Source organism: Rhinatrema bivittatum, chromosome 6, assembly GCF_901001135.1.
Source record: "Rhinatrema bivittatum chromosome 6, aRhiBiv1.1, whole genome shotgun sequence".
NCBI classification, from domain to species: domain Eukaryota; kingdom Metazoa; phylum Chordata; class Amphibia; order Gymnophiona; family Rhinatrematidae; genus Rhinatrema; species Rhinatrema bivittatum.
This window is the reverse complement of record NC_042620.1, coordinates 169,632,634-169,704,722: the sequence shown is the minus strand read 5'-3', so window position 1 is coordinate 169,704,722 and position 72,089 is coordinate 169,632,634. Positions and strand designations below refer to the sequence as shown.

Genomic DNA, 72,089 nt, shown 5'->3' with positions numbered 1-72,089 from the left:
GGCCACAAGAACCTGGCAATTACCCAAACACTAAGAAGAACCCATGACACTGATGCAACTAACAGCAGTGGCTATTCCCTAAGTATAATTGATTAATAGCCATTAATGGACTTCTCCTCCAAGAACTTATCCAAACCTTTTTGAACCCAGCTCCACTAACTGCACTAACCACCTCCTCTGGCAACAAATTCCAGAGCTTTATTGTGCGTTGAATGAAAAATAATTTTCTCCGATTAGTCTTAAATGTGTTACTTGCAAACTTCATGGAATGCCCCCTAGTCCTTCTATTATTTGAAAGTGTAAATAACCGAGTCACATCTACTCGTTCAAGACCTCTCATGATCTTAAAGACCTCTATCATATCCCCCCTCTGCCATCTCTTCTCCAAGCTGAACAGTACTAACCTCTTCAGCCTTTCCTCATAGGGGAGCCGCTCCATCCCCCTTATCATTTTGGTTGCCCTTCTCTGTACCTTCTCCATCGCAACTATATCTTTTTTGAGATGCGGCGACCAGAATTGTACACAGTATTCAAAGTGCGGTCTCACCATGGAGCGATACAGAGGCATTATGACATTTTCCGTTCTATTAACCATTCCCTTCCTAATAATTCCTAACATTCTATTTGCTTTTTTGACTGCTGCAGCACACTGAGCCGACGATTTTAAAGTATTATCCACTATGATGCCTAGATCTTTTTCCTGGGTGGTAGCTCCTAATATGGAACCTAACATCGTGTAACTATAGCAAGGGTTATTTTTCCCTATATGCATTATGCAACACTTTGCACTTGTCCACATTAAATTTCATTTGCCATTTGGATGCCCATTCTTCCAGTCTTGCAAGTTCCTCCTGTAATGTATCACAATCTGCTTGTGATTTAACTACTCTGAATAATTTTGTATCATCCGCAAATTTGATAACCTCATTCGTCATATTCCTTTCCAGATCATTTATATATATATTGAAAAGCATCTGTCCAAGTACAGATCCCTGAGGCACTCCATTGTTTACCCTTTTCCACTGAGAAAATTGACCATTTAATCCTACTCTCTGTTTCCTGTCTTTTAACCAGTTTGTAATCCAAGAAAGGACATCACCTCCTATCCCATGACTTTTTAGTTTTCGTAGAAGCCTCTCATGAGGGACTTTGTCAAACGCCTTCTGAAAATCCAAATACACTACATCTACCGGTTCACCTTTATCCACATGTTTATTAACCCCTTCAAAAAAATGATGCAGATTTGTTAGGCAAGACTTGCCTTGGGTAAATCCATGTTGACTGTGTCCCATTAAATCATGTCTTTCTATATGCTCTACGATTTTGATCTTGAGAACACTTTCCACTATTATTCCTGGCACTGAAGTCAGGCTCACTGGTCTATAGTTACCCGGATCACCCCTGGAGCCTTTTTTAAATATTGGGGTTACATTGGCCACCCTCCAGCCTTCAGGTACAATGGATGATTTTAATGATAGGTTACAAATTTTAACTAATAGATCAGAAATTTCATTTTTTAGTTCCTTCAGAACCCTAGGATGCATACCATCTGGTCCTGGTGATTTGCTACTCTTTAGTTTGTCAATCTTGCCTACTACATCTTCCAGGTTCCAGATAGTGTTTTTGCACGAAGAAAATAAAGACAAAATAAATAATAATAAAAAAAGAATAAAGAATGGAATTTACTGATGCCTATCTCTGAAAAGTTTTAAAAATATTTTTTTGAAATAAAAATACGGAGGTTGGAGGGTGTGTTGTTGATTAAACGATAAAGGCACCAAGGGGGTTGCCGGACATTAACTATATGAAACCATCCCCATCCTTCTAAAAAATGTTTTGATTTCATAAACTAATCTTGAGCAAGGCTACAGGTAAATATCTTAGTTAAAACATTAGAACCAAGTGACGATTTTGTTATGTATTAAGTTATACACTTGATGGGTAATCTCTGTTTTGGAATAGTGCCAAAAAATAAAGCCTATTCCCTGGCTGAGTGCCATCTCCTATAGCCCTCCAACTGGATCAACCTACATGACACTTTTTACACTATGCACAGATCTTTAATGGCCAGGAACAATCCCCAGTCATTAGTGCCCTACTGCTGCTGGTTTCAAAATGGCTGCTATTCAAACCAAGGGCAGCATCATTGTGTTGTTTGGCTGCGTTGTATGATTAAATGTTGCCGGCCTCTGGTTGACTGGTGGCTATTTTGAAAACCAGCAGCTGCAGGGCAGAAGCGACTGGAGATCGCTCCTGCCTTTTGAAGACCTTTGGATGGGGTTAGAGGTGACATGGGGATCTCGGGTTGGCTATTCGGGATCTACAGAAGGATTTCTTTTTTGATATAGTGGATCTAAATGTTAATGTTTTCATTTTTACAAGCTAATTGTGGCCATTACATGATATACTGTGCAGTTTCTTGTGGAATCTAACATAGTTTTGATGCAGAAAATGGAGAGTTTATGCTTTTAAAGTTTCTGTGGCTAAGCAAAGGATTATCACTTGAGACCACAGAATTTGTCCCAACAGAGGAATATAAGACTCTTAATTTTCCACATTTTTATAATAGATGGTATTTTAAAAAATTACTTAATAGAATGTTTGGGGTTTCTTGTGAGACTTTGCCACCAATTATAAAAGCTACATATGTTCCTAAAATGCTTCTCCCTTTCAAACACTTTCTGTTACAAAAGATATAGAATTTTCATCTGTGATTGCAGAGTCAAAGGGAACCATTTTGGTATCTCCTGTCTTGGAACCCAATAAAAATATGTTAACGAGGTAGACATGGTGATGATGTCATACTGAGTGGATGCTCCTGGGCCTCACTCCCTTGGAGCCAATATTCTTTCCTCTAACATATCATTTTAATTGTGTTTTTTTCTGCAAAAACTCTTAACAGTGGGTGAGTGACTTAATGGACAATCCAAATCCTCAACATCTGGAAGAGATAGTGGGATCATCAAAGAGACAGGGCACAGATACAAATATCAGCATGGAGTTAAAAATGACACACTATACTGGGCCGGCAGAAAGCATAACTGAAGCCTCACTTTGGGAAATCACATGGGCAGACTGCAGCATTGACAGACCAATTACAAAAAATGCAATCATCTGTGGATGAGTTAAAAGACAAGGTGGATGCCAACAATTCAGCGATTACAGATATACATAACAGGCTTTTCGGCCATGATGAATGCCTTGAGTAGCTAAGTACAGAGGTAGCTGTGCTCCAGGAAAAAAATAAATATCTTGAAGCTAGATGACCTGGAAAACAGGAGTCATAGCAGTATCTTGCGTATTGTGGGAGTTCCTGAAGCGATTCAGGACAAGGAGCTTATTAAATTTTGTGAGAAAAGGTTACCAGAAGCCCTTCACTTACCGCTGGTGCTTTCTAAACGTGCAATCTTGGTGGAGGGAGCCCATAGGCTTGATGCTGTTGGTCCGGATTGCAATCAACTGCGGCAAGTAATTGTTAAATACCTTAATCACACTGACAATGCGGAAATTCTAGCAGCCTTTTGAAAAACTCAGGAAATTAAGTATGAGGACAGAAATCTGCTATTGTTTCCTGATTTTTCTGCTAAGTTGTAAGCAGCGAGGAAATAATTCACACCATACTGCTTACAGCTGTTTTGCAAAGGAGTGAAGTTTTTATTGCATTTCCTTGCTCGGCTAAAAGTTTTTTATCATGGCAAAACAAAGTTGCTCAGCATGAGTGGTGAGGCAAAAACCTTTGTTGATACGCTACCTTAATAACATTTGTTAAGTGGCTAGTCTGAGACAACGGGTCAAAACACAGCATGCAATGTTAAAAGAAGCCACCTGATGTTTCTGACTGAAGTTACAGAAGGCATTTCAATTAGACTTGTCTGCTTGCCATACTGAGTCAGTGCTAAGCGCACAAGCAGGCTATTGGATGCTTTTTGATCTGGAGTGACATTATACTTTCAACTTTGTTCCGTGATTCTTCTATGAACCAGCAAAGTTCTGAATTATTTACAAGTTTATTTACCTTTGCTCTCCATGGCAAGTTTGCTGGGCAGCGAGAGCCATGATGGGGACATCATATGTTACAAAGTATGCTTGAAACCTAATAGGTCAAGGAACTTAGGGACATTTTTGTATCACAGTGGAGGAAGCCAGTACCACTTCTCATCTTGAGAGAATTGCTGTAGGCTCCAGGAGGCCTGGAGTTGGAGGGTGTGGTGCTGCTGGAAGGTAAGCGAAGAGTCATGCTTATTGTCTCAGGGGTGATGCTGCATCTTCATCTTCAGGACTGAGGTTTTTGGATATATTTGCTGGAAGGCTGGGATGGGGTGGGATTGGGGTTTTTGTGATGTGTGCGTGTTGGCTATTAATTGATGTGTGGGTATCGAGTGTGTATGAAAGAGAGCAGCATGGTGATCGGATTGAGTGGCGTTGGAAATTTCTGGATGTGAGAGGTGTACTACAAGACATGGGGAGGTAACATCAAATCTCACCTAATAGGCCTGCAAATAATAAAGGCATGGGGGACTTAGGCTGGGGAGTCTTCCATTTTAATAGAGATTTCATGCTGCAACAGTTCAGCCAATCACATGGGTGTGATTGATATGAATCTGTGATCTTTTAATGTGAATAGTATGAACTCCCCAATCAAGAGGAAACATTTTTAACAGAACTTAAAAGAAGGAAAATGGATGTGCTTATTTACAAGTTACACATTTAGTTAATGAGAAGAACTCTAAATTGGAAAGAGACTGGGTTGGACAGTACTTTTCTCCTCATATACTACTAATCAAGAAGGGGTAGCAATCTTAACTCATAAGAATCTCTCGTTTGAATTGGAAAATCTAATTATGGATCAGGAGGGCTGTTATATTATTCTGGCAGGAAAACATCTGGGGATTAAAGTGGTTTTAGCTAAGGTTTATGCACCTATGCTCATACATTTTTTTCCTCTATGGTCACTAAGCTGCTTGGGTAGGAGGGGAACACTCTTCTAATTGGAGGGAATCTCAATGTTACTAATAATCCATTGGTGGATTGTCACCCATCCAGGCTGACATTGGTATAAACTTTTTTGTGTCAGGAACTGTAATTAATTATCAGTTGGTGGCTTATCTACCTTGAAGATAGAGAGTCTTCTTTCTACTCCCATGTACATAATGTCTATACAAGAATCAACTATATCTTTCTATCTGAGCATTGGTTTGACAAGATGCAAGCCTGTGATATGCATGATGTATCTTTTTCTGATTAAGCACTGATTTTATTAAAAACCTCATTCTCAGATATTGGGGGTCATAGACCACATTGGAGAATGTCTGCGTTACTTTATCATGACATGAATTTTGTGGAGTTTCTGCACAAGCAATCGGCAGAATAAAAATTCATAATGACACATCTGATGTTGACGTGGTCACTAATTGGAATGCAGCAAATGCAGTTTTGAGAGGGCAAATCATAACTTATCAAATGAAAAAGAAAAAAGATAGCTGTCATAAGTAATTAGAGCTTACTAAATGCATTGAGTGGCTGAAAAGATTGCATGTGCAGAAACTGATTGGAGGTCTGAAAATTCAATTGCAAGAGGCTTGCTGAGAGATTCATACAATGCTGGAGGTTAAAGTACAACAAAACCTGCTTTATTATCAATATAAATTGTTTCAGTGGGGAAATAAATCTGGTAAATTATTGTCCAATTTGTTAAGTTCTTCCTGCCCCAGGCCTTTGTGTCTAGGCTGCATTATCAAAATGCAGAACATAAAAATACCAAGCAAATATTAAAAGTGTTTCGGTAGTTTTTCAAAAGATTGCATATTCTAGGGGATTTCTCCATGGATAACTGGGAAAAGATTTTTCAAGGGATGGAATTCCCACAGCTCTCAGCAGATGATAAAATGAGGTTAGAAGAACCTATCCAGGACTTGGAGATTTGTGGTGTAATTAAGAAGCTTAAATTAGAAAAATCACCAGGGCCAGAGCTTTACAAAATTCTAGGAGAGAGCATTGTGCTGGCATTAAATGGCATGTGCATTATGGTGCAGTAGATGGGGCAGTTAGAAAAGGGATATAATTTGGCAATGGTGGTGTTATTTTCAAAATCAGGAAAAGATTGAGTGCACCCAGAATCATATAGGCCCATCTCATTATTAAACCAGGACATCAAGATATTGACAGCTGTATTAGATCAGAGAGTGAACAAAATTATTTAATCCCTTGTTATTGAAGATCAAACAGGATTTATCACAGGCAGGTTCTCATCTAGCAATCTGCTAAAGGCATTTTGAGTCATTTCTGCTCACAAGAAATTGGGTAGGGATGATCTTTGGTAAATTTAGATATGGAGAAGGCATTTGACAGGATTGAAAGGCTTTATATGTGGTGGGTTTTGGGATGTTCCAATTTTGGGGAGAAATGTTTGTAAGAGAAGCCATCAACTCAGAACTTAGTGAAAGGAGCATTCTCTGTATTGTTCTATCTTGAGAGGGAAATGAGACAGGGGTGCCCCTTGTCACCATTGCTCTATATATAGATGAAAGAAACTTTGGCTATTAAACTATGTGGCATGGAGGAATTTCATGGTACACAACTCAACAGGAAACAGGCTAAAGTGTGAGTTTGTTGATGCTGCTTTTTATTATAACCCTATGGATAGTTTAGCTGCTATTATTAACTGTATCACAATATATGTGTTGCGAGCATGGAGGTGCGGTTGCTGCTCAGCAGGATTACGAGCCCTTGGACCACGGAGCGGCTCAGGGAGGAGCCCCAAGGCACACCATAGGAGGTGAGGGTCTTCAGGAACGGGCTGGAGATGGAACAAGGCTGGACCAGGATCAAGATGAGGAACATTGAGGCCTGGAACTAGGCAGGCTCAGACCTCCACTGGACATGCATGCACCTGTGAGACCCAGCAACACATTGCTGGTCTCAAGATTAGCCGTCCGGCCACTCGGTAGCCCTTCTGGACCTGCTGCTTGGGAATGACGAGTGCATGAGGCCAGATGGAGACTGAGAGCAGTAACAAGATGAGACATGGAACTCAGGTACTTGGAAGACTCAGATGAGGACTTGAGGAACTTGGAAGACTCAGACAAGGACTCAGGATACTTGGAAGACTCAGACAAGGTTTCAGGATACTTGGAAGAGTCGGACAAAGTTTTGTGGAACTTGGAAGGCTCGGACAAGGATCCAGGATACTTGGAAGACCCAGGTGAGGATTCAGGATTCAGGCACTAGTACAGGGTGAGTACTGCACTGCAGCATGCCCTATACAGCTGCCCATGGCTGGTAGCGGACCATACCAGAAGTGAAGCAGACTCCAGGTGAGAAAGTGGAGACTTGGAACTGGAAACATGTTGAATATTCAGGAGAGGCCTGCACCAAGGTGCGCCCTACACAGCCGCCCATGGCTGGTCGCGGAGTGGAGTGAAGCAGGTTCTGGCTTGAGTCTCGGGCATGGACGGAAGCAGGAACAAGGTACTCCGAAGACTGAGAACAGGATTCAAGACTCAGGATTCAGGAACAAACCTCGGCACTAAAAACAAAGGCCTTCCGGAGACTTGCACTGCAGATGTGAAGACAGGCCTTGTGCCACAAAGCGCCCTATACAACCCCCCATGGGCTGGTCATGGACCACAATGGTGGCACGCCAGGAAAGGAGAACAAGCAGGAAACCTGTAAGCAAAGCAAAGAGCCGGAGACAAGGACATTAGGACCAGGACTGGAACATGAAACATGGAACATCAGGAACTTCAGGACATGGAACATCGGAACTTCAGGACATGGAACATCAGGACACTGAAGAGATGACAAAGGAGCTCCAATGAAGAACAGGACCAGGAACATCAGACATCTAACAAAGAGCCATCAAGACACAAGAAGACCTCGGAGGACCTTGACCGGAAAGAGAAGCATGGACAACCATGGATCCGGTTAGAAGTACCTGAGGAAGTGGAAGAGAGCCCTTTATAGGGCTGGTGAAGGAGCAGGCTGATGAGGTCATCCGGTGGGGACACGGGGCTTTTCCTGCCGCTGGCCCTTTAAATATTGTGATGAGGCGCGCACACCTAGAGGCCCAGGAGGTGCAGAAGTTGGCCGCGGTGCCAGGGCCACGAAAAGGAGCATCAGAGGCAGCTTCCCAGCCATGAAGAGGGAAGCAGAGGCATTCTGGCAGCTGCTCCATGTCATGAAGAGGAGGAGCTTGCAGCGGGGGGAGGGCGCCCGCTGGGGAACGTGGCAGCGGCGGTCCACGGTGGCAGCGGCAAGGTGGTCCAGGCCGCGAGAAGAGGGAGTCCTGTGGAAGCAGTGGCAGCATCAGGCTGCTGGAAGAAGATGTCCTGTGGGAGTAGTGGTGGCGTCAAGCTGGACTAGGGCAAGGTGAGAAGCTGCTTGCGAGATGGGCTCTGCAAGCAGCATCATAACAATATGGAACATTCTCTGGGCTAAAGATTAATTATAGTAAATCCATGGACTTTCCTGATGATGTGACACTGAAGGATAGATGGCAGGGAGCTTTTCCAGTGACATGGAGTCTTGAGACCATGAAGTACATATGGCTTTCTCACTCAATTAAAGATATGTATCATCATAATGTAGTAAAAATGTTATATAAAGCAAAACATAAGAACATAAGAAAATGCCATACTGGGTTAGACCAAGGGTCCATCAAGCCCAGCATCCTGTTTCCAACAGTGGCCAATCCAGGCCATAAGAACCTGGCAAGTACCCCAAAACTAAGTCTATTCCATGTTACTGTTGCTAGTAATAGCAGTGGCTATTTTCTATGTCAACTTAATTAACAGCAGGTAATGGACTTCTCCAAGAACTTATCCAATCCTTTTTTAAACACAGCAATACTAACTGCACTAATCACATTCTCTGGCAACAAATTCCAGAGTTTAATTGTGCTTTGAGTAAAAAACAACTTTCTCCGATTAGTTTTAAATGTGCCACATGCTAACTTCATGGAATGCCCTCTAGTCTTTCTAATATCCGAAAGAGTAAATAACTGATTCACATCTACCCATTCTAGACCTCTCATGATTTTAAACACCTCTATCAGATTCCCCCTCAGCCATCTCTTCTCCAAGCTGAAAAGTCCTAACCTCTTTAGTCTTTCCTCATAGGGGAGCTGTTCCATTCCCCTTATCATTTTGGTAGCCCTTCTCTGCACCTTCTCCATCGCAATTATATCTTTTTTGAGATTCGGCGACCAGAATTGTACACAATATTCAAGCTGCAGTCTCACCATAGAGCGATACAGAGGCATTAAGACATTTTCCATTTTATTCACCATTCCCTTTCTAATAATTCCCAACATTCTGTTTGCTTTTTTGACTGCCGCAGCACACTGAACCGATGATTTCAATGTGTTATCCACTATGACGCCTAGATCTCTTTCTTGGGTTGTAGCACCTAATATGGAACCTAACATTGTGTAACTATAGCATGGGTTATTTTCCCCTATATGCATCATCTTGCACTTATCCACATTAAATTTCATCTGCCATTTTGATGCCAAATTTTCCAGCCTCACAAGGTCTTCCTGCAATTTATCACAATCTGCTTGTGATTTAACTACTCTGAACAATTTTGTATCATCTGGAAATTTGATTACCTCACTCGTTGTATTTCTTTCCAGATTATTTATAAATATATTGAAAAGTATGGGTCCCAATACAGATCCCTGAGGCACTCCACTGCCCACTCCCTTCCACTAGTTAAATGAACTTTGTTTCTTTTTCCTCTTATGGGATGGTGTGCAGTAATTAAAATGGTCATCTTGCCCAGGTTATGTTATGGACTTCAAATGATGCCATTTTAGGTTAGGAACACAGAGGTCTGACTGTATAGATCAATAATTACAGCTTTTTTGTGGCGTGATTTGTCCACTTGTATCAAACTAAATACTTTGATGTGTTTCATCTTTAATGCATTATTATTGGGTCTCTCATGGCCGTTTAAAATGATTAATCTTCTTCTTTATTCTTGTGCCTCTATTGAGGCATTGCAGCTAGATGCATTTTGAGATGCTGCTCATGGTCGGGCCCGCAAGCAGCCTCTCACCTCTCCCATGCTGCCTGTGCCATGCTGTCTGGGCCAGCGCCCCACTGCCACCGCTCTGCCGCTGCCGCTTATTCTCTGTGGCTGGGGAGTCACCTCCGACGCTGACACAGTCTGCCGCTTCTTGCTGCCGCTCCCATGCAGCTTGGGATGCCCCCGATGCCTGTCTTGCAGCAGGCCCAATGCTGCTCCTGCATGGCCCCAGGCCACTGCTGCCACTGCTGCTTCGTTTTCTTAGTGGCATGGAGCTGCTGGATGTCTCCTTGATCTTCACGGCGGGAGTACCGCCGCTGCTCTTCCAACTCCTTCACAGCAGGAGGACCACCGATGCCAACTTCCTCATTCATCACCTGGATCTTCTTGGCATGCGTGTGTGTGCTTCTGGTCAACTTTTAAAGGGCCAGCGGTGGGAAAGGCCTCGTGGCATCAACTGATGATGTCATCACCTCATCGCTCCTATAGCCCTATAAAAGGGCTCTGTTTCCAGTCCTCGGGGCCTTTGCATAGGATCTTCACAGTTGCCTGTGGTCTCTCTCCAGTCAAGATCCACCATGGTCTTCTCGTGTCTAGATGTTCTTTGGATGTTCCTGATCTTGTTCCTCGTTGGAGCTCCTTTGTCGCCTGTCCTGTTTTCCTGATGTTCCATGTTCCTGATTTTCTTCATTCTTGATCTGAGTTCTTGATGTTCCAGTCCTGGTCCTGATGTTCCAGCTTCCAGCTCTTCGTCCTGCTTCCAGGTTTCCTTCTCGTCCACCTTTCCTGGTGTATCACCATCGTGGTCCATGAGCAGCCCATGGGTGGCTATGTAGGGCGCTTCATGGCACAAGGCCTGTCTTCATGTCTGCAGCGCAAGTCTCTGGAAGGACCTTCCTTTTAATGCTGAGTTCTGTTCCTGAATCCTGAATCTTGAATCCTGAATCCTGTTCTTGGTCTTTGGAGTTCCTTGTTCCTTCTTCTGTCCATGCCCTAGACTCAAGCCAGTGCCTGCTCCACTTCAGCTTGGTCAGCAATCAGCCACAGGCGGCTGTGTAGGGCACGCCTCGGTGCAGGCCTCTCCTGAATCTTCATCATGTTTCCAGCTCAAGACTTCATATTCTCGTCTGGAGTCTGCTTCACTTCCAGCATGGTCCGCGACCAGCCACAGGCAGCTGTGTAGGGCACGCTGTGGTGCAGTTCTCACCCCATACTAGTTCCTGAATCCTGAATCCTCATCTGAGTCTTCCAAGTTCCTTGAGTCTTCCAAGTTCCTCGAGTCCTCGTCTGAGTCTTCTAAGTTCTTCAGTTCCATGTTTCATCATGTTCCTGTCCTCAGCCTCCATCTGGCCTCATGCACTCATCATTCCCAAACGGTGGGTCCGGAAGGGCTACCAAGTGGCCGGAGGGCTAATGTTGAGACTAGCATTGTGATGCTGGGTCTCACCTGTGCGTGCAGGTTCAGTGTAGGTCTGAGCCTGCCTCATTCCAGTGCCTACGATGTTCCTCGTCTTGTTCCTTGTCCCGCAATGTTCCAGCTCCAGCCCGTGTTTGGACACTCATACCTCCCATGGTGTGTGTCTTGGGGGTTCTCCCTTAGCCGCGCCATGGCGCAAGGGCTCACATCTCTCTAAAGCAAGCAACCGCACCCCCACGTTTGCAACAATGTGCCTTGGATCACAACATTTGTAAGAGCATGGAAATGGTGGTGAGTAGGAGAGTATAAGTCAACTAATTGCTCTCCATTTTAATTCTTCACAGGAAATAAAGACTTTCTGGGGTGGTGGGGGGGTGGATGAAATGATGTTTCAATTGTGGTATTATAAGGGTTGCATTGCCTTGGTCAATTGGTGGATACAAAAGAAAATTGTATATACTCATTTCAGCAAATGTGTGAACAATGGGAATTAACTGCTAGTCATTTTTTTTGCCTATTTACAAGCTAAGCATTATGCCAATAAAGTAATGAAGAGGTCCCTGGATAGCATTACATTCTCAGATGAAGAGGAGACCTTTTTAGAAACCACTGCTAAATTTGATAAATTTTGAATTTGGGTACTAACCCTGAAAACATATATGGAAAACATGTGGGAAAATTAGCACAGATATGTTGATCTGGGGTGTGATATTAGGAAACCAGATCTTGCCCTAGCTTTCAATAAGATTTATCAGTATTTCTTATCTGATTATTTAAGGGAGATACAATTCAAACTATTGCATTGTGTCTATATAACCAGAGATAAATGGGTTTGGATGCATCTATGGGAATCTGTTTTATGTCTCAAATGTCAGCAGCTAAAAGGTGATCTATAACTATAATAATGTTTACAGAATGTCAAAAATTGCTGGTTTATTGGAAAAAAGTATACGATTTGACAGGGAGGGGTGATCCCATGGGATGGTAAAATATTATACTTGAATTTATTTGGTAAGGAACTCAAATTGCCTAGAGGAGGGCATCAGTTTTTAGCTGTAGTGCTTGGGTTGACAAAGAAAGAAGTGATGGCCTGTTGGCAGAAATCTGAGTCACCTTCTTTTGGAGCATGGAGGACTGCAGTGAAACATACTGCCCTATCTGAGATGATAAAAAGGAAGAAGATGATTGGAAAGAAAACCTTGATGAAGAGGAGAGGGCATTTTTGGCTGTGGGAGAAAGTATTGAAAATAGATTATTGATAAACTCAAATCATAAAATAACTAAGGAGGGGTTTGTTTCTTGCTCCAGCTATCATTTGCCATGAAGATTATAAGATGGTGGTAGAGATATTTGAAGCACGAATGAGATGTATGATGGTGTGAGTGTGTGTGTGAGGGGAACCTTAAAATGAAAATTGGTGAAACGCAATGCTGTATTGTAACTGTGATGAGGGATAACTGTATTGCCTTTATGCTTGAATTCCTGTTTGATATATTCCTGTTTGTTATTTTGCTTTTCACTCATTAAAAATATGTTTCAAAAAAATATGTGATAAGTTTCTTCTTTTATGTAATGGAAAAGGAATTAATGAGAACCAAGATAAGAATGTACCCAGATGTTTCTCAATTGATCAAACTAAGCAGCAGGAGCTCCATATTCAAAATAATTTAGCCAACTAACTTGGAAGTTAGCAGGTTAAATGAATATTTGGGCATTTATCCAGCTAAATTCTAGCTGATAATAAGATAGCTGGCTAGAATTTATCTGGCTAATAGGGTCATTCATCAAAATGTGTTATGGTGTTAACGCATGCGATAATAACGGTAGCACACAGCATGTATGAAAATGAGGGGGCAATATTGCATGGTCTTAACTACATCTTTTTTCATGGCGTTAAGCTGTGAAATATGGGCAAAACAACTATAATGCAATTTGTGATAAATTTTTCAAATTGCATTTTAACAATTTCTGGGCTGAGAGAGCGAAAGGGAAAAAGCATATCTATAAGGCCCTCACAGTGTGCAACTATTTATATACCTATAGGAGGGCCATATAATAGCTTGAGGTGAGGTGTTGGTGGTAGTTTAGGGTTTGGGGGCTAGTTTTTCATTCAGAGTGAGACGTACAAACAGCACAGTACACCTCGGTGAAAATTTGAATTGGAGTGAAGAAAGTCTCACAAAGATGAAATTTTGTACTATGTTATGTCACTTTAGCTTGATGGTACCCTATTATAGAATTGATCATGCTAGGGTGAGAGAATATAGTAGAAATGTCATCTTTGTGAAATTTTTCTCACTCCGAATGACACCAAATCTTCACTGAGGTGTACTGTGCTGTTCGTACTTCTCACTCTGCATGAATAACTGGCCCCTAAACCCTAAACTGCCACCAGCACCTCACCTCAAGCTATTAGATGGCCCTCCTATAGAGATCTAAATACTTGACTACTATGAAAGCCTTATAGATAGGCTCTCACTCCCTCACGCTCTCTCTCAGCACAAGATACAAAATAGGAATTACTGCAAGGCACAAAAAGTTTACACATCACATGATACTACCAATGCAAAGCAGAATGTTATCACATGTTGCACTAATTCTAAAGTTTCCATACACACATCCCTTTTTCTTAGCACAGGCGTTATCCATACATTATTATAGCATTTTGATGAATCTAGGGGTATGTTAGGAACGTTCCAGGGTTGTAAATGGGAAGAATTGAATTAGCTGACTAAATTGTCTGGCTAACTATGATTTCAGAGTTAGCCAGATAAATTAGACTGCTAAGTCTGGTCAGGCAAAAGAGCTGTCCTAAAGTAAGCCAGCTATAGTTAGCTGGCTAACTTTAAGATAGCCGGCTATATTCTAGAGCAGCTGGACTATTGAATATACCTCCGAATTTTGCTGGTTAAGTTTATCTGGCTAACTTTGCTATCTGGACTATGTCTGAATATGGACCTCAAAACATTTTTGTCTATGTGAAGTGTAGTGTGACAAAAAGGGTAGTTTTTGCCTGTATATACCTTGCTAAGTGTTGCAATGCTTATAAGGACTCACAATATATATTTTGGGAGCCTAACCAATTGTCTGAATTTGTAAACTAAAAGTAACTCCATTGTTATCTCTTATATATGAAAAATTTAGTTCTGATTCATTAGCTAAAGAGGCAGAAAAATTCCTGATGATTTGCAGTGTATTGCTGCATTGGTTTGAGATCTCCCCCTTGGTTGCTTTTTCTGCTTGTTTTTGAATTTTTTTCTATGGATCCTTTTCTTTATCTCCTTTATTTGTTGTTGATCTCTTGCTTAAGGTTTATACATAACTTATTATAATGTTTCTGGTTTTGGTATATCTTTTTTTCTTTTCTTTTAAACCTCTTGTTATATGCTTGTGTGATTTGGTGTATCTGAGATTAATATAGAGAAAGTTAAAAAAAAAGAAGTGTAAGGGGAATGTGTTACGGCTATGGCTGCTATGCAGCCGCCTCACCACCAGAAGTTCCCCACGAGCATGTTCTTCTGGCTGGCCCACTCCTTCCTTCCTGTCTACTCTATACCCCAGACTTTCCTTTATAACTCTGACTAGCAGTTCCATCGGTGCTTCAGTATCGAGCTCGCCTGGGCTCCCTGCTCTAGCCTTCCTTGCTTTGCTGTGCGTGTGGCCTTCGGGCCTTCTACCCTGCTTTGCCTTGCCTTGCTTACTCTGTGTATGGCCTTCGGGCCTTCTATCCTGCTTTGCCTTGCTTACTCTGTGTATCGCCTTCAGGCCTTCTACCCTGCTTTGCCTTGCCTTGCTTACTCTGTGTGTGGCCTACGGGCCTTCTGCCTGCTGTGTGTGGCCTACGGGCCTTCTGCCTGCTGTGTGTGGCCTACGGGCCCTTTGCCTTTTGTGTGTGGCCTACGGGCCTTCTGCCTGCTGTCTGTGGCCTATGGGCCCTTTGCCTTCTGTGTGTGGCCTACTAGTCCTCTGTCTTGCACGGTGTGTGTGTGGCCTTTGGGCCCTCTGCCCTGCCGTCTGTGTGCGGCTTTCGGGCCCTCAGCCCCGCCGTGTATGTTGGCCTTCGGGCCCTCAGTCCAGCCGTGTGTGTGTGGCCTTTGGGCCCTCAGTCCAGCCGTGTGTGTGTGGTCTTCGGGCCCTCAGTCCAGCCGTGTGTGTGTGGCCTTCGGGCCCTCAGGCCTGCCGTGTGTGTGTGGCCTTCGGGCCCTCAGTCCTGCCGTGTGTGTGTAGCCTTCGGGCCCTCAGCATTACTGTGTGCGTGTGGCCTACGGGCCTTCTGCCTTGCGGTGTGTGTGTGTGGCCTTCGGGCCTTCTGCCATTCCTCGCTGTGTGTATGTGTGGCTTTAGGGTCTCTGCCTTGTCTGGCCTTGTGTGAGACCTTCGGGTCCCCTTCTTGCCTTGTTGTCTTCAGGCTTATGTGTTTCATGTCCAGTGTAGGGTTGTCCTGGGTTGTCTGTCTGTCTTGCCTCCTTAGGTTCCCTCAGTCTAATCACATATACCTCCAGTCGGGTTCACCCTTACCTGCATGCTTTCAGTATTCAGCCTTACCAGCACCCAGTTCCAGTTCCTGTTCACTTTTACTTGCAGTCACTCTCATACATACCTTCATGCTGATCCAGTACTCAAGCTCACCCATACTTCCATGCATCTAGTATCAGATATTGCCAGCCTGTGTTATACTCCATCTGTCTATTCCACCTTCAGAATTACCATAGGGTTTACTCATTCCTGCCTGCACCAGCCAGTACTAGACACTACTGTCTCTCTCCACACCGAGACACTCCTCATAGAGGTGTTCACAACATGAGAACTGTGCACAGTCGTAACAGAATGGATGCTGGGGAGCTTGGATTGTTGACACTGAACCCAGGGGCTTTTATTTTTAAACTTTGGTGGCCGGGGCAGTGCTTGGATCCACAGCTTTTCTTTTCATTTAGGGGCGGATTTTCAGAGCCCTGCTCGCCTAAATCCACCCAAAACCGGGTGGATTTAGGCGAGCAGGGCCCTGCGCGCCGGTGAGCCTATTTTACATAGGCTCACCGGCGCGCGCAGAGCTCCGGGACTCGCGTAAGTCCCGGGGTTCTCCGAGGGGGGCGTGTCGGGGGCGGGCCCGAACTGCGCGGCGTTTAGGGGGCGTGCCGGGAGCGTTTCGGGGGCGGACCCGGAGGCGTGGTTACGGCCCGGGACGGCCCGGGGGCGTGGCCGCGCCCTCCGGACCCGCCCCCAGGTCGCGTCCCGGCGCACAGGAGGCCCGCTGATGTGCGGGGATTTACGCCTCCCTCTGGGAGGCGTAAATCCCCCGACAAAGGTAAGGGGGGGGCTTAGACAGGGCCGGGTGGGTGGGTTAGGTAGGGGAAGGGAGGGGAAGGTGAGGGGAGGGCAAAAGGAAGTTCCCTCTGAGGCCGCTCCGATTTCGGAGCGGCCTCGGAGTGAACGGGGGTAGGTTGCGCGGCTCGGCGCGCGCCAGCTATACAAAATTGATAGCCTTGCGCGCGCCGATCCAGGTTTTTAGCAGATACGTGCGGCTCCGCGCATATCTACTAAAATCCAGCGTACTTTTGTTTGCGCTTGGAGCGCAAACAAAAGTAGGCCTATTCGCGGAGTATGAAAATCCGCCCCTTATTGTCTCTTTTTTTGTTTATTTTATTTGTAAAAAAACTAAATGATACAAAATATAAAATGAATAACTTTTCATTGCAGACCCCTACTATTTTTCATGGGGACCAAAGTTTACATTCCTAAAAAGTGGATATGTTAAGGGATGGAGAGTTGGAGGAAGCACTAGGTGAACTAGGCCTGAGTCTAGGGCACCAACCATTAGGGGACGTGAACCATGAGGGGCCGTGAGTGGCAGTGCCAAAGAGGAGTGGAGATTCAGCAATCTCCACTCTTCTTTGTCGCCGTGGCGCCTCCGCTTGCGGCCCCACATGGCTCGCGACCCCTAATGGGGGTAGGTGGCGTGACCGAGGGGGGCAGTGTGATGAGGGGAGGAGGGAAGGCACAAGGCAGAAGGTGCCTAGGGTGCCTAATCCCCTCCACCAGCCCTGCAGAGGGGTGGGGGTCAGGTTGAGTTAAGGAAGTTAGACACCTAACGTTGATATTCAATGCAAACTGCTTAATTTGAGCAGCCAGAACCAGGTGCTGCCAGAGCAGCCCTAAATCTGGCCATCAAAATTCTCCCTATTTCCTGCCTCATGGTAAAAATATGATGGGGGTCTTGCTACCCCTCCTAGTATCCCCCTTCTCTGCCACTACCTGTAAACATTTAGAATGTGGACTGCTAGCCCTGTCAATTTATTTATGTTTGTTTGTTTATTTATTTTGAAATATTTATTTTCCACGCCCTCCAAAGTTTGGGGCGGGTTACAAATAAAACATAAATAATTGGTAAGCAATCATAAAATAAAACAGAAGTAAGATAGGTATAATAGAGAAAAGGCTTAAAATGACATAAAATGATAAATCATATAAGAATAAAAAGAACTGAACTTATGAGCAGATAATTCACATAAGTCTGGGAAAGCTATTGTGAAAAGAAAGGGGCGGATTTTAAGAGCCCTGCTTGCCTAAATCCGCCTAAATCCGGGCGGATTTAGGCGCGCAGGGCCCTGCTCGCCTAAATCCGGGCGGATTTAGGCGAGCAGGGCCCTGCGCGCCGGTGCGCCTAATTTACATAGGCCTACCAGCGCGCGCAGAGCCCTGGGACTCGCGTAAGTCCCGGGGTTTGGCGAGGGGGCGTGTCGGGGGCGGGCCCGGTCGGCGCGGCGTTTTGGGGGCGTGTCGGCAGCATTTTGGGGGCGGGCCCGGGGGCGTGGTTACGGCCTGGGCGGTCCGGGGGCGTGGCCGCGCCCTCCGTACCCGCCCCCAGGTCGCGTCCCGGCGCGCAGAGATTTACGTCTCCCTCCGGGAGGCGTAAATCCCCCGACAAAGGTAAGGGGGGGGTTTAGACAGGGCCGGGCGGGTGGGTTAGGTAGGGGAAGGGAGGGGAAGGTGAGGGGAGGGCAAAATAAAGTTCCCTCCGAGGCCGCTCCGATTTCGGAGTGGCCTCGGAGGGAACGGGGGTAGGCTGCGCGGCTCGGCGCACGCCGGCTATACGGAATCGATAGCCTTGCGCGCACCGATCCAGGATTTTAGTGGATACACACGGCTACGCACGTATCTACTAAAATCCCGCGTACTTTTGCTGGCGCCTGATGCGCCAGCAAAAGTACGCCAATTCGCGCGGTTTGAAAATCTACCCCAAAGTGTTTAGTGTCTTTTTGAAATCTTTATTGTTGGAGATAATCTGAGATCGAAGGGTAGAGTGTTCCATAGAATTGGGCCTGCGATTGAAAATGCACGCTCTCATGTTATTATCAGTCTAGTTGATTTGGGGGATGGAACTTGTCAAAAAAATCTTCCAATTCCAGATTTTTAAAAAAAAAAAGTGACCCACATCAACCATCAATTCCCTCAACTCTGACTCTCACTGACCACCCCCAAAAGGTTCCCTCAAATCTGTGGATGCTGAGCCAGGAGGAGGATAAAGGATGCCCTCTTCTCCACTTGTCATCCAGCATTGCTCTGACAATGATGCTGCTGAGATTTAGGTGAATGTTCAGCCAAAAATCTAGGTGCCTATATTTGGCTGATATTTCACCTAAATCTAGGCACCCAAAATTTGGCTGCCCAGATTAGGCTTTCAGACTTGACTAAAAATTGGCCCCTGTGTTGTTGGTTTATGAGTTCACATCAGTTATTTTCTGTACACTCATAAAGAGGGCATATTTAATTATCTTTATTTATCAAGTAAGAGACTTATATCAAGCTGAAAGTTGCACTGATTTAAAAAAATAAAAAACTTTCTTAGCAGACAAATGAAACTGAAGTAAATGGACTCCAAGGCCACTCTCCACCTTTGACCCTACTCAAAGAATATGTATCTCAAAGATCCTCTCCAGTTCAGGTAATTTAATGATACGGATACATTACTATTACTTAGAACTTCGTTTTCCTCTTGTAAAATGTTCTTTATCTTATCAGATGCATCTTTTGAAGTAAATTACTAACCATTTCACAATAACTGAAGTCTGGCATTTTTAGAAAGATTAGTATATGACTGCAATAGTGATTTATCTTGCACTGGAAAATGTTAGCACATCAGAAACCTGAATTCCTGTTCCTTGTCAGTTAGATAAAATCTTTGAGCATCTCTGTTTATCTGAGTTAAGGAAAAGATGTATGGGTGACCATAGCAACACATTCTACAATATATGGCAGGGGTGGCCAACCCCAGTCCTCAAAAGACACAAACAGGCCTGATTTTCAGGATACCCACACTAAATATACATAAGATATTTTTGCATACAATGGAGGTAGTGCATGCAAATCTCTCATGCGTATTCATTGCGGATATCCAAAAAATCAGACTGGTTTAGCGCTCTTGAGCACCAGAATTAGCCACTCCTAACATATGGCTTGATTGGTCCATATATTGTAGCCTGTTTATTGTTATTTATTTGCTAAAACTAGAGGGGCGGATTTTAAAAGCCCTGCTCGCGTAAATCCGCCCGGATTTACGCGAGCAGGGCCTTGCGCGCCTATTTTCCATAGGCCTGCCGGCGCGCGCAGAGCCCCGGGACTCGCGTAAGTCCCGGGGTTTTTTGTCGGGGGCGTGTCGGGGCGGGGCCGATCGCGTTTTGGGGGCGGGATGCGGCATTTCGGGGGCGGGTCGGGGGCGTGGTTTCGGCCCGGGGCAGTCCGGGGGCGTGGCCGCACCCTCTGGAACCGCCCCCGGGTTGCATCTCGGCGCACCAGCGGCCCGCTGGCGCGCGGGGATTTACTTCTCCCTCCGGGAGGCGTAAATCCCCGGACAAAGGTAGGGGGGGGTTTAGATAGGGCCGGGGGGGTGGGTTAGGTAGAGGAAGGGAGGGGAAGGTGAGGGGAGGGCGAAAGAGAGTTCCCTCCGAGGCCACGCGTATCTACTAAAATCCAGCGTACTTTTGTTTGCGACTGGTGCGCCAACAAAAGTACGCGAACGCGCATTTTTTAAAAATCTACCCCAGAGAGTATAACTTAAAAAAAGTGCTTATATATGGATTAGCATGTACATGAGCGTTAATTTTATAAAGAGTGCATGTATATGCATACACAATATATAACACGCATAAATTGCATGAGTATGTTGTGCTCACGCTTAAAGGTGAATTTTAAAAGCCCAGCACATGCCAAAACCAGGAGGTGCATTCACAAGTCAAGCTCCCACCCTCCCACCAAATTTTAACAGCCACCTAGATGTGTGCAAAGCTTCCTCTGCATGCACATCTCAATTGATTTCAAAAGGGGGCATGGTGTGGACATGGTTTAGGTGGGGTGTAGCCATTTTGGAATGTGGCCAAGAGATGTGCATGTACATACTTTTGCACCACAGTGTACATCCCGAGCCACTGCCGCATAATTTTACTTCTGCTATGGAGGAGGTGTAACTTGTAAAATAAAAGAAATATGCCAGTTCCGCCAGGTTTAAAGTGTCTGGATTAACTGGAGCAGAGTACACACTATCAAACATAGGATATTTAGAGGACCAAGCTGTTGATCAAATTGGTAGAGAAATTGGTGAAACTGACAATGGTGTGGATGCGAGCCCATTATGAAATACCCTGCCTTACATGGTAGAATTAGGATTTGCACACTTATGCACACGCCCACTTAAAGTTTGGCACACATGAGCGCATGACCAGGCTATTTTATAATGTGCGCACACGTTATAATATGGTCGCCTATCTAGAATCATGCCAATACACATGCACCACAGTACTCCTGCATGCAGGTTTGAAAGTTGCTATCTTAATATGTACATTTACACATGCATAATACATATGCATGCTTATCTGTGATGTGGGTATTATGCAAAATTTAGTGTTCACTATTGCTGCTACTGTGACCTCCAAGCAGATATGTTTCTATGTTTTCAACTAAAGACTTGAGTTGGTAGTAGAGATGTGAATCGTGTCCTCGATCGTCTTAACGATCGATTTCGGCTGGGAGGGGGAGGGAATCGTATTGTTGCCGTTTGGGTGTTTAAAGTATCGTGAAAATCGTGAAAATCGTGAGCCGGCACACTAAAACCCCCTAAAACCCACCCCCGACCCTTTAAATTAAATCCCCCACCCTCCCGAACCCCCCCCCCCCAAATGCCTTAAATTACCTGGGGGTCCAGCGGCGGTCCGGAACGGCAGCGGTCCGGAACGGCCTTCTGCAATTGAATCGTGTTGTCTTCAGCCGGCGCCATTATCAATGCACATGTGTTGCTAAATTTTTGTACTGAAAGAATGAAAAATTAGGTATAGATAACAAATGAAGACCTTAACTATTATTTACACTTATAGTAAAGGTTCAATAACGAGAGAAAACTTCCTCAGGGACATGTAATATATATATTGAATGTTTGCCTGTATAGAGGAGTAAATCATTTTCTTTCTTCCAGAAGGGAGAGATTTGGGCCAGTCATGCTGTTCCATTTTCTCCCCAAAGCTGTGTGCTATCTGTAGTCCCAGAGTTATCTCTTTTAAATTATCATTTATCTGAAAGTAATATTCCAACTGACTGGACTGGCCTACTAGCTCCCTCACAAAAATGGGTATCATAGCTGTTCATGAATTGTCCTTGTTCTGGTGTAATTTAGAGGCTAGTGGTAGGACACCACATCTAGGTACATTAAGGGAATGCAAAGAACCATACTATTTTGTAATAGGAAGCGTTGCCAAAGGAATGATTGTGGTCACAGCAGAATCAGTGAGCCTGCAATGGCTCATAGACCCAATGCCAAGTTTATTTAGTAATGCTGCTGACATTTATAGATCACCATCAGTATTTGTATCAGCCTTGATAAAAGAAGAAAGCTGACTGAGCAAGGGCTGCTGGATATAGCCATGGATCCTCTCTACTCACCAATACAGAACCTCTCTATAGTATACAATACAAATAGCTCTGATTATTAGCCTGCCATCCTTTCTCACCAAAAATTTTCTAACTGTGGCCCTGGAGATACAGGAAAGGGTCACATTCATATAAGAGGCTGTTAGAGGGGAGGAATCATATGCCAGAGAGGCTTTTGGGTTACATCAGCTGCAGAGAAGGGATATAAAAGATTGATTGAATATGTGAGAGGAGCTAGGGGGTGGATTGTGGACCAACTGGGAGATGTTAGAGAAGGGTTGGAAGGGAGAAGGAAGGTGACAGAAAAGGGATGGAGGATGAGAGTGAGGAAGGTATAATAGATGAGTGAGATGGAAGGGATGAGATTGAATAATTAGAGGTTATAAGATGGCTTTGGGGTAGAATGGATCTGATGGGGAAAGTGAAAAAGTCTGACTGCGAATGTACTGCCACAGCTCTCATTTCTTTTCTTTTTTTTTTCTTTTAATGTTTATTCAATTATAACATTTACAAACAAATGATACAATCATGTATTCAGATATTCAAAAATAAAAAAGGAACAATCATATATTTCAATAGGTAATTTCTCAAAACTCAAAACATCTGATCTAGCCCACATCTAGGGAAGGAAAAAGAGTATGGTTTAAGTGCATGTCTTTTCTTAACACAACCCATTTCCTTAACCTGTCTAAAAATTTTGAGTCTTATCCCAAATAAAATGCTGTAGTTGTGAAGGGTCTAACAAAACAAATTTATTTGTTTCATAGGTAATCTGGCACTTACACGGAAATTAGAAAAATAAGTAGCACCTATATCCAAAGCTGCTTGCTTTAAAGTTAAAAATTGTTTCTACCTTGCTTGAGTAGCATGGGATACATCCGGGAAGATCTGAATCTTTTGACCACAGAAGTCAAAGTTTTTATTTTGAAAATATTTACTAAAGAACAGATCTTTATCTTTTTTTAATGAAAAGGTAACAAGCAAAGTAGCTCGGGATGCTATATTATCTAATGAGTCCTCTAGGAAAGTTGACACTCCAGGGCTTTTCTAGTATGTCAAACCCCCCCCCCCCCCCCTTCTGCTACCTGCAGCATTTTTCTTTGGGGTAAATAATACATTTTAGAAATCATTGGAATACTCTGACAATCATAGGACAGAATTCCAACTACATACTTCTTGAATAGTTCAAAATCTGACATTAATCTAGATATTGGAAAATTTAATAGTCGTAAATTGTGAGATCTCATTTCATTCTCTATTTGTTTGATTCTAGTGTGTAGTACCAAATTATCTTTAATAAAAGATACATTGGTAGCTTGCACATTTTTTATCATTGGGTTCAAATTTGCCACTGCCTGCTCACTTTATCAGTCCTTTTATCTAGGTCCTCAAATTTCTCCCTTGTTTCTACAGAAAAAGTATAAACTTTAGAAACAGTACCAGACAATTTCTTGTCTAGATTTGTTATCAATCTTCATAGATCCAACATTGATACATTTTCAGGTTCAACAAAACTTTCTTCTACTATGCTATATAGTTCAAGGACTGCTGGACATGGAACAGTGATGTTTCTCGCAGTGGCCTCGCTACCCATAGTTATTGCACCTTCTTGTATGTTTCCCTCTGTGTGGTCACCATCACTATCATAGTGGATTTCATTCAAATGGGATACTATACTATTACCTTCCCCCAAAGGACCTTCCATTATAGGATACAAGGAGGGTTGTGAGGACTTGGGGCTCAGGGAGACTCCTAAAGAGGAGTTTCCCTCTGCTATTCCCCCTCAATAGTCTCCCGCATTCTATGTGGGAGTCCATTGGTCCAATTCTTTTTGACTGTGGAGATGTAGGTGATGAAGTATAGTTTTTTTATTTATGTTTTCAACCCATATTATTTTTCTTACCCACGGGCGCATCCCTTTGGCACGCGGCTTCGATTATGTGCTGGTGGCTACGCGCCTCAGGGCACTCGATTTTATGTCAGTCCCGCAGAGCGTCTCCCGTTGACGTTACTTCCGGGTCCCGCCCACAGTCTGGGGCTCTCACCTCCAACCTTCAGGTAACGCTTCAAATTGGCAGAAAACAAAAGATGGTCTTTCCTCTCCAGCACTCAGTCCTTCCTCCCTCTCCTCCCGACTGGGCACCGCAAGGCGCTCAATTTTATGTCAGTCCCGCGGGGTGCCTCCCGCTGATGTCACTTCTGGGTCCCGCCCACAGTCCAGGGCTCTCACCTCCAACTTTCAGGTAGCGCTTCAAATTGACAGAAAACAAAAGAGGATCTTTCCTCTCCAGCACTCAGTCCTTCCTCCCTCTCCTCCCCAGCTCTTGTTTCTTAGTTTGAGTGCCTATGCGACAGTTAAACATTATTCTCTGTTTCAAAAACCAGAGGATACTCAGTCCTTGAATACTAAACACTTTATTTGAATGATGAACAGTTCAACATTCACAGAATGAGAAGGCATCAAGAGTAGTCAGACAGAAAGGAGAAACTGTCACAGCTGTGATAAGTTCTGTCTGGAAACTCAACAGTTCAAAGGAGGCAACTGGAACTGAGATAGAAGCTGTAGAATGTGAATAGTAAAAAGCAATGCTTCTGCTAGAGACAAGGATCGGGAGGAACTGCTAGCATGCAGAAAGCCTAGTTCCAACTGAAGGAAATTAAAGGAAGCAAACTGTCCCAGGCATTCCTAGCAGCAAAGGACTAATGAAAGCAGGCAAGAGAAAACAGAGAGACAAAACAAAACATAAAAGATTCAATAAAGAGCTCAGAATCATTCAAAAGATAACCAATCAAGAGGGAGAGCTCTACAACATATAGAGCACCCAAATTGTGCAATATCAATGAGATGACTTAGGGTAGCAGCATAACAAGGAAACATATATACATATATTTAAACATACTGCAAAGGTAGAGCAGGGAGGAAGAAAGGAGGTGAGTTAGGTAAAAGAGCAGGGGGATATAAGAAGGTATAAGCCAGTGTATGCAAAGGTTGAGAAAGCAACTATGCTGGAGAGGAGGAAGTAATCTGGAAATGGTGGTTATACTAGAGACTGTACAGGATGAAAGAGGGGATCAGCTGGCTAGAGGTTCAGGTGAATGCTGCTTTTCCATAAGCATAGATGTAGTCCATAGAAAAATATGGTCTGCTTCTCCATTAGATATAACATAGTGCAGGGAGACCAGGGACATACATGAAGTGGCCCTTTTTAGTACTACACATCTTATAATAGAGAATAGATGTCGTATAGAAGGTTGGTAGGAGCTCCATTCACCTGAAGTTAACTGCAGCTGCTTCAAGTTTTAGTAAATCTTTTGAATGTTCCACAACCTACAGTTAAGAAGGAAAAGAAAACCTATTCTTTGAACCCCACAGAGATGATGGCCTATCTGTATGACTTCAGATGTCTTAAGTATCTATAGCTAAAATCTTAACATTTTCTATTTTAAAACATTGGCAAAATGCACAGCTTTTCTACACAAGGGTCCTGTTTCCATCTGCTAATCTCTTAATCAGCCTTCTCACACTTATAGCTGCAAAAGAAAAACTCATTTTTCATTGGAGATCATCCTGTAAGAAGATTGGTTTGCTCTGTGTGAGAATTATGTCCTTTTTAAGGGCTTTCACTTAACTGTTCTTAGCTGTGAGCTCTAATGGACTCTTTGCTTTTTCAATCACTTCCCCCCTCTCCCATCTCCTCACCTGTAATCTGTGAGGACCCTAAGATTGCCCTATTTCCAGCCAGTCATCAGAATTTGCCTATCAGCTGAAGCTGGGTCCAACAGTTATTACCCTCAGGTGCTGCCCATCTCAATAATAAGTACACCATGACACCCAGTAGAAAAAGTAGTTGCTGTGTATATATACAGGATGGCCCATGGAAAAGTAGCCCACCTCCAATACCAGTGCTTTGGAAGCAGGCTACTTTTCCATGGGCCACCCTGTATATACATATCTATATATATTGTTGCGTCCGTCGCTGCTCAATGCCCTCACTCCGCCCTTTTTACTTTTGTGGTGAACTCCCTATGGGTCTGATGGACTACCCCATATAACACCTCTTCTCACTACATTGGATCCCTATCTATTTCCACATACAGTTCAAGCTCCTCTTAAAAGTACATATAAGAGCCTTCACGCAGCTTATACTTTCTTATATCTCTTTTGTTATCTTTTCCTACAACCATCCTCATGTACTCCACTCTTCAGAGAAGTCACCCTTATCTGTATTCTTCTCCTCTACCACCAATTCACAAGTCCCTACTTTCTATCTGGCTGCACCTTATGCTTGGAGTCAACTTCCTGAGTTGATGTGTCATGTTTCCTCTCTTGCCTTATTCAAATTCAGTCTAAAAACCCACCATTTTGAAGCTGTTTTCAAATCTTAACTCCCGATTATCCCACATACAAAAAAGACAGTCCCTGCTTATAGAGCATACAATATCATAAGATAAACATAAAGGACAAGAGACTTGGGGCATTTCATAAAGTAAGACAATGGTTAAAAAGAATAATACAAGGAAAAGAAAATTAGTTAATGAATCTAAAAGCAGACAATCAGGCCTAAGGTTTAAAGCAGCCTCAAAAAAGGTGAGTCATTAAATGGGATTTAAACACAGTGAAAGAGGGAGCATGACACACCAGTTTGTGAAGACTATTCCAATCACATGGCACAACCAGGTGGAAAGCGTGGAGTCAGGAACTGGCGGTACAGGAAAAGGATACAGATAGATTTGTCTAATGAGCAGAGTACACAAGGAGGAATGTAGAGATTCCCAAAGTCTCTTTATGTTTGTTTTCATTAGATTGTAAGCTCTGAGCAGGGACTGTCACGCATGTGTTTTTGTACAGTGGTGCATACTAGAGATGTGAATTGTGTGCCAGATCGTCTTAACGATCAGATTCGGCTGGGGGGAGGGGGGGGAAATCTGATCGTTAAGATATGTGAATTGGAATAGTTTCCGATTCCAATTCACATCGCTAATTTTTTTTTTAGGGAGGCCCGCGCCGCTAATAAAAAAAAAAACACCCGACCCTTTAAATTGACCCCCCTCCCGACCCCCCCCCAAAACCTTTTAAAATTACCTGGTGGTCCAGGGGGGCCTTGGGGGGCCTCGGGGAGAGATCCAGGGGGGCCTCGGGGAGAGGAGAGATCCAGGGGGGCCTCGGGGAGAGATTTCCCGTTCCCAGGCATCAGCTGTTCTAAAAAAAAAATGGCGCCGATGCCCCTTTGCCCTTTCCATGTGACAGGGTATCCGTGCCATTGGCCGGCCCCTGTCACATGGTAGGAGCACTGGATGGCCGGCGCCATCTTTAAAGATGGCGCCGGCCATCTTTACTCATCAGTATTATAGAGTATAGTATAATAGGGCCATCCAGGAGCACTGGATGGCCGGCGCCATCTTTAAAGATGGTGCCGGCCATCTTTACTCATCAGTATTATAGAGCAGTGTTTCCCAACCCTCTCCTGGAGGCACACCTAGCCGGTCAGGTTTTCAGGATTGCCGCAATAAATATGCATGAGATTGATTTGCATACCCTGGGTCTCCAATGTATGCAAATCTCTCTCATGCATATTCATTATGGATATTCTGAAAACCTGACTGGTTAGGTGTGCCTCCAGGAGAGGGTTGGGAAACACTGTTATAGAGTATAGTATAATAGGGGCTGATGAGTAAAGATGGCCGGCGCCATCTTTAAAGATGGCGCCGGCCATACAGTGCTCCTACCATGTGACAGGGGCCGGCCAATGGCACGGATACCCTGTCACATGGAAAGGGCAAAGGGGCATCGGCGCCATTTTTTTTTTAGAACAGCTGATGCCTGGGAATGGGAAATCTCTCCCCGAGGCCCCCCTGGATCTCTCCTCTCCCCGAGGCCCCCCTGGATCTCTCCCCGAGGCCCCCCAAGGCCCCCCTGGACCACCAGGTAATTTTAAAAGGTTTTGGGGGGGTCGGGAGGGGGGGTCGATTTAAAGGGTCGGGTGGGTTTTTTTTTTTAGCGGCGCGGGCCTCCCTAAAAAAAAAGGGTTGGGAGGGTGGGGGAGGCTAAGGGGCGTCAATTTAAAGGGTTGGGTGTTTTTTTTTTTTTTTATCGGGCCATCGGCGCCATTTTAATTAGTGGCAGCCAAAATGGCGCCGATGACCCGAGAGCGGGAGATCGTGCCGGGACCCCCCCACTGGACCACCAGGTAACTTAACATTTTGGGGGGGTTCGGGAGGGTGGGGGAGGGTAAGGAATTGGTTTTAAAGGGTCAGGGTGGGTTTAGGGGTTGTTTTGGTGTGCCGGTTTTCCCGCCCTCCCCCAAATAATTCCCGTGCCCTATTTAACGATACAATACAAATGCCCCTGACGATAAATCGGGGGCATTTGTATTGTATCGTGCACTCTAACGATTTAGAACGATTTTAAAATTATCTGACGATAATTTTAATCGTTCAAAAACGATTCACATCCCTAGTGCATACATCGAAGAGCACTATAGAAGTGGTAAATTGTAGTAGAATAGTTATTAGTAGTATCATCAATAGCAAATTATGCATTACATAATGTGCAGTTATAGCTATTCATACAGTATCCAAGAAACTACCTCTTAAAGACTTTCATAACCAACAGCTATACATATAGGGGTAGATTTTTAAAGTTATGTGTGGGCGTAGATTTGTTCGTGCAACCTGATATGAACAAATCTACGGCCAATTTTATAACATGCGCGCGCTGCCGTGTACATGTTATAAAATACAGGGTCGGCGCGTGCAAGGGGGTGCACAATTGTTCAACTTGTACGCGCCGAGCTGAGCAGCCTGCTTCCGTTCCCTCTGAGGCCGCTCCGAAATCGGAGTGGCCTCGGAGGGAACTTTTATTCTGGCCCCCCACTTTCCCCTCCCTTCCCCTCCCTTCCCCTACCTAACCCACCCCCCAGCCCTACCTAAATCCCTCCCCTACCATTGTTCAGAAAGTTACGCCTGCCCAAGGCAGGCGTAACTTGCGCGCACCGGCTGGCTGCTGGTGCGCCATTCCCCGGCCCAGGGGCTAGTTTGGAGGCCTTGGCTATGCCCCCAGAATACCCCCGGGCCGGCACCACGCCCACAGCCCCGCCCCCAGAACACCCCCGAATGCTGCACCGCCCCTGACACGCCCCTGACACACCCCCCCAAGCAAAGCCCCGGGACATACGCGCGTCACGGGGCTTTGCGCGTACTGGCGGCCTATGCAACATAGGTGCGTCGGCGTGCAAGTCCCCTGCGCACGTATGTCCGGCTGGATTTACACGCACAGGACTTTTAAAATCTGCCCCACTGGATAACAAAACAAAGAGCAACACCTCCCACAAAATTGTCAAAAATACAAAAAACAAATCAGAGGCGCAGGGACTCAGAAAGCTGGTTTTGCCATTTGGAGCTTAGCATCAGTGCAGTGTTTTGATGTGATCGCAATGAACCGCTGAGGAAGGCATCTTATGATGCCAAGACATGGCTGTGTTCATTGATGCAGATGACTTAGTTCACACCGTCGTAGAGCTAAGTATTAGGGATGTGTAATTGTTTTTCCTGAATAGGCAATGTCAATGAAATTGCCTAATTCAGAGTGGTTCGGGAGAACCGAAAAACGATTGACTTTTTTCCAAAATTTCGGAAAAAATTCATTTTTGAGTTAGTGCGTGCTAACCCAAAAATTTGGGCCCCCAAAAAAAACACACCGAACAACGGGAAAAATGAAATTCCCATGGGAGGGGGGGCCCGAAACGAAACCTGACACAAAATTTTTACCCGAAGCACATCTCTACTAAGTATAGCTTTCAGTTTGTTATTGAATGATTTGAATGCAAATAGTTTCTTTCCCTTTAAGTACCATATATATAAATTAAATATAGTTTTGTTAGGATATTTTTGATATTAACAATTTTTCAGGTGATTTTAAAGGAACTTTGGTACATGATATGAATATAATGTGTCACATACTGATACTGTCTGAAGCCCATTGTGGGCAAGATACAGTGGATTAAAACAATGCACCTAGTAGTTTGATACCATGTTCCTTTGTTAGTAGTGATTTAAGATATAAAAGCTTTTTTATAGATATATACATTTTTTTGATGCTTTTAGTCCCTGTGCATCTGATTTGTTTTTTGTATTTTTGATTACATATAGGATAGTCAACTGATTCAATTTATTGCATCAGTTTTCAGTTGTGAATCTTCACTTTCTTAAACTAAAATAGCAAATCAGTTTGATCAGTTTGGCCTTCTCCAGTGAATAAAGTCAAGATGGGCAACTGGTCCACAAATTTTCTGTTTCTGTCAAAGTAGGATTAGTTCAGTACTTGTCATGTACTATTTTAAAATATGGCATAGTGTATGGTTGGTATTTATTTAATCAATATAATTTAGAAAATAAATAGTACAATTTTTTATAGAAACACTTATTATTTGGTTTGTTGAATTATTGGAATATAAGAAATCACCCTTATAAATCTTTATGCTTTCATTCTGTTCTGCAAGCTGACTTTTAAATGCCACATGTGGCACAGCCCACACTCATATTCCAATTTTAGCTTCCAATTTTTATTAAAGGAAAGAGGAAATCAAAATCAGGAGGTGGTAAACCTTTGACAGGAGATGTTTTAATAAAAAGCAATGGAAAAAGAGAAGAGAATATGGATCTATGTTGGTATAAAAAGATAGCATTATGCAAGCTGTAAGAAAGGATTTCCCAGGAGAGCGCTTTTCATGTCTTAAAAAATATATATTATCCTAGTATGGACGTGGAGGTTGCTGTGTTTCAACTAGCTGGTAAGATTCTGCATCCATGGCTTATTTTTTTTAACTTTTACTTTCACAATTTATTTAATAGGATCATTTTCCTTCCACAGATGTGATTAATGTGCAATATTTTCTAATTTCAACGGAGATCTAAAATACAAACAGTAAGGAACACATGCATACTGAAAATGTGTGTGGTGGTGGGGGGGGGGGGAGGGAGTTGAGAGGGGGATCTGAGTTATCTTTGGTTCAAGTTTACAGAACCAATTTAGAGGAAAATGAATTTGTAAATGTCACAACATGCAGCAAATAACCAAACTGTTTATTTCTATAGGGGAAAGGAAGAGGACCATTTGTTGATAAATTGCTCTAGTTACCAATATCCATTCCCATTGCCATATACCACAATCAACCATGGTTAAGCAAATGGTGAAAAATGACAAACAAATAACAAAAAAATATAAAGTAAAATGGACCCAGAACCATGAGTCTGGTAAATATACCATGACCCTGAGAAGAGAGGTCCCACAAATATATGTTAGCTTGCTCTCAATAAGTGTTAAGAGAAGACCAGGTGTACCGATATTTTGAAGTATTGTAAGCAAATAGTATATCATTCAATGCAATTTCTCAATAAAATATTCTAAGATATTCTACAGTACCAGCATCTACCTTTATTTTATAAGATTCTTTAATATAAACCCATTAAAATTGGAGCTCATGCTAAGCCTGAACAGTGCACACAGACTGATGATATGTTCTTTGATTTATTTTGTTTTATATATTTCTCTTGTTGCTCATGGTGGCTCTTGAATAAGAATAAGGCAAGGAGGAGTAATGAGTAAGACTAATACTGGAAGATAAAACATTTGGGGGTAGATTTTTAAAAAACTACGCCCGTGCGTACTTTTGTTCGTGTGACCGGTGCAAACAAAAGTACGCCAGATTTTAATAGATACGCGCGTAGCCGCGCATATCTTTTAAAATCCGGAGTCGGCACGCGCCTTCCACCTCCCCCCACCTTCCCCTCCCTCCCCCTATCTAACCCACCCCCCCGGCCCTAACTAATTCCCCCCCCCCTTTATTCCAAAAGTTATGCTTGCCCGAGGCAGGCGTAACTTGCGCGTGCCGAGCCGGCTGCTGGCGCGCCATGTTCCGGTCTGGGGCCTGGTCCAGTAGTTATAGTGTATCTGGATTTCCAGAAAGCATTTTACAAAGTCCCTCATGACAGACTTATTAAGAAATTAAAAAGTTATGGGATAGGGGACATTGTCGTATTGTGGATTGCCAACTGGTTAAAAGATAGAAAACAGAGAGTAGGGCTAAAGGGTAAAATTTCCCTATGGAAAAAGATGGATAGTGGGGTGCTCCAGGGATATGTTCTGGGAACACTTTTTTAAAAATACCTGGAAATGGGAACAAGTGAAGTGGTCAAATTTGCAGATGACAAAATTATTCAAAGTTGTTAAATCCCAAAAGAATTTTGAGAAATTGCAAGAGAACATTGCAAATCTGGGAGATTGGGCTTTGAAATGGAAAATGAAATTCAAATTGGACAAGTGCAATGTGATGCCCTTAGAGGCCGATTTTAAAAGGCGCACACAGGCATCCATGTGTGTGCGGTTCCCGGCGCCTGTACATGGACACTCCAATTTTAGAACATGCACGCATCACCGCGCGCACGTTATAAAATATGATATCCACGCGTATGCACACCCGATTTTATAATCGGCATGTGTGAGCATGTGCCCCACTTGCGCACGCAGGGTGGGATTTTTTTCAGTTATGCATAGCGACGTGATCAGCCTTTTTCCCAGTTCCCTCCCAGTCCGCTTCAATTAAGGAGCAGACTGGGTGGGAACTTCCCTAACCCCAACCTTATCTTTCCTCCCTCTTCCCCTCTCCTCCCCAACTCCTAAACTAAACCTATCTATGCCCAATTTTCTTTTTTTTAATACTGCTCCTCCAGAGCAGAAGTAAACTCCGGCACGCACTTCCCCGAGACAGTGTCTAATGGCGCTGTCCTGGCCTGCCCTTGCCTTGCTCCCACTCTGCCCCTACCTCTGGCCTGCCCCTTTCTTCAAGCCCAGAACTTGCTCATAACGGGGGGTTACGCGCGTGGCTGGGCCCTTTCGAAAATGCGTGCAGCGTGTGCAGGGCCCGGCCACACGCATAACCCCTGATTTTTTCGCACGCAGGGCTTTTAAATTTTGAGCTTAGGGAAGAGTAACCCAAATTATAGCTACATAATGTAAGGTTCCACATTAGGAGACACCAGTCAGGAAAAGGATCTATGTGTCATCATTTAAAATACATTGAAATGTTCTTCTCAATGTGCAGCAGCAGCCAAGAAAGCAAATAAAATGCTAGGGATTATTAGGAAAGGAATGGAGAATAAAACAGAGAATATCATAATGTCTCTGAATCGCTCCATGATGCAACCACATCTTGAGTAAAGAATCTGAAAGTGGACAAAGCCATGGGGCCTGATGGGATTCATCCAAGGATTCTGAGGGAGCTCAGAGATGTGCTGGCGGGTCCGCTGTGTGACCTGTTCAATAGATCCCTAGAAACGGGAGTGGTGCCGAGTGATTGGAGAAGAGCGGTGGTGGTCCCGCTTCACAAGAGTGGGAACAGAGAAGAGGCTGGTAACTACAGACCGGTTAGCCTCACTTCGGTGGTGGGAAAAGTAATGGAGTCACTGTTGAAAGAGAGAATAGTGAAATATCTACAGTCCGGAGAATTGATGGACCAGAGGCAGCATGGATTCACCAGGGGAAGATCCTGTCAGACAAATCTGATTGACTTTTTCGACTGGGTAACCAAGGAATTGGATCAAGGAAGAGCGCTAGATGTCATCTACTTGGATTTCAGCAAAGCTTTTGATACGGTTCCGCACAGGAGACTGGTGAATAAAACAAAAAGCTTGGGAGTGAGTGCCGAAGTGGTGACCTGGATTGCAAACTGGTTGACGGACAGAAGACAATGCGTGATGGTAAATGGAACTTTCTCTGAAGAGAGAGCGGTTTTAAGTGGTGTACCGCAAGGATCGGTGTTGGGACCGGTCCTGTTCAATATCTTTGTGAGCGACATTGCGGACGGGATAGAAGGTAAGGTTTGTCTTTTTGCGGACGACACTAAGATCTGCAACAGAGTGGACACGCCGGAAGGAGTGGAGAGAATGAGACGGGATTTAAGGAAGCTGGAAGAGTGGTCGAAGATATGGCAGCTGAAATTCAATGCCAAGAAGTGCAAAGTCATGCATTTGGGGAGTGGAAATCCGAATGAACTGTATTCGATGGGGGGGGAAAGGCTGATGTGCACGGAGCAGGAGAGAGACCTTGGGGTGATAGTGTCTAATGATATGAAGTCGGCGAAACAATGCGACAAGGCGATTGCAAAAGCCAGAAGAATGCTGGGATGCATAGAGAGAGGAATATCGAGTAAGAAAAGGGAAGTGATAATCCCCTTGTACAGGTCCTTGGTGAGGCCTCACCTGGAGTACTGTGTTCAGTTCTGGAGACCGTATCTACAAAGAGACAAGGACAAGTTGGAGGCGGTACAGAGAAGGGCGACCAGGAAGGTGGAGGGTCTTCATCGGTTGACATACGAGGAGAGATTGAAGAATCTAAATATGTACACCCTGGAGGAAAGGAGGAGCAGGGGTGATATGATTCAAACTTTCAGATACTTGAAAAACTTTAACGATCCAAAGACAATGACAAACCTTTTCCAACAGAAAAAAATCAGCAGAACCAGAGGTCACGAGCTGAGGCTCCAAGGAGGAAGACTAAGAACCAATGTCAGGAAGAATTTCTTCACGGAGAGAGTGGTGGATGCCTGGAATGCCCTTCCGGAGGAAGTGGTGAAGTCCAAAACTGTGAAGCACTTCAAAGGGGCATGGGATAAATATTGTGGATCCATCAGGTCCAGAGGACGCATATAAAGAGCAGGTAGTAAAATACTGCACGGAGCGGCAGTAGCCACAGAGGCATTCACGGAGCGGGATGCCAGTGGCCAGTGGTAGGTGTCCACCTTCATGGAGCGGAAGGATGTAGGGCTGTCATCTCCCAATTAAATAAAAAACAAAAACAAAAAACAAAACAGGGATGGGATCCATCAGGTCTAGAGGACACATATAAAGAGCAGGTAGTAAAATACTGCACGGAGCGGCAGTAGCCACAGAGGCATTCACGGAGCGGGATGCCAGTGGCCAGTGGTAGGTGTCCATATAAAGAGCAGGTAGTAAAATACTGCACAGAGCGGCAGTAGCCACAGAGGCATTCACGGAGCGGGATGCCAGTGGCCAGTGGTAGGTGTCCACCTTCACGGAGCGGAAGGATGGAGGGCTGTCATCTCCCAATTAAATAAATAATAAAAAAACCCAGGGATGGGATCCATCAGTTCTAGAGGACGCATATAAAGAGCAGGTAGTAAAACACTGCATGGAGCGGCAGTAGCCACAGAGGCATTAACGGAGCGGGATGCCAGTGGCCGGTGGTAGGTGTCCACCTTCACAGAGTAGAAGGATGAAGGGCATCCATCTCCCAATTAAAAAAAGAAAAGAAAAAAAGAAAAAAAACAGGGATGGGTTCATGGGCTTATAGGTATTACCAATTATTAGGCTTTTCAATATTTGATGATAGTTAATGTGACTTTCAAGGCATTCTTCACTTTCGGTGCATGTCCGGCATGACTCCTTGCTTCAATGACAGGGGAAAAGAAAAACTGATACTTCACACATTTCCAGCATTGCCCTCTGCTTCATGGCAGAGAGCTATGCTGCCGCTTACCCAACTAATCAAACTTAATATTTCACTTGGAAGCAGCTCCAGCACTGCTCTCTACATTAATGGTGGGGGGTGAAAAGGGAATTAGAACATAAGGTTACTAAGAGCCAAGAGAAACAGTTAAGTATGAGAACAAATGTGTGAAGCTTGCTGGGCAGACTGGATGGACCGGTTGGTCTTCTTCTGCCGTCATTTCTATGTTTCTATGTTTCTATGAGTATTGTGTGTAGTTCTAGTCACCATATCTCAAGAAAGATATAGAAGAATTAGAAAAGGTACAGAGAAGGGCAAACAAAATGACAAAGGGGATGAAACAATTCCCCTATGAAAAAAGACTAAAGGCTTTAGGACTCTTCTGCTTGGAAAAGAGACAGCTGAGGGGAGATATGATAGAGGTCTATAAAATAATGAGGTGAATGGAGCAAGTAAACGTTAACCAGTTGTTTAGTCTTTTGAAAAGTATAAAGACCATGGGACACAGAATGAAGTTACTAGGTAACACATTTAAAACTAATAAGAGAAAATATTTTTTTAATCAATGCATAATTAAGCTCTAGAATTCATTATCAGATGATGTGGTGAAAGTGATTAGTGTAGCTGTGTTTTAAAAAGGTTTGGACAGGTTCCTGGAGGAAAAGTCCATTAACCATTATTAAGATAGAGTTACAGAAATCCACTGCCTGTTTTGGGATAAGCAGCTTGGAATCTATTTATCTCTTGGGATTCTGCCAGGTACTTGTGACCTAGCTTGGCCACTGTTGTAAGCAGTATACTGGATAGAGATGTGAATCGGAACCGGAATCTGTTCTGATTCCGGTTCTGATTCACATCGTGGTTTTTTTTTTATCTGGCCCAATCGCGGTTTTGTTTATCGACTGCGCCCGAGCCGATAAACAAAAAACCCACCCCGACCCTTTAAAATTAATCCCTTAGCTTCCCCCACCCTCCCGACCCCCCCCAAAAAACTTTTTACAGGTACCTGGTGGTCCAGTGGGGGTCCCGGGAGTGATCTCCCGCTCTCGGGCTGTCGGCTGCCACTAATAAAAATGGCGCCGATGGCCTTTGCCCTTACCATGTGACAGGGTATCCGTGCCATTGGCCGGCCCCTGTCACATGGTAGGAGAACTGGATGGCCCGCACCATTTTTAAAGATGGCGCCGGCCATCCAGTGCTCCCTCATTTAGAAAATGAGGCCCTTGTGCTACCTTGTTTGTGCCACAGTTTTGAAGCCATATGGTGTTCTTCCCACTCTAGCTGCTTCTTTGCTCCTCTGATGGTGACCTGGAGAACTCCTACTACTCCTGGTGCCCCTTTTCAGTACCTTAGGCTTTTCATGCCACTTTTGGTGCCATGTTGACATAGCCTTGATTTGCTGGCACACCTTTACCCTTCTGATGATGTATACCCACCAATTTCATTAAAATGATTAGAAAATTATAATTTTTGAGCCCAATAGGGGCTGCATTGTTTCCCCCTTTGATTATAATGACGAATGCATGAATGAATAAAACAAACTTTTTTTTCATTTGAAGCTAATGAAACAAATATAGGTGTCCTATGAAATGAATGAATGAACCAAACACTTTTTTTTTCCTCTGTACATCCATCCCTACTACTTCCCCAGTTAGTGGAGATTTATCATTTGGAGTCAGCTGTTGTCAGTTCTAATCCTCATTCCAAACCTTATTTCCTTAGAATATGTGCAAAGCACTTATTTATATTTTATATGAGGTTGAGATTTATACTATCTAACTTGCAATAACTACTTTGATAAGAACCATAGCAGAATAACATGTACATCCTTGTAGTTTTTTTTTTCTGATTGCTATTATATCCTGTTCTTATCTCTCACACACTTCATTTAGATATGCTAATTAGACTTTTCTTCCTTTATTAAAATTTCCTAGTTTCTTCATTACTCTGAACTAAAGTAATATTAATATTTCCCAGCTCTCTCAGTGAGGTGAATTTAAATGACTGAATGAAAGTTAATTTCATCTTCACAGGTTAAGTACTTAAGAAGAATAGAGATGAAACATTTGGGTCTCTGTGTCTTATTGTTTCTTGGTGGTATATACTAAAAAAGGATTCCATTTTACTTTATAGAGAAAACATCTCAGCAAAACAAGGTCACAAGTTCTCAAATCTAGTAAGTAAAGATTTGTCTCAGCTGGTAATATTCTAATTTTTTACCCACTGAATGAAGATTCAAGAAATGTCCACTTCTAGAAAAATACATGGGTCAAAAGAAAGAAAATCATGGAGACTATGGGTGATGGTTTTCCAGTAAGAACTTGGGTAAGAACAAAGGTAAGACCTCATACTGTACCCTTCAAATTATAAAATGACTGGCAGAAGCAGAGTCATGTGTTTTGGTCACTAGTATGTGTAGTATTAAGTACCCTTGTACCCTTTCAACAGGTTAACAGAAACAATACAAACTAAAGGAGTTTTTACAGATACATGGGAATAGGGAAGGCATGGGAGAGCATGCTGGTTCCAAACATGTTTACTAACAATGGATGGTCCCTGATTAAGTATTAAGAACAGTTATTTTTCTCAAGAATAATATTAACCTTTGAATGGATATAAAAGTATGACTTATACTTCTAAGAATACACAATTATATGTTTGCACATAAACATTTTTTATGGTATTTTCAATGACAAATGTTTCATGCTGGAAGTACAATAATATTTATAGCTAGAGGATATCCTATCAAATGTGTTAAACAGGCATTCAAAAAGGATTTGCATTCAGACAGAAAAGCTTAGTTAACATAGTAATATAGCAAATGTTTGTTTATTTATTTATGTATGTATGTATGTGTTTATATGACATCATTCCATGTAAGAATCACTAGTTCACAATGGTGTACAGGTTTGACATTCATAAAAAAATACTATAAAACTGAGGTAGGCAAATGTATAGGTAGGAAACTAAGGAATCATTTAGGGACAGAGGGTGCAAAGACAGATACATTTAAGGAAAAACAGCTGGGCAATAGAAGGGTCAAGTGTAGGGGGAATTGGTTACGACAGTTCTGGTTGTGAGACTAATGGCGAACAGGAGTTTATCAGACTCATGGCGAACAGGAGTTTTCTGTCAGACAGTAGGCATTAATGAATAGCCAAGTTTTTAACTCACTTTTACATTTTTTAAAGTCTGTTATTGTTTGCAGGTCCTCTGACATGGAGTTCCACAGTGTTGGGCCAGCGACTGAAATTGCTCGTTCTCTTGTTTGTGTTAGATGAGAATTTTTTATGGTCAGAATTTCTAGGAGGCCTTTGTTTTGTGAACTGAGCATTCATGGTGAAGTATGTGGTTTAAATATTATTCCCATCAGATCATTGTTCTGATAAATATTATTAAATTTTATTGTGAGTACTTTGTAGATTATTCTTGATTGAACAGGGAGCCAATGCAGAATCAGAGTTGGGGTAATGTGGTCATATTTCCTAGTTCCAGACAGTAGTCTAGCTGCAGTATTTTGCAGTAGTGACAGAGATTTTAGGTGACTAGTCAGAAGTCCCAGAGGTAGGGAATTACAGTAATCAAGGTTTGAGAATATTAGAGATTGTAATACCATTCTAAAGTCTGCAGTGTTTAGTAGAGGTTTTAGTCTGTTCAAGATTCATAACTTATAGAAACCAGATTTGATCAGTTTGCTAATGTGGGCTTTCATTGTTAAGTTTTCATCAATTTGAACTCCTAGATCTCTTTCTTGAGTTGCTGGGATTAACTAGCAATTTCTGAGATCTATACCTGGTGGAGTAGATTTTGGAGGGTTTTAGTTCAGACAAATTATTCCTGTTATTTGGAGTTCATTGATTGTTTCATTTGTGCAAGTTTTTCTTTTATTGTAGCCATATATTCAGAGATAAGTGATGCTGTTTTTTCACATGATTTTGTTAGTGGGATATAGAATTGCAAAGCATCAACATATAAAAATAATTTTATTCCTAGGTCTGTTAGTAATTTGCACAAAGGCAGCATATAGATATTGAATAGAGTTGCAGAAAGTGCTGATCCTTGTGGAACACCTGTTGATCATTGGAACGTGTTTGATAAGTGATGTTGAGATGAACTTGGAAAGATATGTTTGCAAGAAATGAGGTGAACCATTTCCTTCGATCCCTATCTTTCTCAACTATTGGCAAAGTAGATTATGGTCAACAGCATCAAAGGCTGCTGTGAGATCCATCAGCATTAGGCAGTAAGATTTTTTAGTGTCAAAGCCTCATAATATAGGGTTAGTTAGGGATTATAGAACAGTTTCCATTGAGCGATTCTTCCGAAATCCAAATTGGTTAACATGCAGGGTTTTATTGTCTTCTAGATGAGACTCTAATTGGGTAAGCACTGCTTTTTCAAGAATTTTTGTGATGAAGGCTAAATTGGAGATTGGACAGTAGTTGTCCCAGTCATCAGATCTTCCTAATTTATTTTTTAAGATTGGTTTTATAACTGCCAGTTTTAGACCATTGGGCATATGTCCTTCTGCCAAGGCAAGGTTGACTATTATTATGATTGTAGGGGTTATGGTTTGGTTTACTTCTTTCAGCGAAGAGGCAGGAATCAGGTCAAGTGGATGAGTAGCTGGTTTTAGTTTAATTATGATTTTGTTTATCTCCAGTTTTGATACTATGTCAAATGATGACAAATTAGCATGAGCATTAAGGTCATCTGATTTGTTAATAGGGTAGGTATAGGTGATTTGCTGTTTCAATCTCTGTATTTTTTCAGTTAATGCTGTAGCATATTCATTAGATGAAGTTTTTGAGAAATTATTGTTCAAAGTTTGGAGTGCAGAAGGGTCTTTTATTAGACTTTTAACTGTTTCAAACATGTTTTGAATTGAAAACAACTCTGTGTATTTGTTTTGCATAGTAGTCTTTTTTGAATTTATTCGTTAGTTTTCTGTAGTATGAGAGGTATGATTTGTATCTTCTTAGGTATTCACCTGTCATTTTTTTTTGCCAGAGTTTTTCAGGTTTTCTCAGGGTTTTTTTGTTTCTTTCAGTTCTTCATTGTACAAGGAGTTCATTTTTTTTAGATTATCATAATTTTTGTTTGAAGTTTTGGTTTGGAGTGGGTTATACTGGTCTGCTATTTCCTTGATCATTTTTCCCCACCAATCAAATGCCTCAGCGCAGCTGTTTAGATTTAGGTTGTTTATTTTGGTTTCTAATACATTAGTTAGTGTGTCAGTTTTAATTTTTGTTCTGTATGTTTGAGCGGTTTTGATTTCAGAGCTAATCACTGAATGTTTTTTATATATTAGATCTGCTTTAATTAGATGGTGGTCAGACCAAGGAATTATTTTGTGTTTAGTACTTATATTATAATTATTAGAATTTGTGAATATGAGGTTGAGAGTATTACCTGCTTTCTGTGAGGCCTCAGAGATATATTGAGTCCATCCTAGGGCTTCCATTGCTTCTAGGAACATATCACAAGAGTTGGATTGTGGAGAATCATTTACATGAAGATTAAAGTCTCCTAGTATTATTGTTGTCTCTGGTGCAGGGAATTCATATATGAAAAGTTCAATTAAGGGTATACAGTCCTTTAAGAGTAGGCAGGGAAGGCAGTATATCAATCCATTGTTAATTTGTTTTAATTTTAAAATGGCTTCTTCGTAGGGAGGGTAGATTTCAGTTTTCTTAAGTGTTAATTTGAGTTCCTTTCTGCAGATAATTAGTAAACCACCTCATTTTCTTTTTTGTCATGGTATATGGAATAGATTGTAATTTGGATATGATGGTTTAGTAGTACATTGTCTTTGTCATATAGCCAGATTTCAGTTATGCAGAATATTTAGGGTTGTTGGTAATTGATAATATCATTGATAAATGGGATTTTTCTTGAAATAGTGTGCATTCAGTAGAAGGGTGAATAGTAGGCATGTTTTGATACTTTGGTTTTTAGTGCTTGTTTTGCGTTGCAGAGTTTTTTTAGTAGAGTTTGGATTTTTGTTTTTGTTGTTTATAAGGTCGCCATTTTTCCCTTATCCTGTTATTGGTAATATCCTGTTTTTTAATTCCATGTTTGATTTTTGGAGCAAATGGCAGAGCACTGTAGGTCGATGCAATGGTTACATTGAGCACTTGCGCAGGTGTAACTGAGATATAGCTCTCACGAGTGGTGTTAGGTAGTGGTGTCCTCTGGGCTCCTCTGGGCCTTCTAGGGTCCTCTAGGTCCTCTGGGGACCTCAGTGTATCCTGGGGTCCTCAGATGTTACTGAGGTATAGTTCTCAGGTGTTAGGTAGTGGTGGGGAGCTCTGTGTCTTTTGGGGTCCTCTGGGTTCTTCTAATGGGGTTTCCTGGGTCTTCTGGATTCTTATTGGGTCTTCAGGGTCTTCTGGATTCCTGTGGGGTCTTCTGTATACTATCTACTAGGGCTTTCTGTAGATTTCTGTCTACTAGGGTCCTCAGTGGTCAGGAGGTCCTGATTTTGTTCATCCTGGGAGCCGGTGCAGGAGACCATGTTAGCCGGTGAAAGAGCTGGCAGGGGCACAAGCACGGGCGCAGGCACAGGAGCACAGCACTTCAATCAGGTGGTTGGGCAGCCCCAATCCTAATGTCCTGACCTACCTCTGATGGGCCTTATACAAGGCTGAAAGATTTGGGCTGCAGCCATATGCCTCATGCTGGCAGCAAGGGGCTGAGGCCATGAATGCAGGCTGAAGGCAGCAGGCCTCTGAAGGCCTGACTCCAGGCCAAGAGTGAACACCGGCTAGTACTTCTCTGCTGGGCACCATCCTACTATCTATAGCCGGCAATTTGGCAGGGCAGGTCATGTGGTCCTGGTGGGAGTTTGGTCAGACGGGCAGGTGAGAGGTAGGAGCAGGCCAGGGTCTCAGGAAGCAGACAACGGCCAGACCTTCCTTGCCAGGTGCGGATCCGATGGTCTGAAGCCGTCATTTGGGTATGGTAGATCGCACCTACCTGGTCAGGTGGGTGGGAGGCTGGTCAAAGGTTTTAAACCGGTGGAAGAGGGGTTGCCAGGGGTGGAAGATGGACAGACGCCAAGCCGAGCTGAATCACTCACTGCTCTAAGATTGCAGCTGCAGCCACATCAGCTGCCTCCCTGCACCTTTGCCATCAAAGTAGGTCAAGAGTACATTGTGCAAATCACATCTTTGTGTACCTTTCCTCACTCAAAATCACATCATATCTTCACTACTACAGTTTTACATTGTGCATGTAAAACTGTCCCCAAACCCCAGACCACCACCAAACCTCACCTCAAATTACTAGTTGACCTTCCTACAGTGGTATAAATAGTTGACTAATATGTGTGCCTCCCCAGAGGCTCTCTCTCTCTTTCCCTCTCCCTCTCCTTTGTTATGCTATTGCACACAATGATAAACACCCTCGCTTTCATAAACTTCTCCCTTTCAACTAAATTTTAAAAATTTGTATACGCATCTTGTGACACATTATTTATTGTGGGTTTTATGGTGTTATCGCGGGCGTTAGGGCACTAACGCCCATGATAAGGCTCTAACACTATTTGATAAATGACTCTGGTATATGTAAAACTGGCTATATGACCTTAATCTAGCAAATACCATTACTTTAACAATTTTTTTTAAAAATTAACTTCTTTTGAAAAAGAAGCAGGTTTGTCTTCCTTACAAATATACATTTTCAATTCAAAAACAAAAATGAGAAAATTGGACTTTTTACTATTGCAAATTATTTGTAAAATGAGCATTTTTAATTTTGTATATTCAAGGAAGCAAATTAGCATTAGCCCATTGATTTCAGATTTTTTTTTTTGAATGCACCAGTTTTGTACTTTTCACTTCTATAGGTAAAGTAGTGCTTTATCTGCCAAAATAACCCTTTAAAAACTTATACAGTCAATACATGCACACACACTGGACTTGTATATGCATAGTTAAGAGGCATTCCACAGGGAGAGGTTTGGCCATGCCCAGTACAAAGGCTGACTTGTAATGAATAATATTTGAGAATCAGTGGTGAGTTTGGAGTTCAAAATGAAGCCAAAGCTTCGAACTTAGTGGTTGAAGGGCACAACAGATCCCTATAGGATTAATCTAGAGTTGATGTGGGTGTGATCCATTTTTTCATTGTAAAAATTATGCGCATAAATTCCCTCAGTAAAACTACATGCACCAAATTGCAAGTTTAATTGTGTGTGTGTATTTTTTCAATGGTGTGTGTGTTAATTTTCAAAGTGGACTTATACACGTAAGTCTGTTTTGAAAAGTGGTATAACTTAGGCACTTTTTTGCCACCTAACTGATGTGTAATGTTTCAAAATTATACCATTCTTGTGCAATTTTCCACTCAACACTTTGGGGAAGTTTTTGCACAAAGGTAAAATATATAGATTTCTTATTAAATTATTTACAAAGCAAAATTGTATCTTTTCTAATCTTTAGATTTCCTTTTCATTACTCTATTAATATTACTGTAAACCAGTGCTATTTATTTACACTGGCCTCCCTTGAAACATAGCTATATCTCCTTTATGTGATTTTATCCAGGATACCGTAAAAGTAATGTATAAAAAGGGTTCATACAAGGATGCTTAGTTGATTTATAAGTTGCTTATGCGGAACCATGTCAAAGGCCTGAATGAAATCCAAAGATACTATATCCAATGCTCTCCCCTGATCCAATTCTCTGGTCATCCCATCAAAGAAATCAATCAGATTTGACTCGCAAGACCTAGGTCTGTACAGTTAGACTTTCTATAGAAAATAACAGGTGTAGGCTTGAACATACAATCTATGCACATCATTTTCATCATCATCATCAACATTATTATTTATATCATGCTCTTCCAGCAGATGAGTTCAGAGCATATTATGAAATAGAGGGTTTTACAAATGGCTGTGGCATGCTTCTGAGACCATCAAACAAAATAAACGAGGGGGTTTACAATGCATGGGAAGTGTAAATATAAGATAACAGGTACCTAAGAACAGGTGTAATGGACAGCAGTAATAAAAATCAAATGATATAAGAATGGGGGCAAATACAGTAGTAATACAAAATCAAATCAATCTTCCTAAGAGGAATGGCAGTCTGTATCACCCTAATAGAATATCAGAGGCTGTAGTTAGCAGGTAGGAGACGGGATTGGGGAAGCAGCATATACAGGCAACACACGATGCCAATATGTAAGATAAAGTAAATTAATGTTGTGAAGCTCTAGCCTGATGAGTCAAGTGGCCTAAGTTGAGGAAGACAGAACAAAAGAGCATTAGACATGGACCAAATGCTTCTATAATCAGCCAGGTTTTTAGTTTTTATCCTGAAGGTGAGAACATCAGGTATAAGTCTGATGTCCAGGGGTAAAATGTTCCAGAGGGTAAGGTCAGATTCATCAGAGGTTCTCTTTCTCATGTTGGCAAGCCACATTTTCTTGGGGGCAGGTACTACCAGGCGAGTGTGAGGCAGCATGTGCAAAGGGCAGGAGAGAGTATAAAATGAGTGAGTTGAATAGGAATGGTGGTGCCAGGCCCTTTAGTGCAGCTGGAGCCTTTCTGAACCACTACAACCCTCTTCCCTCCCCACAAAACAAGCATCAGGGACTGGGCCTACTGTCTGGACTTACCTCTGAACCCCCTTCTGTCCAATAAAACAAACCTTAGAGCCTGAGTGAGAGAGGTATTGGTGGGGGAGCCACTTGTCAATAGTGATCATAACAGAGAGAGAGCAGTAGAAAAGCATGGTATGTGAAAAAGAATGTGAGGATCTGTGTGAAATAGTCTCTCCCCCAATCCTACTCTGTTGAAAAGCTGAAATATGTACATATTAATCCCATCAGAATTTTGTGCATTCCACAGTTCTACTTCCTTTGTTTCTACAAACTAAGGGGGTCATTTATCAAAGTGCTATAAGGCGTTTTCACATGCAAAAATGCATTTAACACATGCAAAAAATGCCTTTAATGCATGCAAAAATGCCATGGGGTGATGCAAATGACAAAAGGGGGAGGATATTTTGGCCAAGCTCACAGTTTTGTGAAGCCAAATTGCATAGCTTTAATGTGAATTTTAACTATACCTTTTTCATTTGTGTAAAGCCATGTGATAGGGCTTTCTTGTGCATTGTGATGTTTTTGCACATGCTGTTTGTAGCTCCTGGAGATGCAGCCTAGCTATCAGGTCCCTCCTACAGGAGAGAGAGGGAGAGGGAGGGAGGGAGAGAGAGAGAGAGAGAACCTAGTCATAATGCTCTCACACTAGATAGTATTTATTTCTCTATGGGAGGCCCAGCTAGTAACTCGAGGTGAGGTTTAGGTATTAGTGTAGGGGGTTAGGGGCCACTTTGACATTCAAAGTGAGATGTACAAACAGAACAGTGCTCTCTTGTGAAGATTTGATGACCTTCGGAGTGAGGAAACTCACTCAAAGATGAGATTTGTGCAATGTTCTCTCAACCTAGCTTGATGTTATCCAGGTAGAGAGTCCATCAAGCTAGGTTGAGAGAACATTTCACAAATCTCATCTTTGGGTGAGTTTCCTCACTCCGAACGTTATCAAATCTTCACAAGAGAGCACTGGTCTGCTCGTACATCTCACTTTGAATGTCAAAGTGGCCCCTAACCCCTACACTAATACCTAAAGCTCACGTCGAGTTACTAGGTGGGCCTCCCATAGAGATATAAATATCTATCTAGTGTGAGAGCATTATGGCTAGGTTCTCTCTCTCTCTCACTCACAGCTAGGCTGCCTCTCCAGGAGCTTAAAACTACTAAACATGGTCCCCAGTGGTTGTATGTAGGAAATACAACAACTCTGGCACTTATCACATAGGTATTAGCATAAACTGCCTATTACCATAAAACACACCCCTTTTCCTATCACATGTGATATTTAGTGCATTTTGATAAATCCAGGGTTAAGCCCTGTGTATTTCCTTCTTTGACCTTTACTATTACATTTGAAGTAGCAGTGATCTTAAATACACATAAAAACATGCTTATAATTTAATTCGAAAGTGCATATACCAATTTTTAAATAAAGATTATCCAAAGTGGTTTGAAATAACATATAAAATTCTTTTATAAACAAGCAAATTAACATATACAATAAAACAATGAACAAATACAGGATAAAATTTGTGAATATGTAATAAACAAAAATAAAATAATAAACAATGACAAAACAAAAAAACAAGACAATAGCAGAAGTTAAAACAATATAATCAACTAAATAATAATCTGAAATTTTTGAATACCCATGTTGTTTTAATAAAAGTTAAGAGATGAATTGTCAGCCACAATCAGGCTAGCAAAATTTAGAGATGGGCATTTGTTTCCAACAAATGCCAACAATGCAATGAATGGGGCTATTTTTAGTTCATTAAAAATGGAATGAATCACATATAGCCTTGTCTGAAAATACCAGAAAATGTTCAAGTATTTTTACATTTATGGCATTTTTTAAAATAAAAAATATACTTTCAATGGCTCTTACAGAGCTTTCCTGGGCTAAAAATCTGGCCTGAGACTGGTCCTGTGCTGAAGCCTACCTGGCACCAAGGTCTGCCTTGAGGTGGCCAGGCACTGAAGCCTACCTGATGCTGGGGCCTACCAGGAGTCAGGCCAGTGCCAAGGCCTAATTAGCACCAGCAGCCCTGAGTTGGCCTAGTGCCAAGGCCTACCTAATGCTGGGGCCTGCCCCAAGCCATTCTGACACTAGGACCTGCCTATTACTGGGGTCTGTCCTGAGCCATGGCCGGTACCAGGAGCTGGTCAGGGCCAGGGCTGGGACTGAGACTCACTCTCCTTCCCTCCTTCCTTTAAAATTTCTTTGGCCAGGGAGCTCCTGCCCTGGCCACCAACATACCCCTTTCCAGGATCTTCCAAAAAAGGCAGGGTTCATGAAAGTTTAAAATTGCATCATCTGCCTGGAGGATGGTGCCAAAATGACATCGTTTCAGTGATTTCCTCCAGTATGGCTGTTGCCACTTTGCTCTATGGCCCTCACTATGCTAAGAATCCAATTTTCTCCAGGAACATTACAATGACTAGATTTTTATCATGATAAATATGTTTTTGGACTGAGTTGATAAAATTTGAAATATCCTTCCTTGGTATATCAGTTTGCCAAATGGTGGACTGGTTGATAGTTATGAGACAATGTGTTGACACTTCTTTTCAGTATGATGAACTTTGCCTGTGTTGGTGTGAATTCAAGTGACTGAGTTTATTTCTGAGCAGACATGGATAAGTCACAATTGATTTTCTTTTCAGGATTATCCGTCAGTAAAGCAACTAGTCAAAGACTCATAATTGTATGTACCCAAGTGATTTTCATGCAAATATATCCTGGGCAAGCAATATCTTTATAGGAATGTCATCTGCCTTCAAAGGCCAGATATATCTATTATTCAACAATGTTCACAGCAAGACAGGTTTAACAGGACTTGAAACTATAGTTATTATTGTTTGCAAATAGAATCAACTAGCACCAGCAACTTTTGATTTCTTATCCCTGCAGGTAGTTGTGTAGAACAGAATTGAAGTAGATTTATGGAACAGTAAATATATGTTTATCTGTGTTCATGTTTATATGGAAGAATGGGAGAAGTTTAAATATGGGGAGAACATAACAATTAAAATGCCACAACCTTTTATGGGCATAATTTATGGAAGCATGGTGGGCTTCATTTTCATGTGCTGGTGTGTAACACCTTTCTGTAGCATTAACTTTATCATAATAGATGGAGGCAAAATAATAGGTTAGATGTTGCTTACTTTCTTAAATAGCTGTATTGATATAATTAGTATTCTTCCTTCCCTCCTCCTTTCAGAGAGTAAGACAGAAGGGGAGAATGCAATTTATGAAGAAGCGTGGACCCTTGTGACTCCCGTGCCACATGTAAGTACCTGTTAAGACTCCCTGTACCTTCTCCCTGATCAGACATTGAACTGGCACAGCACATCATTTGGTGTGGGCTACAACAGCATGACTTCTAAATTATTCAGCTTATCTTAAGAGGGTGCATGCAAGTACTTTCCTTTCATTTTTTTAAAATTCATTTTTCATTTCCTTTGATGCTTATTTTGATTAATTTCATTCGTTTGAACCCAAATTTTTGAAAAAGGGAAAAAAAATGTTAAAGGAAGTGGTACGATTCCGCCTCCTACTTTCAATCTTTCACCCCTCCCCCCCCCACCCAGTACCACCAAAATAAAATAATTAACTCCCACAGGCCTTCTATCTATTCTCCCCACCTCTCCCCTCCCACTGATGCAGCTTACCTATGCATCGGGTTCTAGTGGTACAAATGGGGGCAAGAACCAATCCCCAGTCAATCCTGTCCCTGTTGGGTTCCAATTTGAAAATGCTGCTGGTTGGCCCTGAGGCAGGTACAATTCTGCGATATGAGCATATGATGTGCAGACATACCACAAGATGCTGCCAGTCTCAGGGTAGCCTGGTGGTAATTTTGAAAACCTGCCGCAGTGGGGCAAGAGCCACGGAGGATAGCTCCTGTTTCACTTGGACTGCTGGAATCCCATAGATGGGAAGCTTCATTGAGGAAAGGAGGTGGGGAGATAGGGTAAGGCCTGAGGACAATTGTTTTATTTCAGCGGTGTTGGTGGGAGTGAGGGTGAGGCCTAGCAGTGGCAGCAGAAGCAACAAGAGACTGAGTTAGGGGCCCAGGGCTACATTGCAAAATGAAAAAAAAAAAATGAATTTCATTGGGTTTTTCTTTTCATTTCATTTTCAGTTAACATATAAGAAAACAATAGGGATGTACTTTTGTTTAAAATGAATGGATAAAACTAAAAAAATGAGTCCAGTTTTGTTTTGCTTTTTGCAAAAATGTATGAAAATGTTCAATTGTTTTTGGATACATTATAGTATATGGGGCAAGGAAAATTGCACCTTTTTTTTTTTCTCTGCAAGCCAAAGTGGAGCCAGGATATTAGGACAAGGACAGAGGGCTAGTCAAGGTGAAGCAGATTTTTAACCGGCCTATCCCAGTGTAAATACCTCATTTTTTTAATACCTGAAACAGAATACAAAATTTACTTTTGAGCAGTCATGATTTTGTTCTTTTATTTGTTTGCTGGATTTTAGAGAGAGATTCTGCAGCTCTTTCTCTGTGAAAGAAAAAGTTTGCAAAATATAAGAGAAAAAAGGTGGGTTGTAGCCTGTTGCCTCCTGTTGTCAGCTTGGCACTGTGTCACTTTGTCAGAGGCGACACTGTAATCTTGTTCTCTGTTACAGGGTTACACTATTATTCAACAGTGGTCAAAGTTTATCTCTGTCTGCAGCACAGAGAGATCAGTGTTTCACAGATGTGGAATACAGCTGCAGTAACTCTGTGACTGGCAGCTAAGTACAGAAGCCTTTTCCTTGGTCTATGACCTTCTATATGTGGAAAAATGAATCAATCTTTTGTACAATGTGTGTGTGGGTGACTCTTCCACAAACTGTATCACTGGCAGTAAAGGGTAGATGTGACACTGACAACAACTGGAATAGGAAGCGAAAAGGCTTTTTATCCACAGGGTCCTAGGGCTGATACAAATAGCACTATTGATGATAGTAAGAAAACCAGGATTCCTCTACCCAAAGTAAAGATTTTTAGGAGGGCAAAACCAGCAGCTAGAAAGGCACAGGTAGGCTAGATAAGAAGCTGGAAGAGCATCTGCCTGCTCCCAACCCACTGTTGCTATGTTGCAGGGTCAGAAGAAGGCAGAGCCACTGGAGAGTGGCATCAGACATGGTGAGTCACTAGAGAAACTAAAATCAGTATAGCATGCACCTCATTTCTTCCTAATCCTAAGCACTTTCTATAGGAGATCTTAAGATAATCTACTAATTCGCTAGACGCTCGGTCCAGCCACAGTATAGACATATGTTCTAGGGATGTGAATCGTTTTTGAACGATTAAAATTATCGTCAGATAATTTTAAATTTGTCCTAAATCGTTAGAGTGCACGATACAATACAAATGCCCCTGATTTATCGTCAGGGGCATTTGTATTGTATCGTTAAATAGGACACGGGAATTATTTGGGGGAGGGCGGGAAAACAGACACACCAAAACAACCCCTAAACCCACCCCGACCCTTTAAAACCAATTCCTTACCCTCCCCCACCCTCCCGAACCCCCCCAAAATGTTAAATTACCTGGTGGTCCAGTGGGGGGGGGGGGGGGTCCCGGCGCGATCTCCCGCTCTCAGGCCATCGGTGCTATTTTGGCTGCCACTAATTAAAATGGTGCCAATGGCCCGATAAAAATAAAACCCACCCGACCCTTTAAATCAACCCCCCTTAGCCTCCCCCACCCTCCCTACCCTTTTTTTTAGGGAGGCCCGCGCCGCTAAGAAAAAAAACCCACCCGACCCTTTAAATCGACCCCACCCTCCCGACCCCCCCAAAACCTTTTAAAATTACCTGGTGGTCCAGGGGGGCCTCGGGGGGCCTCGGGGAGAGATCCAGGGGGGCCTCGGGGAGAGGAGATATCCAGGGGGGCCTCGGGGAGAGATTTCCCGTTCCCAGGCATCAGCTGTTCTAAAAAAAAATGGCGCCGATGCCCCTTTGCCCTTACCATGTGACAGGGTATCCGTGCCATTGGCCGGCCCCTGTCACATGGTAGGAGCACTGGATGGCCAGCGCCATCTTTAAAGATGACGCCGGCCATCTTTACTCATCAGCCCCTATTATAGAGTATAGTATAATAGGGGCTGATGAGTAAAGATGGCCGGCGCCATCTTTAAAGATGGCGCTGGCCATCCAGTGCTCCTACCATGTGACAGGGGCCGGCCAATGGCACGGATACCCTGTCACATGGTAAGGGCAAAGGGGCATCGGCGCCATTTATTTTTTAACAGCTGATGCCTGGGAACGGGAAATCTCTTGCCGAGGCCCCCCTGGATCTCTCTCGCCAAGGCCCCCCTGGATATCTCCCTGAGGCCCCCCGAGGCCCCCCTGGACCACCAGGTAATTTTAAAAGGTTTTGGGGGGGTCGGGAGGGTGGGGTTGATTTAAAGGGTCGGGTGGGTTTTTTTTTTTTTAGCGGCGCAGGCCTCCCTAAAAAAAAAATTAGCGATGTGAATTGGAATCGGAAACAATTCCAATTCACATATCTTAATGATCAGATTTCCCCCCACCCCCCCAGCCAAATCTGATCGTTAAGACGATCTGGCACACGATTCACATCTCTAATATGTTCTCAACCTCTAGTTTTTTGCTATCCTTTTATGTCCAGGCTACTCTAGCCCCCCAAGTTCTATCTCCTTGTTTTATATAACTGCGCTTCGGCCTTCCTGTTATTTGGTTATGTTTAGGTAGTCCCTAAGTTCCATGTAAACCGGTCTGATATGAATCTTGTCATGAATTTCGGTATAGAAAAATGTTAATTAAAAAAGGAAAGTAAATAAATAAATAAGTAAGTAAATAAATAATTCAGATGAACCACTTTTGAGATTTTGTGAGTATGAGGACATTATGGATGTGCATTTGAAACAAATGCAAAAAACATGACAAATGAGGATATTTTCTATTTATTGTAAATGAAACAAATTGAAAACAGCCTCCAACGAAAATACCCTAAACTTTTGGGGTATTTTGGGGTATTTTCAGTTTTGTACATTGAAAAAATAAATGGGTCTCAGTTTGGTCCCATTGCTGAAGCCTAGGCCAGGTGCAATGGCCAGAATCCTTTCAATAATACCCACGCCTAGACTGAGGTCCAATGCTAGGGCTCAAACCAAGGCTTGGTCCCATTATGAGGATTAAGCCCAAGGCTGGATCCCATTGCTGAGGCCCAGGTCTAGGCCTAGGCCAACACTGGGGCCCAACTCAAGGCCAGGGCCTGACCCAAGGCTAGGTCCCGTTGCTGAGTCCCAGGAATAGGTCTAGGCCTGTAGGCCCAAGACCAGGCCTTCCAACATTTTATTTCTTTTTGGATTGCCAAAAAATGACATTGACCACTGGAAGGATGCATTACAGTGACATTACTGCAGGCTATCATTCCTGCAGACAGCATAATTTTTTTAGCAATCCAAGAACAAAGACGAGATTGGAAGGAATGATCCTGGGCCTCTAGGCTTAGGCCTAGGCCTGGGTCTCAGTGACAGAACTTGGCCTCAGGCCGAGCCCTGGTGTCAAGCCTTGGCCTTAGCAATGGGACCCAGCCTTAGGTCTGGGCCAAAGCCTGGGCCTTGCTGATGGCACCCAGTCTTCATCCAGGCCCTGGCTTCAGACATTTATTTATTTATTTGTTTTTATATACCGGTGTTCGATCTGGAATATCACATCGGTTTACATTGTAACTTGGTTTTAGGAAGGGGGGGGGGGCCCTTCCTATTTACATTATAACTTCGAGAATGCTTCTTATTTAACATTTTAAATTCAATTCAGAGATAGTGCATACAATAACAATTAATCGGAAACGAGAATAATATGACTTCAACATATAGTATAATATCACATGATTAATTCTAACTGTAGCTTTAGCAACAATGGTAACAAATGGGAACAACGTTAAGTCCAACAGCTTGTGTTGTGTCTTGGAATACAACAGCATAAAAATAATGTTATCTATATTGGTTGACATATAACTAAGATGGGTTACAGCAAAGCGTTCTATGGGGGTATTTTATAGAATAAACACATAAATAATGTAGCTTACAGTGGTTCAGCAATGAATTCAATGAGTGTCCATGAAGCAGAGGTAAAACTAGACCTGGTCCTCAGCAACAGGAAATAGAGGCTGAACCATAGAATCAGGCCTAGGACCTGGCTTCAGGCTTAGGCCTTGGCTATGGGACCCACCCTTTTGGGCCTGGGCCTTGGCAGCAGGACCTGGTACTAAGCTTAAGCCATAGTGATGGGACCCAGCCTTGGTCTGGGCCCTGCTTTGAATTTAAGCCTAGATCTGAGCTTTAGTAATGGGACCTATTCTCAGGGTGGGCCCTGGTATCGGGCCAAGGCCTAGGGCTGGGTCTCAACCATGGGACCTGGCCTCAGGCTGGGCCATGGAATCAGGCCTAGGTTTTAGTGATGGGACTGGCCTTGCTTCCCCCATTGACTTTAATATAACATGAAAAATGAAAGGAACGAATAAACACATTTAGGTTTTTTTTTCCAACTATTCTAAACCAAACAAAGATAAGTGATCTATGAAATGAATGAACAAACTGAAAGAAACATTTTTTCTCTGCATATCCCTAGAGGATATTGAAGATTTAGTAGCTCAGGAAGATTTGGGGAGTCTAGTACTAGCATGCTAAACACCATAGGTAGGAGAAGGCAGCAGCAAGTAATATCAGTAGGACTCAGTAGCATACCCCAAGAACATCTGGTAGTGGAGAATGTGAGATATGTCCTTTGCCTTTTTCTAATCTACACCCAATATCAGCCCCAGCAGCAACAAACAAGAAGAGTGAAAGTGAACCAGCAATATGACCAGCTTTTTTCAGAAAGTATACACTGACAGAAGGACATCTATAGTCCATCTTTCAAACAGTGGCATCATTTACAAATACATTGGTTTCAGGGTAAGCCACTAGTACTAGTCTAGGGACTACATCCTCCATTTTAAACAGGAGAAGCAGCAGGAAAGATGTGTTTCAAGGTCAAATAAAATTCAGTAAATATACAGCATACTAGCAGGGTTCATGTTTTAATTTTTGGTTTAGCAATCAGTTATAATTAGATTTTGATTCATTTGTTTAAGCATAGGCTTACAAATTAAACCTAATTAGAAAATGTTTGGTTTCTTCTAGACAATGTGCAACATGCTCCAACAGATATTGTGAAATGAAATGAAATATTATATTAAAGTGAAAGCCTGTTGGATCTTATAGCTGCTGTGTTGGTTTAAAAATAATTAAAGCGTGCTTCATCTTTTACTGATTTTATTTTCTAAACGAAGTAGCTCACTTGTCAGAATACTCTGCTATTAAGGTTACCTTTATATTTATTAAATGCCCTCATCGCTGTCTCTATTCTTCAAACTTCTAGTGCAGGTCAGGCCAGCACAACCCATTAGGTAGCACAAGTGGCCACTTAGGCGGCTCAGTTCAAGACTACTGCTACCTTATCACTGTTCTTCCTTCTCCTCCTGTTTCCCCCATCCCCCCTGCCAGCAGCTCCACTGACAGTCTTCCTCTTCTCATTTGGCCTCCAAGTTGCTGTCTGAAGGTGATTGAGCTGCACATGGGAGAAGGTGGCATCTGCCCGCAAACATGAACAGCTGTGGACCATCTCTGAGCATGGGAACTGAACCAGCAGCAAGTACTTACAATCTCCACAGTAGCCCCTCTTCCTCTAGTACAAATTTAATTTTCAGATAAGAAGCACATATAGGAGGAGAAGGAGAGGCCACAGTAGGGACAATGAGCACACAGCTCAGTTGATTCAGGATAGTGATGAGGCACATTGTGGGTGAGGGAAGAAGTAGAAAAAGTAGAGCCATGGGAAGGGGAACATTGGGAAAGTGATTTGAGCTATTGAAGGGTAGTAGAGGAGGCATTGGCACTTCAAGGTGGAAGTGGTAGAGGGTGGGATGACGCATATTCACACAACCTAGAGTAGTAAAAAACTTAAGATATAGTCCTGATACAGAAAGTTATCTGGTAGAAGAGTCCAGTGCCACAGTGAATATCTTTAGAAATTTGATTTATTGTTCAGGCTTGGAAGTACCTTAGAAATCCCACAGGCATGAGAGGGGGAAGTGGAAAAAGAGGAGGGGTTACCACAAAGTTTGAGAACAGATAGGCTTTCAAAGTTCCTATGGTGCGTGCTGCTTGCTTGTTTTCCAGAACCATGCTCAGAAGATACTGGGAAACCTGATGATGGATCCATAAGGGAAATTAGATATCCTGGGAAAATTTCCAGAAAATCCAGGAGATATGGGCTATATGCTGAAGTCTGCAGGCTTTCATAGCTTGTGAAAATAAATAGGTAGACACCACCTATACCCACTAATACTCAACTGCAGTACTGATCTGGGATTTTCAAGGATGCTGATTCTTAATTTGAAGTCAGATTTTCTATATTTTTAAACTAAGAGTACTTGAAAAGTGGGGGTAAGTGTCAAGATAGCTTTACATTTTAAGTTCTGCTGACCCTAATTCCTCTTATCCCTAAGGTGGATTTTCACTAGTTGTACAATCAACTATAACTCACGTAAACCCCGATGAATTTGAGTACTAGGATAAAATACCACACTGCCAAAATCAGAATACCACAAGTACTGTGAAATTATAACATAGACGCTTAAAGTTGATTTTGACCAGTCTAAATAGGCTTCATCCTATAAGCAGTTTTGCTAGATGATTGGCCTTATACTTAATCATCAGTCAATTTTTTAAAATATTTTTCATTTGAATAACACTTTGTGCAGTTCATGTGACCTAACTTAGTGAAATCCCTGAAGCCAAAAGTTGTCAACACGCCCGACATGGTTCCATGTTTCGAACGCTTGCCGTTCTTTATCAAGGGCTAGAATTCATCGTTGTATTTGTAGTCCTTCAGGATTCTAAAATTCAAGATTTCAATGATGGCGTATCTGCTTCATTTCACTAGTTGAACATTTTCTGTTGCCTGCAAGACAAAATATAGCATGATTTTGGAAAAAACACAATCCAAATGTCAGTGAACAGTTGTATACAATTGATCTAGAGGATATTCATAGGGACGGTAACTTTCAAACTGGCATGCGGGCACACTTTGGTGCATGGCTATCAGCATGTGCCCAGATATGAAGTGACTTTGTAACTTTCATGCACATATAACAATTGCCATACTGGGTCAGACCAGGGTCCATCATGCCCTCTAGGAACCAGGGTCCATCATGTTCCTCTAGGAACGTATCCATTTTGTAAACCCAGCTACACTAACTGCTGTAACCACATCCCCTTGCAATGAATTCTAGAGCTTAACTATGCGCTGAGGGGTGGATTTTCAGAGCCCTGCTCGCCTAAATCCGCCCAAAACCGGGCGGATTTAGGCGAGCAGGGCCCTGCGCGCCGGTGATCCTATTTTACATAGGTCTACCGGTGCGCGCAGAGCCCCGGTACTCGCGTAAGTCCCGGGGTTCTCCGAGGGGGGCGTGTCGGGGGCGTGTCGGGGGGGGCGGGCCCGGTCGTCGCGGCGTTTCGGGGGCGTTTCGGCAGCGTTTTGGGGGCGGGTACGGGGGCATGGCTACGGCCCGGGGCGGTCCGGGGGCGTGGCCGCGCCCTCCGTACCCGCCCCCAGGTCGCGGCCCGCCGCGCAGGAGGCCCGCTCGCGCGCGGGGATTTACTTCTCCCTCCGGGAGGCGTAAATCCCCGGAGAAAGGTAAGGGGGGGGTGTAGACAGGGCCGGGCGGGTGGGTTAGGTAGAGGAAGGGAGGGGAAGGTGAGGGGAGGGCGTTAGAGGATTCCCTCCAAGGCCGCTCCGATTTCGGAGCGGCCTTGGAGGGAACGGGGGTAAGCTGCGCGGCTCGGCGCGCGCCGGCTATACAAAATCGATAGCCTTGCGCGCGCCGATCCAGGTTTTTAGCAGATACGCGCGGCTCCGCGCGTATCTACTAAAATCCAGCGTACTTTTGTTTGCGCCTGGAGCGCAAACAAAAGTAGGCCTATTCGCGGAGTCTGAAAATCCGCCCCTGAGTGAAAAATAATTTTCTTTGATTTGTTTTAAATGAGCTACTTGCTAACTTCATGGCGTGCCCCCTGGTCCTATTATGTGAGAGAGTAAATAACCGATTTACATTAACTTGTTCAAGTCCTTTCATGATTTTGTAGACCTCTATCATATCCCACATCAGTCGTCTCTTTTCTAAACTGAGCAGCCCTAACTTCCTTAGCCTTACCTCATAGGGCAACTGTTCCATGCAATTTTATTCTTTATAACAGTTTCCATGATATTTCTCAACACTGAAGACAGGCTCACTGGGCTATTGTTTCTTGGATCACCTCGGAGCCCTTTTCAAATATTGGGGTTACATTGGCCATCTTCCAATCTTCAGGTACAACGATGATTTTAATGATAGGTTACAAATTAACCAAAATACGTCTGAAATTTCAATTTTTAGTTCTTTCAGAACCCTGGGGGGTATACCATCCGGTCCAGGTGATTTACTACTCTTCAGTTTGTCAATCTGGGCTACCACATCTTCCGGGTTCACTGAGACTTGGTTCAGTTCATCTGAATCATTGCCCTTGAAAATCATTTCCAGAATGGGATTTCTACAACATCCTATTTAGTAAACACCAAAGCAAAGACATTGTTTAAATACAAATACAGAAACCTGTTTTTTGCCTGCCTTTCTGACTACCTATTTAACATAAAGCAAACAAACGTCTGTTTTTTGCCCTCTTTTCTGACTACCTGTTTAATACAAAACACACAAAACTCCTTGTGTCTTGCCTGCATTTCTGATGACCTATTTAATACAAAATACACAAACTCCTAGTTTTTCCCTGCCCTCTGACTAGATATTCAATACAGGCACACAAACACATTAAATAATATACCCCAATAATTTTACTTCTTCCCAATACTTTTAAGAATATAAGAACATAAGAAAATGCCAAACTGGGTCAGACCAAGGGTCCATCAAGCCCAGCATCCTGTTTCCAACAGTGGCCAATCCAGGCCATAAGAACCTGGCAAGTACCCAAAAACTAAGTCTATTCCATGTTACCATTGCTAATGGCAGTGGCTATTCTCTAAGTGAACTTAAAAGGAGGTAATGGACTTCTCCTCCAAGAACTTATCCAATCCTTTTTTAAACACAGCTATACTAACTGCAGTAACCACATCCTCTGGCAACAAATTCCAGAGTTTAATTGTGCGTTGAGTAAAAAAGAACTTTCTCTGATTAGTTTTAAATGTGTCCCATGCTAACTTCATGGAGTGCCCCCTAGTCTTTCTATTATCCGAAAGAGTAAATAACCGATTCACATCTACCGTTTCTAGACCTCTCATGATTTTAAACATCTCTATCTTATCCCTCCTCAGCCGTCTCTTCTCCAAGTTGAAAAGTCCTAACCTCTTTAGTCTTTCCTCATAGGGGAGCTGTTCCATTCCCTGTATCATGTTGGTAGCCCTTCTCTGTACCTTCTCCATCGCAATTATATCTTTTTTGAGATGTGGCGACCAGAATTGTACACAGTATTCAAGGTGCAGTCTCACCATGGAGCGATACAGAAGCATTATGATATTTTCTGTTTTATTCACCATTCCCTTTCTAATAATTCCCAACATTCTGTTTGCTTTTTTGACTGCCACAGCACACTGAACCGACGATTTCAATGTGTTATCCCTATGACACCTAGATCTCTTTCTTGGGTTGTAGCACCTAATATGGAACCCAACATTGTGTAATTATAGCATGGGTTATTTTTCCCTATATATATATTTATATTTAAGTTAAACTGTATTTATACTTATATTTAAGTTGTATTTATAGTTATATTTATATGTGATATGTTAAGAAAATATATGTTAAGAAACGCTGTTTAATGTAACGCCTTTATTGCGACAGTTAATGTTCTATGTAAACCGACCTGATTCGATACTTGTATTGAGAATGTCGGTATATAAAAATCCGAAATAAATAAATAAATAAATATATGCATCACCTTGCAGTTATCACATTAAATTTCATCTGCCATTTGGAAGCCCAATTTTCCAGTCTCACAAGGTCTTCCTGCAATTTATCACAATCTGCTTGTGATTTAACTACTCTGAACAATTTTGTGTCATCTGCAAATTTGATTATCTCACTCGTCGTATTTCTTTCCAGATCATTTATAAATATATTGAAAAGTAAGGGTCCCAATACAGATCCCTGAGGCACTCCACTGTCCACTCCCTTCCACTGAGAAAATTGTCCATTTAATCCTGCTCTCTGTTTTCTGTCTTTTAGCCAGTTTGCAATCCACGAAAGGACACCGCCACCTATCCCATGACTTTTTACTTTTCCTAGAACTTTGTCAAACGTCTTCTGAAAATCCAAGTATACTACATCTACCGGTTCACCTTTATCCACATGTTTATTAACTCCTTCAAAAAAGTGAAGCAGATTTGTGAGGCAAGACTTGCCTTGGGTAAAGCCATGCTGACTTAAGTTTTAAAAGATTTCCCAAGCATTACTCACTGATTCTTTTCTGCCTCCAGCAAGATGATCCTCTCCTCTCAGTGCTCCCACTGTCCCATTATGTAGCACAAGGGACAATTTTCAGAGGACAATTTTCAAAGCGATCTACTTTTGTTTAAAATTGCCCTTCCTTAAAGTGGCTAAAACATTGTGTGCTCCACTCTGTATTCACTGTTACTTAAATTGAGAGAAGCCAGAAAGGAACTTGTATAAGATGTTTTCTGAAAAGGAGTTTGTATATTAGGTATAGTGATTGTGACCTAGGATGGGGATGTGAGGGTGATCTTGTTGCAGAATGACTGAGTCAGTATGGGATTTTGTTAGATATCACCAATTTGCAAACTGGATGAGTGTGGGTCTAGAAATCTAGATCTCATAGAATGTATGTGGATTTGTATCTCAGGTGAAAAGGAGTAACATTTTGCAAGCTTTAAAGAGGTCTGAATCACAAATACCTATGCTCCAGGAACCACACCTTGAGGAACTGGGGCACTTGAAGCTGAAAAGCAATTGAGTCAAGAAGTTGTATTTGCTTCTTCAGGAGAGAGGGACTGGAGATCTGGGGTAGCCGTAAAGATTAATAAAATAGTGTCTTTCAAGATATATAAAACCTACAGTTTGGAACCACCAAAGAGAAGATGAAGCCCATTACCTGTATTTAGGCAGCCCAAACACATCTGATCCTTTTATTTATACTGTTTGTCTTGAAAAGATTGTAAGCTCTAAGCATGGACTTCTTATGTATAATCGTAGAGCACTGCATCCATTTTGTACATCTATAGAAATGGTAAGTAGTAGCAGCAGTAGGAGTAGTAGAAGTAGACCCAAGGGTGTGTTTAGGTCTGGGGAAAAATAATATGCATGTAGATTGCATTTTCAAATCTTTGTGCATGTGAGCATGGTTTCTGCAGCAAATTTCAAAGTTATAATATGTACATACTTTCACTTTGAGAAGTGGTACAAAGGCTACAGGTAAAAAGTAAGTGCAGACTTTGGGCTAATGTGGACAGTTTGAAAATTTGTGCTCTTGATGCCAATTCTCTGGAATCTCAATATACAGCACTTAGAGATTTTTAAAATAATAAAAAATTGGGTTAATTTCACATGGCTTTAAAAAGTTTTATCATAAGATCTATCATATTAAAAGGTATTCTACTAGTAGAATCTCACAAAGACCAGATGAGTATTTTCATTTTTTTGATCTTTCTGTTCCTACATTCTCATTTACATGGACAACAACAAAATATTAAAATGAATAAAAATAAGTATTCAAGGGCACTATAATTATTATTGCAGACAAGCATATAATCACATACACATATATATTAGTTCATTTATGTCCCTTTATTAGAGAGAAGTTTGAGATTGTTTAAGAACATAAGTCATAAGAATTGCCAGCTGGGTCAGACCAAGGGTCCAGCAAGCCCAGCATTCTGTTTCCAACAGAGGCCAAACCAGGCCACAAGAACCTGGCAAGTACCCAAACACTAAGAAGATCCCATGCTACTGATGCCAGTAATAGCAGAGGCCAAGCCATTCCCTAAGTCAACTTGATTAATAGAGGTTAATGGACTTCTCCTCCAAGAACTTATCCAAACCTTTTTTAAACCCAGCTACACTAACTGCACTAAACACATCCTCTGGCAACAAATTCCAGAGCTTAATTATTCATTGAGTGAAAAAGAATTTTCTTCTATTAGTCTTAAATGTGCTACTTGTTAACTTCATGGAGTGCCCCCTAGTCCTTCTATTATCTGAAAGTATAAATAACCTATTCACATCTACTCATTAAAGACCTCTATCATATTCCCCCTCAGCTGTCTCTTCTCCAAGCTGAACAGCCCTAACCTCTTCAGCCTTTCCTCATAGGGGAGCAGTTCAATCCCCTTTAACATTTTGGTCACCCTTCTCTGTACCTTCTCCATTCAACTATATCTTTTTTGAGATGCGTCGACCAGAATTCAAGGTGTGGTCTCACCATGGAGTGCTACAGAGGCATTATGGAGTGCTACATGGAGTGCTACAGAGGCATTATGACATTTGCCGTTTTGCTAACCATTCCCTTCCTAATAATTCCTAACATTCTGTTTGCTTTTTTGACTGCTGCAGCACACTGAGCTGACGATGTCAAAGTATTATCCATTATGACGCCTAGATCTTTTTCCTGGGTGGTAGCTCCTAATATAGAATCTAAAATTGTGTAACCACAGCAAGGATTATTTTTCCCTATGTACTACACCTAACACTTGTCCACATTAAATTTCATCTGCAATTTGGATGCCCAATCTTCCAGTCTCGCAAGATCCTCCTGCAATGTATCACAATCCGCTTGTGATTTAACTACTCTGAATAATTTTGTATCATCTGCAAATCTGATAACCTCACTTGTCATATTCCTTTCCAGATCATTGTTTACTTTATCAACAAAAATAAATACTAAATTCTGTGTTCATGCTCCTATCAAGCAATGTCAGGAATTATCAATGTATAAAAAATTAGCTGTTATGCTATTTGTTTACATTTGTATGGCTGATTTTCTGTTTTTGATCTACTGGGAGGTGATGGGAGAGTTATTCAAGTATAATCAATTATCTTATCTACAACAAGGTTAAGAAAATTATCACTGGGTCATTTAGGAACAGAACGCCAGAGAATTTATGAATCCTTGAGAGAATTTCCTGCTAGTATGTTTTTGTTTTTACTATTGGGCAAGTCCTCCACATGTGAAAGGAAGCAACTTCTTCCCATTCTTGCCAGCATCTATCCGATAGATTTAAGCTAATTCTATGCAACCTATGGAGTGTTCTATCACTACTTTAGGATTTTGTAAACATGCTCTTTTGTTGTAGTCCTGAACATTTTTAACCTAATACAGTACAAACAAATCTAAATAGGAAAACTTCCCAAGTTCTGAAAGTCTGGGTGCTCCCAATGTCAAAGATTATGTCTATAAATCCCTTTCCATAGAGGTATCCTGACTATCCTCTATATAAAAACAGACTTCATATTTTGTTGAAAACACCTGTTTCAGGAAAATTTCATTGCACTGATATGCCATGTACTACTACTACTACTACTACTACTACTACTACTCCTTCCTTAACATTTCTATAGTGCTACATGACATATGCATTAGGGATGTGAATCGTTTTAGGACGATTAAAATTATCGTCCGATAATTTTAATATCGTCTTAAACCGTTATGGAACACAATACAATAGAGATTCTAACGATTTATCGTTATAAATCGTTAGAATCGTGAGCCGGCACACTAAAACCCCCTAAAACCCACCCCCGACCCTTTAAATTAAATCCCCCACCCTCCCGAACCCCCCCCCCAAATGACTTAAATAACCTGCGGGTCCAGCGGCGGTCCGGAACGGCAGCGGTCCGGAACGGGCTCCTGCTCCTGAATCTTGTTGTCTTCAGCCGGTGCCATTTTCCAAAATGGCGCCGAAAAATGGCGGCGGCCATAGACGAACACGATTGGACGGCAGGAGGTCCTTCCGGACCCCCGCTGGACTTTTGTCAAGTCTCGTGGGGGTCAGGAGGCCCCCCACAAGCTGGCCAAAAGTTCCTGGAGGTCCAGCGGGGGTCAGGGAGCGATTTCCCGCCGCGAATCGTTTTCGTACGGAAAATGGCGCCGGCAGGAGATCGACTGCAGGAGGTTGTTCAGCGAGGCGCCGGAACCCTCGCTGAACGACCTCCTGCAGTCGATCTCCTGCCGGCGCCATTTTCCGTACGAAAACGATTCGCGGCGGGAAATCGCTCCCTGACCCCCGCTGGACCTCCAGGAACTTTTGGCCAGCTTGTGGGGGGCCTCCTGACCCCCACGAGACTTGCCAAAAGTCCAGCGGGGGTCCGGAAGGACCTCCTGCCGTCCAATCGTGTTCGTCTATGGCCGCCGCCATTTTTCGGCGCCATTTTGGAAAATGGCGCCGGCTGAAGACAACAAGATTCAGGAGCAGGAGCCCGTTCCGGACCGCTGCCGTTCCGGACCGCCGCTGGACCCGCAGGTTATTTAAGTCATTTGGGGGGGTTCGGGAGGGTGGGGGATTTAATTTAAAGGGTCGGGGGTGGGTTTTAGGGGGTTTTAATGTGCCGGTTTTGCGATTTTTAGATTTTTAGATTTTTCATGATTTTTCACGATTTTTCACGATATTTTACCCCCCCAAACGGCAACAATACGATTCCCTCCCCCTCCCAGCCGAAATCGATCGTTAAGACGATCGAGGACACGATTCACATCCCTAATATGCATCGCTGTACAAACATACAAAAACATAGTCCCTGCTCAATAGAGTTTACAATCTAGGAAGATAAACATACAGAACAGGAGCCTTAGTTAAAAGAAAAGAAAGTTAGTTAAGACTGAAAGCAGACAATCAGGTATAAGATTTAAAAGCGGTTTCAAAAAGGTGGGTCTTTAGATGAGATTTAAACATGGCAAGAGAGGGAGCATGACATACCAGTTCAGGCAGACTATTCCAAGCACATGGCACATCCATGTGAAAAGCACAGAGTCTGGAATTGGCAGTAGTGAAGAAGAGCACGGATAGGAGTGACTTACCTGATGAGCGGAGTGCACGAGGAGGGGTAATGAGGTGCTTCAGAGTGAAGGCATTTGTAGATGAGAAAGAGGAGCTGAGCTGTATGCAGGAGCAGATAGGGAGTCAATTCAGTGTCTTCAAAAGTGGAGTTATGTGAGCATAGTGACTTTGACGAAAGATAAGTTGCGCAGCTGAATTTAGGACAGATTGCAATGGAGAAAAATGGCTTGCTGGGAGACCTGTGAGAAGCAGGTTGCAATAGTCTAAGTGGGAGGAGAAGAGAGAGTGGATAAGGATTCTGGTAGTGTGTTCAGAAAGGAAAGGATGGATTTTAGCAATGTTATAAAGAAAGAAATGACATGTTTTAGCAGTATTTTGGATATGCATAGAGAAAGAGAGGAGTCGAAGAGGACTCCAAATTTACAGGCTGATGGGACCAGAAAGATGACTGTTATCCACAGAAACAGAAAGGAGGAAGAGGGGAGGTGGGCTTGGGGATAAAGATAAGAAGCTCTGTCTTGGACATGTGGAGTTTAAGTGGCAGTGGGACATCCAGACAGCAATGTCAGACAAGCAGGCCAAGGACCGGGACTGGATTTCTGGTGAAAATTTTGATATACAAAGGTAGATCTGGAAGTCATCAGCATAAAAATGGTACTGAAACCATGAGAGGAAATCAGAGTACCAAGGGAATTATTATATATTGAGAAGAGGGCCCAGAATAGAGCCCTGAGGTACACCAATTGATAGTGGAATAGCAGTAGAGGAGGAACCACCAGAGAAAATGTTAAAAGTGTGATGGGAGAAATGAGAAGAGAACCATAACAGGTCAGAGTCCTGAAATCCAAGCGAGGACAGAATATCAAAGAATAGGTGGTGATCAACAGTGTCAAAAGCAGCAGACAAGTCAAGGAGGATAAGGACAGAATAAAGGCGTTTGGCTTTATCTATAAAAGGTTATCGGAAACTTTGGCAAGGGCTGTTTTAGTTGCATGAAGAGGGTGAAAACCAGACTGGAGTGGATCAAGAATGGCTTGAGAAGTAAGAAAGTCAAGATGGTGGCAGTGAACAGTAGGGATGTACAGCCAAAATGTTTTCGTTGCGTTAGCGATTCGGATTCGTGGAGGGTCAATTCCGTTCCATACGGACGTATGACCCCCCGATGCATTAATACGGCGAGTAAATTCGTGTCCCAGCTAAAATTAAAATTAACCTCAACCCCCCACCCTCCTGACCCCCCCAATACTTACCAAAACTCCTTGCCTTTGCGTCTCAAAATGGTGCCGATCACTTTGCCCTCACTATGTGTGACATAGTGAGGGCAAAGGCGATCGGCGCCATTTTGACTATTGGCATCGAACGGCCGGTGTGCACGAGGTCACTCCCGGACCCCCGCTGGACTTTTGGCAAGTCTTGTGGGGGTCAGGAGGCCCTCCCAAGCTGGCCAAAAGTCCCTGTTGGTCCAACGGGGGTCCCGGAGCGACCTTGTGCACGCCGGTCGTCCGATGCCAGGACTCAAAACGGCACCGATAGCCTTTGCCCATACTATGTCACAGGGGCTACCGATGCCATTGGTCAGCCCCTGTCACATGGTAGGAGCACAAGATGGTGCCGGTGACCATGTGACAGGGACTGACCAATGGCACCGGTAGCCCCTGTGACACAGGCTATCGGCGCCATGATGAAACCGGCAAACGAGGGTGTGAGAATGCAGGGATGGCTTTTAGACTCGCCGCTGGACCACCAGGGAGTTTTGGTAAGTCTTGGGGGGGTCAGGAGGGTGGGGGGTTTAAATTTTTATTTAGGAGGTCCAATAAAACAGAAATCTGTTTAATACGTGGGGAGTCGCGATGCGTTTTGCCTCCCCAAGTATTTAACAGATAGGACAAAATAAGTTGCGGATTACAAATACGTGGAAAACGGATGCACATCCCTAGTGAACAGCACATTCAAGTAGTTTGGAGGCAAAAGGGGGGAAGGGATATGGGGCGATAGTTGACAGGACAGGTAGGATCCAGTGAGGACTGGTATGATTACAGCACATTTGAAGGCAGGAGGAACAGTAGCAGTGGAGAGTGATAGACTGAGTACATGACAGATAGAAACGAAGACTGCAGTGGAGTTGGAGCTCAGGAATTGAGTAGGGAAAGGGTCAGAGGAACAAGTAGTGAGTTTAGAGGAAGAAAGAAGATGAGAAGTTTCCTCCACTCTGACTTCAGGAAAGCAGGAAGAATGGCAGGGGCTAGATGAAAGGTAGAGGAAAGAAATGGGAGAGAGGCAAGTAAAGGTGAATTAGTTGAGAACTCAAAAATAATTTTGTGAATCTTGTCAAGGAAGTACTCAGCTATAGTCTGGGCAGAGAGAGAAGGGGAGGACGGAGCCAAGGAAAGTCTGAGGAGGGAATTGAGAGTGAAAAAGAGATGGTGAGGGTTGGCTATAAGAGAGTTTGTCAGATAGACATAGTAGTCTTGTTTGGAAAGTGCAATACCATACTGGAAAGCAGTCAGCATGAATTTGAAGTGTATGAATTCTGAATGGAATTTTAACCAGAGACATTCTGCAGAGCAGGCGCAAGAACATAGGTAACACATTTTAGGGGTGAACCAAGGCTGGGATTTAGTGCACCTTCAGGATGGGTAAGAGGAGGGGCAAGAGTGACTAAGGCTGAAGAGAGTTGTAAGAAGAAACTAATTCAACAGATTCAGACAAAATTGTGGAGGAAAGGAGAGATGAAACAGCAGTGGAAAAGATGCAAGGGTCAACAGCTTGGGGATTCCTAAAAATACAAGTGGTGCTTGGATGAGTCTGGGGGGGGGGGGGGGGGGGGGGGTGTAAGAAGGTTAATGTGAAAGTTATCAGGTGATGGTCTGAGATTGGAAAAACTGAGGTGGTGAAGTTTGAGAGATAGCAATTGGAAGCAAAGACTAGGTCAAGCCAGTGGCCATGCTGGTGAGTAGAGGTGGTAGGGCAGAGTTGGAGTTCAAATGAAGAAGTTAAAAAAGGAATTTTGAGGCATAAGAGTTAGAGGGGTCATCGACATGGAGGTTAAAATCACCAAAGATAAGGAAAGGGAAATATGGGTCAATAAAGAGAGAAAGCCAGGAATCAAAGTCCGTGAGAAAGGAGGAGAAAGATGTATCAGGGAGTTGATAGATGACAGGTAGTGGAGTGGATAGGTGGATGGAATGGGCTTCAAAGGAAGAAAAAGAGTGGGATTGAGGTGGGAGAAGTGGTTGGAATCTTCCGGAAAGGGAGAGCAGCAGTCCAACACCACCACCACGGCCTACCAGAGCAGCAACCGAAGCAGTTACCACAGGGGAAAGCCAGGTCTCTGTTAAGGCAAGGAGATGGAGAGAACAAGAGGCAAAAAGGTCATGAATAAAAGCAAGCTTCTTGGAGATAGAGTTTGCATTCTACAGGGAGCAAGAGAAAAGAAGAGAAAAGAGAGGGGAAAGGGGAATAGTGATAAGACTGGAGGGATTATGGCTTCATATGGGACGATGAAGTGAAAATTGCCTTGAAGGGCTAGGATTTGGATTGATATCCCCAGCTGAAAGTACAAGGTAGAGAAGGAGAATATGGAGAAGATAGGCAGAGGTGTGCGAACAGTGGAACAGTGGAACAGTGGAAAAGGCAGGATGAGGGGAAGGCAGGATGAGGGGAAGGCAGGATGAGGGGAAGGCAGGATGAGGGGAAGGCAGGATGAGGGGAAGAAAAATTTGAATTTCAAGAGCAGTGGACAGTGCAGATGACAGAATGGCAAGTAAGATAGAGAATGCAGTGATAGGGGAGGGTGAACTTGATAGTTGTGGTTTGCAGCAGGGAATAAGATTAGGGAGGATTAGCAACAGGAATAGAAAATATATTGGAAACGTGGGGAATAAGAAGAGGCCTGCAAACACTTTGGAACCTGAGGGTGGGGTTCTAAATGGAAAATTTCAAATATACCTGATGAATCTAATTTTGATTAATTATATGATTATTATGATAGTTATTAGCTAGATACTTCACTTAGATGCAGCTCCAGCACTGCTGTCTGCATCGATGGTGGGGGTGGAAGGGAATTGGAACCAAAAAGTTACCAATAAGGGCCCTGATCTCAGCGGTCAGAGTATCAGATAAGTATGAAAACAAATAGGTGTGAAAGCTTGCTGGGCAGACTGGATGGGCCGTTTGGTCTTCTTCTGCCATCACTTCTATGTTTCTATGTATTAAAGAAAGCTAGACCCAGGGGTAGGTGAGTGAAGGGACATGAGAAAGTAAAGACCCAGAGACAGCAGGAGTTCAAGATTAAACAAGGGCTAGTTTGTCTCTTTTTCTTTGCTCACTCTGATAAAAGACAAAGCACACAGCTGCACTCTCATTGCCACAGAGAGTCCCACAGTTCAGTTGCCTTACAGCCAGACTACTGAGCACTGTAACAAGTCTGCTTAGTTTCAAATATTGGGCCTAGCAGCAAAAGGCCAACCAATAGTTCACCCTCTGATTGGACTGATGAGCCAATTGAACTGTTTACCTATTATGGCAGAATTCAGTCCATGGGAGAAGGAAGGCTCAGTTAACCTGCAGATGGTTCACATAGGCTCATTTAAAGGCCTTGATACTCTGATTTACTTGCTTGGTTTGCCCATTACTCTGGGGGTGATAAGATGAAGTGAAATCCAACATAATTCCAAATTATCTGCACAAGCCTTTCCAGAAGTGGGCCATGAACTGTACTCCCCAGTCTGAAACAATGTGAAAAGGGATTCCGTGCAGATTGAAGATATGCTAGACAAAGAGTTTAGCCAGTTTTGTTACTGAAGGGAGGCCCAGAAGGGACATGAAATGTGCACCTTAGAAAATCTATCCATAACCATTCATATGAGGGTGCTGCTTCCTGAGAGGTGAAGGTCAGTGATGAAGTTAGTGGCCAAGTGAGTCCAGGGCTCCTTGGGTGCTGGCAGCAGCTGTAAAAAAACTCCCAAGGTCATTCATGGCATACATGGGTCAAGACTCCAATTAATGCTTTACATCGGTCTTAATCTGGGGCCACCAGATTAAGTCCAGGGTCATGGTGATACCTGGGGGGCCTGCTTGGTGGGAGTCATGTGCCCACTGAAGAACCTTTTGACATAGATGCTGGAGAACCATGGTCTTCCCAGTAGATACTGTGATTGCGGCAGAGATTGCAGCCTTTACAGAGTCAATGATATGCAGTAGAGATTCCTGAAAGCCCTCAGTATCAAAGGAACATTAGAGGGCATCAGCTTGTTGGTTGTTCTCTTTGGGATGGTACACAACTCGAAGTCAAACATATTAAAAAACAAGACCAGTGGGCTTGTCAGGAGTTCAGTCTCTGTGCTAGGTGGTCTAGCTTTTTGTAATCAATATAGAAGGTTATTGGGTGCTTAACTCCTTACAACAGGTATTGCCATTCCGCTAAGGCTAACATGACTACTAGGAGCTCATGATCACCAATGGGATAGCTCTTTTCTGCAGGAGAGAATTTTTTCAAGAAATAGGAGCAGGTCAGAATTTTTCCCGACATAGCTCAAAATATGCTACTCAGAAGGAAAAGGTTTATTTCAATGAGAGCTGAGGTAATAGAACGGGGAGCAAAGTTTCTCTTAAGATTTCCCTGTCGTTGTCAAGTAATATATCAAGATTCAAAATATGGGGCATAGTTTCAAAGGGTTTCGCGTGTAAGATACGCGCGTAACCCCCGAAAAGCTGTCCCTGCCTGCTCTTGTGCGCGCCGAGCCTATCTTGCTTAGGCTCGGCAGCGCGCGCAAGCCCCGGGATGCGCATATGTCCTGGGGCTTGCAAAAAGGGGAGGGGAATTGGCAGTCCAGGGCGGGGACGGGACGAGGCATGGCCTGAGCCTCCAGGCATAGTGGCCATTTGCCACTGTGCCCGGGATCGCGGGCCGGCCATCGGCTGGTGCGTGTAAATTACCCCTGCTGGGAGGCAGGCATAACTTCTTCAACAAAGGTAAGGGGGGGTGGTTCTAGGTAGGGCTGGGGGGCGGGTTAGATAAGGGAAGGGAAAGTGCAGGAGGGCGGAGGGAATGGAGGCAGGCTGCGCGGCTTGGCGCACACAAGTTGCACAATTGTGCACCCCCTTGCGCGCGCCAACCCTGGATTTTATACATGCGTGCGGCTGTGCTCGCATGTTATAAAATCGGGTGTAGATTTGTTCGCGCCTAGTTGCGCGAACAAATTTGCGCCTGCGCACAGGTTTTAAAATCTGCCCCTATGTGTTTAATCAACCTGAGCAATTACGCTCTTATTTGGATTCTCATTCCTAGAACCTCCTTTGAGCTGAAAAGGAAAAAGTTTTAAGATGGAGATTATTACACTGCAATTTGATATGAGAAAATGTTTCTTTATGTATCTGCTCTTTATTATTATACTTTTCCACCAGGTTCCTCCTATTACCTATATTGAAATGGATCAATATTTAAAGAACTAGTTGTTTAAGTTAAAATGGAGAATTTGTATGAATTGTTTGAATTGTAAAATTTCTCTGGTTCTAGAATATAGGGGTAGATTTTCAAAGGGTTACACACATAACCCTTTAAAACCTACCCCTGCACGCACCGAGCCTATTTTGCATAGGCTTGGTGGTGCGTGTAAGCACCGGGACGTGCGTATGTCCCAGGGCTTTGAAAAAGGGGCGGTCTGGGGGCAGGGCGATGGTCAGGGGGCAGTGCGGGGGTGGGGCCAGGGCAGTCCCAAGTCCTCTGGTACAGCGGCTGTGCCGGGAGTTGGCGCACCGGCAGCCGGCCGGTACATGTAAGTTACGCTTGCCAGAGGCAGGCGTAACTCCTGCAATAAAGGTTGGGGGGGATTTAGATAGGGCAGGGTGTGGGTTAGATAGGGGAAGGGAGGGGAAGGTGGGGGGAGGAAACAGGGAAAGCCATTGGGCCTCCCCTAGGGCTCGGCGCGTGCAAGATGCACAAGTATGCACCCCCTTGCTCGCGCCGACCCCGGATTTTATAACATGCACGCGGTAGCGCGCACATGTTATAAAATTGGGTGTACATTTGTTCCGGGTAGCGTGCACAAATGTACCCCATAGTGTATACTTTGTGATATATTAAACTTAATAAAAATTTAAAAAAAAAAAAAATAGGAGCAGGTCACAAGAGTACCATTATGGTTATGCTCAGGTGAACAGCATCTACCCTGAGAGTAGCCACATTTACCTCCAGAATGAAAGACTTGGTTGGGTCTGGGTGGTATAGAAAAGGTTCAAGGGTGAACTCCTCTTTGAAATATTCAAAAGTTTGGATAGGATCCATGGTTCAGTTTTGAATTTCTGTGCCCTTTTTGGTTAGGGCTGTGAGCAGAGCTGCCAAGAAGGAGTAATCATAAATAAATTGCTTATAGCAATTTTTGAACCCCAGGAAGCACTGCAGCGCCTTGACTCCCATGTGCTGGGGCCACTCCAGTGTAACCTTTAATTTGTTTGAGTCCATCTCTAGGCCTTGGTGGGAGATAATATATCCCAAGAAGGGAAGTTCTTCCTCTTCAAAGGTATA

General features: G+C 43.1%; 1 long non-coding RNA gene across 1 annotated transcript; it reads left to right on the top strand.

Moving 5' to 3' along the window:
- Positions 1–19,302: 19,302 nt before the first annotated feature.
- LOC115093285 lies at positions 19,303–48,782 on the top strand. The gene is made up of 3 exons (XR_003857265.1): positions 19,303–19,385; positions 38,013–38,055; positions 48,711–48,782. It is a non-coding gene; the product is annotated as an uncharacterized LOC115093285 (long non-coding RNA).
- Positions 48,783–72,089: the final 23,307 nt, after the last annotated feature.